At 42.2% G+C, this 72,089-nt stretch overlaps 1 protein-coding gene across 1 annotated transcript; it reads left to right on the top strand.

Annotated features, from left to right (window-relative positions):
* Positions 1–31,795: 31,795 nt before the first annotated feature.
* IYD (iodotyrosine deiodinase) lies at positions 31,796–59,545 on the top strand. Its single transcript, XM_038766925.1, has 5 exons — positions 31,796–32,008; positions 50,023–50,214; positions 52,919–53,078; positions 57,489–57,645; positions 59,185–59,545. The coding sequence occupies exons 1-5, from the start codon at positions 31,840–31,842 to the stop codon at positions 59,365–59,367; spliced, it is 861 nt and encodes a 286-aa protein (XP_038622853.1). The 5' UTR covers positions 31,796–31,839; the 3' UTR covers positions 59,368–59,545.
* Positions 59,546–72,089: the final 12,544 nt, after the last annotated feature.

Here is a 72,089-nt window from a genome sequence, read left to right as displayed (position 1 = left end):
CAGGCCTGTGCTCTCCCCAGTAGGCCATGCTACTTCTCACTGGGGATTGTTTAGTGACTACAGATGATGAGATGGAGCATGTGTCCAAGTTGGTGCGTAGGTGAGGTGGGGGGAAACAGGAGATCATCAGAATTGAGGCATGATAGGATGTCCGGATTTTGAAATCCTCAAGGATCAATGTAAGGATAGTGAAAAAGAGAAGGAAGCTGAGAAATTCATCAATATCTCACAGAAAATTGGAGGACGGGGAGGAAACACCTTTGTAAACTGGTACCTGAAATTAAGGACAAGAATTCATGATTATTGCCTTGCAAGATTTGCTGTGTCTGTTATTTTGACACCAGTTCCTAGTATTCCATATTAATGATGATGTGTTCTGCAATATATCTGTAAAGTCAGTCTGCATGAGCAATATATGTCCTTTCTAAAGTTTCCTAATATTAAACTTTTAGGCGGGTGCGAATTGTTCATTAATTTTGATGTCAGAGTTCAATGATGGACCAACTTAGATGTGAGCCCCAAGGCAACGTTTAAGAATAGCACCAACCCGTTGTTGTGATATCATGGACAGAGCACCAAAAATGTGACAAAGGAGCTTACAGTAAGCATGATCCCTGCCCACAAACTCTACTGTACTTTCCCAAGTGCTTGCCACAGTGTTCTGCGCACAGTAAGCACGCAATAAATGCCATTGTTTAAAAGGAGGCAAGGGAGAGGCTTAAATTTCCAGGTATTCCTGAGACAACTAGTCCTGGGCTTAAAGCGTAGCGCAATGCTTAATGGGCATACTTAAAGTCCTGAACAAAGAAATTAAGGAGTATTCCAAATGGTTCTGAAAATGTACAAATTTCTATTATCTGGTCTATTGATGCTTAGGTCTAGGAGGTCTCTGAGGGCTTCAAATGGATTCTTAAGATTCTGGCAACTCCCAAATGGCTGTTCTCCCCTTGTTATTAGATTTTATTTGTTGAGATGGAGGATATGGCTTATTAGCATTTCAACTACTTGACGTGACAGTAACATTTCAAAAAATATAACGGATGCAATGTGTAAAATTATAGAAGGCAAAGAATAAAAGAGTGAAATGTCTAGTATTGAGCAGGATACTGACTAGATCGTTGTTCATGGCCTGATGCCTCTCCATTTCTTGCAGAGTACCCATAAAACAAATGTCCATCCAAAAGTCTGAGGAGATCAGCATGCCAGGTGCAAAACAAATCAATGTCCATAACAAGCTCAGTGATCTGGCCAGTAAAGGTCATCTCACCCTGGGAAATCTTGGAAGGAGGCTCAGTCATGAATGAGCTTCCTTCCCACTTTGCTCTAGGGGCAATTTAGAATGAAGCCTCTTTGTCACTGGATATTCTTATTCTTAGCATTTCCCTCAAGTGCTAATAATGGTGTTATTTGTTAGGCACTTACCATGTGCCAATCACTGTATTAGGCACTGGGTAGGTATAAAATAATCCGTAGGTCCTTCAGTAGGCTCACAATCTAAGTAAGAGGGAGAACAAGGGTAATTTTCATCGATACTCTTCTCTCTCCAGATGAGCACTGGAAGCCAACAGATTAGCTTAGCATAATAATTGTGGAATTTGTTGAATGATTAATATGCACCCATATTAATAGTGCTAAGCATATACATATAATACCAAGCATTATACTAAGCACTGATGAAGATGCAACATAAGCATATCAGACAAAGTCTCTGTTCTACATTGGGCTCACAACTTAAGGGAGAGGGAAAACAAATTTTTCTCCCCATTTTCACAGATCAGGAAATTGATGCACCAAGAAGTTAAATGATTTGCCCAAGATCACTCACTAGGATGTGGCTGAGCTGGGATTAGAAACCACAGTTTATCATTATCATCATCATCATTATATTTAAGTGCTTACTTGGTATGTACCAAGCACAGTTCTAAGTACTCGAGTAGTAATAATAATAGTAATAATTATGGTATTTGTTAAGTGCTTACTATGTGCCAAGCCCTGTTCCAAGTTCTGGAGCACTGTTCTAAGTGGATAAAAGACAATGAGGTTCCACATGGGGCTCACAGTCTAAGTAGGAGGGAAAACAGGTATTGAATCCCCATTTTACAAATGAGGGAAGTGAAGCACAGAGAAGTGAAGTGACTTGTCCAAGGCCACACAGCAGGCAAGTGGCAGATCTGTAATCAGAAGCCAGGTTCTCTGAATTCCAGGCTCATGTTCTTTCCACTAGGCCATGCTGCTTCCTAACACTCTTGTCAAAATTGTGTCTCATTGGTGAGAAAAAAATCAATAGGAATAATTATGTACAATACACATAGGAAAACGTGAAACTGAGGCAAAATGAGCACTAAAAATAGCATTGAATCTAGAAGGTATCATTCAGAAGCCTTTTTAAATAAGAGCTCTACAAGAGTTAAAAGAAATTTTAACATGCATGACTGGTTCTTGCATGCAATTGGATTTTCATCCATCAAAAAAGACTAAATAATAATACATCTCTGTGAAAAACACAGCTCCACTGAGAAGCTAAATAGCTGCAATTATCTTGACAACATTCCCGACATCCAATATCATTATTGCTTTTTTACTGGTAGAAGAAAATGGAAGGACTGGTTGTTTCTGCATTGAGCAAGCATATCATTTGAAGACATTTTGAGGTGGTTGGAAGAATTGGCTGCTGTCCCCAGTGTGCTCAGAGCCAGCGTGACACACCTGACAAGCCAAACAGAAGAGATATTAACAACACTTGCTCTGGTCAGATGGGACTGATGATTTTTGAACCGGCACCAGAAAGCCTGCAGTCAACAATATCCTTTATTGACAAGGGTTGGCATTCAGGTTTTTTCCACCCACTCAATCCTATCATTCCTCCTCCCCACTTCTTCCCTGCCATTCTCAGTAGGCTCAGGAGTGTCCAAGGCAACAGTAATGCTGATGGAGGGATGAAATGTGGAAATATAATACTGTAGCATCTTTAAACGACAGGTGTCCATCAGAACATATTCCCAGCCCAGGTAGGCGGTATGTGTAAGAATGTCATTTCAGGTTCTGTTCTGGGCCCCCTTCTATTCTCCATCTACATCCATTCTCTTGGAGAACTCATTTACTCCCTTGGCTTCAACTACCATCTCTATGAGGATGATTCCCAAATTTTGATATTTGGTCATTTGACCCTCAGTTCATGTATGTATATATCCATAAATTATATACTATAAGTTAGTTATTTATAATATTGTCTGTCTCCCCCTCTAGACTGCAAGCTTGTTGTGGGCAGGAAACTTGTCTACCAACTCTTCTAGACTGTGAGCCCATTGTGGGGTAGGGACTCCCTCTATATGTTGCCGATTTGTACTTCCCAAGAGCTTAGTACAGTGCTCTGCACATGGTAAGTGTTCAGTGGTATGGTATTTATTGATTGATTTGATCTACCTCTCCAACCCTGACCTCTCTCCCACTCTGCAGTCTTCCATTTCCTCCTTTCAGGGCATCTCTACCTAGTTGCTCCACTGACACCTCAAGCTTAACATGTCCATTACAGAACTCCTCATCTTCCCACCCAAATTCTTTCCTTCCCTTGACTTTTCTACCATAGACAACATCATCATCCTTCCTGTCTGATGAGCCCCCAAATTTGGCATGATCCTTGACTTATCTCTCCCTTTCCACCAGCACATTCAATCTGTCATCAAATCCTATCAGTTGTAGTGTCACAGCATTTGTAGAATCTTTTCTTTTCTCTCCAACCGAACTCCCACCACACTGATCATATCCTGCTTTGACTACTGCATAAGACTCCTTGATGACTTCTTGTGTCTCCCTTTTCTAGCCCTTTCTTCACTCTGATACCTGGATCATTTTTCTGGAAAATCATTCATTCCGTAGCTCCACTCCTCAAAAACCTCCGGTGATTGCCCATCTACCTCGATATCAAGCGAACACTTTGCTTTGACTTTAAAGCCCTCGTTCAGCTCCCTTCCTCCTACCTTCACTTGCTGATCTCCTGCTACAACCCAATCCGCACACTCTGTTCCCCTAAAGCTAACCTATTTTCTGTACCTCTATCTCATCTATCTCACCACTGACCCCTTGCCCTAATCATCTGTGGCCTGGAACTCCTTGCTTCTTTCTATTCAATAGCTCACCACTCTCCCCACCTTCAAAACCCTCTTAAAATTGTTAGTCCTCTAAGCAGACTTCCCTGAATAAGCCCTCATTTCCCAAAACTGCCCTTGCCTCTGCATCGCCTATGCACTTGGCTGTGTACCCCATGAGCACTTCGATACCCACCCCAGCCCTACAACAGTTTTGTACATATCTTATGCACCACTATGTCCCCTCTCTGCAGTTTGTTTTATGTCTATCTCCCCTCCTAGACTGAAGCTTCTTGTGGCCAAAGATCAAAATGCTCAACTCTGTTGTATTGTATTTTCCCAAGTGCTTAGTACATTGCTCAGCAATCAATCAATCATATTTACTGAGAGCTTAATGTGTGCAGAGCGCTTCACTTAGCACTTGGGAGAGTACAGTATAACAACATAACAGACACATTCCCAACACACAGTAAGCACTCAAGAGATACTACTGATTGATTGCCTTGGGCTGGCAAATATAGAAAACTCTCCTAGTGTCCGTCTGGCTAACGATTCAGATAGTTCAGGGGCTGTTAGGAAACAGGCAGCATCTGAGACATTCGTCCAACCCGCCATCGACTTTGCACCATACAGATATGACCCCACAATGCGTTTTGTCCAGAAACACCCAATGAAGCAAGTAACAGTCTCCATAACGGAACCCAAGTCTTTGGAATCCCAGCTGACTGCTTTCCCCTTTGTGACTAAATAGTGTGGAAATTTCCAGAACCATCAGAATTTGCTGGCTCCAGCTGGACTAGTTAGGGATTTAAAGAATCTGGCGGCAGATGGCCACTGACCTGAGAAAGGTCAATGCATTTGGATGAATGGACTTGTTTAAATGCTGAGACAGTGCAGAAGCATTTTTATTTTTAAACAAGTTAGTAGGTGACTACAAAAAGTGTTGCTCATTGAGTTTAGTTTGAGCTGGTCGAGTGAATATTTTTTAAGAGGAAATTGCAGGCAATTTAGATTTCTTGTTCCCCAAATGTTTAATTTTTTTCCAACATCAATACCCTACAGTGAGGGTTAAACAGCTTTTAGAGCTACAGGTAAGAATGGACACTCGTGATTAAAAAGCAATTTGAATTTAATAGATTCTAGAAAGCAGTAGGGGAATGGTGTAAGGGAGAGAGAATAATTGCCACGGGACATGATTAATTTTATGTTTCCTTTTACTGGGTAATTGTATTCATGTTCCTGATGATGATTGGCAGATGCTGATTTTTGAGATTTGCAGTAAGAGAAATCTATTTGCCTCTTTAAGGTGTTTCTCTGCCTGAACTACCTTCTTCCATTATAACCAGAAGCTTTGATTGGGTTATTTTCTTTGACAAAGCAAGTGTTTCAAAACCTGGGGCTCCAGAGAAAAATGAAGAGAGAATGACATACAGAAGACTTTGGCAGCACCAATTAGGTGATACTTCTGACACACCAAGCCAGATTGTGTTTTTGGTTCTGCTCCAGTTTCAATCCCCATTTTACAGATGAGGGAACTGAGGCTGCCCGGTGAAGTGACTTGCCCAAGGTCACACAGCAGACAAGTGGCGGAGCTGGGATTAGAACCCCGGTCCTTCTGACTCACAAGCCCAGTCTCTATCCACTATATCGTGTTGCTTACTACATGCCAGGCTCTGTACGAAGGGGTGGAGGTAGATGCAGTAATCCTGTTGGACACAGACTAAGTAATAAAGAGTTAGAAAATAATAATAATAATAATAATAATAATAATAATGTTGGTATTTGTTAAGCACTTACTATGTGCCAAGCACTGTCCTAAGCACTGGGGTAGATACAAGGTAATTACGTTGTCCTGTGTGGGGCTCACAGTCTTAATCCACATTTTACAGATGAGGGAACTGAGGCCCAGAGAAGTTAAGTGACTTGCCTAAAGTCACACAGCCTGACAAGTGGTGGAGCCGGGATTTGCACCCATGACCTCTGACTCCAAAGCCCGTGCTCTTTCCACTGAGCCAAGCTGCTTCCCTAGATTTAACCACCATTTTATAGATGAGAAAACTGAGACACAGAGAAATTAGGTGACTTGTCCAAGATCACACAGCAGGCAAGTGGCAGGGCTGGGATTAATAATAATAATAATAATAATGGCATTTATTAAGCGCTTACTATGTGCAAAACACTGTTCTAAGCACTGGGGAGGTTACAAGGTGATCAGGTTGTCCCTCGGGGGGCTCACAGCCTTAATCCCCATTGTACAGATGAGGTAACGGAGGCACAGAGAAGTTAAGTAGCTTGCCCAAAGTCACACAGCTGACAATTGGCAGAGCCAGGGTTTGAACCCATGACCTTTAACTCCAAAGCCTGATCTCTTTCCACTGAGCCATGCTGATTAGAACCCAGGTCTTCGAACTCCCAGGCCCAAGCTGTTTCTGCTAGGCCACACTGCTTCCCTGGTATCCTCCCTTAAAGTAGCTTGGACTCCGCAGTCACCCACCCAACTCAGTCAGATCTCTCTGCTTAATGCTGATCTCCTGCTATAGGTGGCCAAAGCTGCCAGAAATCTCAGCTGCCCCCTCGGCCAGGGCTTCTGACCCCCCAAAACAGCAGACTAGCCTGATTCTTCTGTCCTGTTGTTGTTTCAGTTTAAGAAGTGGCTCCTCTGTTATTAACAACAATAATAATAATGATGATGATGGGTATTCGTTAAGCACTTATTGTGTGTCAAGCTCTGGTCTAAGCGCTGGGGTAGCTACAAGGTAATCAGGTTGGACACAGTTCCTGTCCTTACATGGGACTTAATATCATGTAAATCTTAATCTTAATCTTAAATATTAGTCTTAATCCGCATTTTACAGATGAGATAACTGAGGTACAGAGACGTAAAGTGATTTGCCCAAGGCCACACAGCAGACAAGTGGCAGAACTGGGATTAGAACCCAGGTCCTAGGCCTTGCATTGCTGGATGGTCATAATCAATCAATCAATTAATCATATTTATTGAGCGCTTACTGTGTGCACAGCACTGTACTAAGCACTTGGGAAGTACAAGTTGGCAACATATAGAGACAGTCCCTACCCAACAGTGGGCTCACAGTCTAGATAACTGAGCCAGGGACAAGGTGCGTGACAAGGAAAGAATGCTGGTTATTTGCTAGTAAAAGGTCTTAGATTTCTGAAATTTCCCAATTTTTGATGGGGAAATGCACTTTTTCAGCTTTCTAGGTAAAGATTTGTAAATGATGCTGTCTAGCAAAGCACAGCTTAAGCCACAGGGGCATGGCTAGAAGCTATTAAAGTGGCTTCAGAAGGAGTGCAGTTGCCGCTAATTGGCGTCAGTATTGTGCAGGGGAATCTTTAGGGGAAAAAGGAAAATTATGGTTTCTCTTTTTGGCTTTGCTGACAATCACTTACTATAGCGAGCTCAACTAAATTGAACCCTTCAAAGAATGTTAAGCCGAGCATGCAATTTGTGTGCAATTGCATGGTAATTATTATTAAGGAACTTAGATGATAATTACACGGAAGTGTGTGTGGTATAAACAAAATAATACTTATTCAACATACTGTATTTATTGATTTTTCTTCTTTTAAAAGTGGCAGTTATTAATAAAGTGAGAGGAAGAGCTACACTAATAATAAAAAATCATGCTCAGCATCCTTTGCTTAGAACAGGGTCTCATACAATGCCCTGCACATGATGAGTGTGCAATAAATGCTGTTATGTTTTTCTTAATCACAGTTAGCCATGGTCTGTGGTCCTGGGATAAAAAGTGCTAACTACAAATGAGTCATTTACTTCACATTACCTCCTGGGGGTCTGAAAATGCTATGAAAACAAGGTATGAGGGTAAGTAAAATCTCTCAGTGCCTCTATTTCAGGCATCCAATTTTTAATGGTGTTTGTTAAGCTCTTACGTGCCAGGCCCTGTACTAAGTACCGGGGGTAGATACAAGTTAATTAGGTTAGACATGGTCCATATCTTACATGGGGCTCACAATCTTAATCCCCATTGTAATGATGTAGCTGAGGTACAGAGAAGTGAAGCACCTTGCCCAAGGTCACACAGCAGATAAGTGGCAGAGTCAGGATTAGAACCCAGGTCCCTCAGACTTCCATGTCCATGCCCTATCCACTAGGCAATGTTGGTCAGAGACACAGTGGAAGATGTTGAGGAAATGATGGAGATGAAGACCTTGAAACTCAAGGAGCCGCACAGCCTGGTGGAAAGAGCACAACCCTGGAGTCCTGGAACTTGGGTTCTAATTCTGGTTCTGCGACGTCCATTGGGGGACCTTGGACAAGTCCCATCTCTTTCCTCAGTTTCCTCATCTGTAAAATGAGGATTCAATTCTTGTTGTCCCTCCTCCTTAGACTTTAAGCTCCATGTGGGAAAGGGACTGTGTCCAATCTGATTTTCTTGCATCTATGCCAGTGCTTAATGCAGTGTGTGGCACATAGTAAGCACTTAACAAATACCACAGTTAGTATTATTTTTATTAGAGGGTAGGTTCAAAATAAACAAAAGGGAACTATTCTAACAGCAGATAGTAAGCATGCAGAGTGTATTAGCAAAAAAGATCAGCAAGTTCAATAGGGGTTTGGCTAAATCCATGGATGATCTGTTCACAGCGAGTTATTGCGGGAAGCCAAGTATGATAGATGACACATCCCTAACCATTAGAATGGATGTCAAAGAGAGCAACCTTCACTTTGTTCCTCCAAGCATCTGGTTACCGTTCTTGGAAACCAAATATTGGGATGGCTGGACTGTTGGGTTTAGACAAGTATAATGACATTTCTTAGATTCTTATGCCCATAATTATCTGCTTGGGATTTCTGCCCTGCCAATAGAGTGCTTGGCTTGCTGTTATACCAAATGATCCTGCTTTGGGAGCACAAAAGGAGAGCTGAGGTAAGAAAAGGGATACTGGACCATCTGACCAGAGAGGTCCAATTTGTAGCCACACAGTAGCCACAAAACTGGGAGGTTGTTGGACTTCAGTGTAGAAGCAGCGTGGCCTAGTGGAAAGAGCAAGGGCTTGGGGGTCAAAGGACCTGAGTTCTAATCCTGGCTCCATAGCTTGTCTGCTGTGTAAGCTTTGGCAAGTCACTTCATTTCTCTGTGCCTCAATAAAATGGGAATTTAAGGCTGTGAGCCCCAGGCCACCCTCGTGGACACATGGACTGAGGCCAATCTGATTAGCTTGTATCTACTCCAGTGCTTAGTAGAGTGCCTGGTACATAGTAAGTGCTTAACAAATACTATTAAAAAAGTGTAATGCCTGTTTGCAAAGCTCACTCCCCAGTGCAGGAGTCATATCGAAGGATGTTATTCAGGATGGGCTACACCTAAAGGCTTCCACTCAAGGTCAGAATGGGAACAATCTGGTGGCTTGGGTGTGGAGAACGGGAAGTTGTTCAGGATTTTCAGTGGGGCATAGCTATGGCCAGAGGAATAATAGAGATATTTTTCCAGGTTGGATGCAAATGTGATGAGCAAATTCAGAAAAAGGAACAAAGGCCAAGGGGCTGCACTGAGCCCACATAATGACACTGGCTTTGGTTCACCTCATGACTTCCTTCTCTCACTCCTTTTTGATTAGCCTTCTAGACTGTGAGCCCGTTGTTGGGTAGTGACCGTCTCTATATGTTGCCAACTTGTACTTCCCAAGCGCTTAGTACAGTACTCTGCACACAGTAAGTGCTCAATAAATATGATTGAGCAAATTAGCAGAGAAGCAGCATGGCCAAGTGGGAAGAACATGGGCGTGGAGTCAGAGGACTTGAGTTCTAATCCCAGCTCTGCCACTTGTTGTGTCACCTTGGGCAAGCCATTTAACTTCTCTGTGCCTCAGTTTCCTCAACTATTAAATGGGGATTAAATCCTACTTCCTCCTATTTAGACTGTGAGCCCCATTTGGGACAGGGACCATGTCCAAACTGATAAACCTGTACCTACCCCAGTGCTTAGAACTGTTCTTGACACATAGTAAGCACTTAACAAATATGTTGCTGCCTTGTACTTCCCAAGCGCTTAGTACAGTGCTCTTCACACAGTAAGTGCTCAATAAATACGATTGAATGAATGAATGAACAAATACTATGAAAGAAATAAAAATACTGTGGACACAATTGGATACTGCTTTTCAGATGGACAAAATTCCCAAATTTCTGACCATCCTGATTGATGTGTAATATTTGGTTGAATTACCCTAACTCCTTGCACAGATTCTGTGCACTGCCAGGGGTGATGACTAAATTATTGTCTTGACTGCATCATGAAAGCAATAGAAAAATCTCATAATGATGGTTTAAGCCAATTCGCAGTTGACCTCTGAAATCCAGGTAACTGGATTTTCTATGGGCAAGTTTGGGTTTTTTAAATAATATTTATTAAGCACTTACTATGTGCCAGGCACTGTTCTAAATTCTGGGGTAGATACAAGGTAATCAGGTTGGACACAATCCGTGTCCCACATGAGGCTCACAGTCATAATCCCCATTTTACAGATGAGGTTATTGAGGCACAGAGAAGTTAAGTGACTTGCCCAAGGTCACACAGCAGACAAGTGGCGGAGCCAAGACTAGAACCCAGATTCTTCTAACTCCCGGACCCATGCTCTGTCACTAGGCTACGCTGCTTCTGCAGACCACAATTGAGTGACAGCATTGCGAAAGACTTATTAAGCAAGTTTATACAAGTTTAAAGGATTTAAAAAAAAAAAATTATCTTTTTTAAAATAACCTTTAATTAACCAGAACAGCAGGATCTGGAATTCAAGGACAAGGACAATACTCAACTAAGCAGGATTAGAGATCTTTTATGCTCACAATATTGACTGTCCCTGTTAGTTTCCTCTACCTCCTCCTAATAACTATCAATATCACAAATATCTTCTTAGCATCTTAACTTCCATCACAGTCTCACTTGAGATTTTCACCAACAAAAGGACAAAAATCACCAAGCGAGACCCCTTTATATAAAATTTCTCCATGAGATTTTCTTCATAAACTACTTAATTTATCAATTAATCAGTGGTACTTATTGAGTGCTTACTGGGTACAGAGCAAGATATTAAGCAGCGTGGCTCAGTGGAAAGAGCCCGGGCTTTGGAGTCAGAGGTCATGGGTTCAAATCCCAGCTCCGCCAGTTGTCAGCTGTGTGACTTTGGGCAAGTCACTTCACTTCTCTGTGTCTCAGTTACCTCATCTGTAAAATGGGGATTAAGACTGTGAGCCCCGTGGGACAACCTGATCACCTTGTAACCTCCCCGGCGCTTAGAAGAGTGCTTTGCGCATAGTAAGCGCTTAATAAATGCCATTATTATTATTATATTAAGTGCTTGGGAAAGTACAATTCAACAGAGATGGGAGGCACATTTCCCGCCCACAGTGAGCTTATAGTCTAGAAGATTTATTCACTTATTCACCATATTTCTTGAGCACTTTTTGTGTGCAGGGCACTGTAGTAAGCACATGAACAATAAGTCTAATGGGCACAGCCCTTGCCCTTTAATGGACAGAGCACAGGTCTGGCAGCCAGAAGGACTTGGATTCTAATCCCACTCCGCTGCTTATCTGCTGTGTGACCTTGGGGAAGTCTCTTCACTTCTCTGTACCTCAGTTACCTCATCTGTAAAATGGAGACTAAGACTGTGAGCCCCATGTGACACATGGGCAGTTTCCACCTGATTATCCTGTATCTACCCCAGCACTTAGTACAGTGCCTGACACAAAGAAAGGACTTAGTAAATACCATTTATACAAAAAGCAAACAAACAAAACATACTTATGGTGTTGTACTGCCAGGAATCATACTTTAGGAAGTACATGCTTGTAACATTTTTAGTTCAGCTTTGTAAACAATATTTGCCACACCTTCTGGGTCTGATATATTTTTTTTCTGTTCAAAGGATTGACTGTGGAAATGTAACATGGCAAAGAGTTATACTGACTGTTTGGGCATCTACTCCGTTTCTTCCAGGACGTTCCAATGGGCAGCTTCTTGAACTTTGTACTGGCATCAGGGACATGGCAGAAAAAGAAAAGGCAGAGCAAGAAGAAGTCAGTAGTATTTACTGAGCGTTTACTATGTACAGAGCAAACAGGAAACAAACTTCCTACAATAAGGAAGATGCAGTGTTGATAAAGAGACTGAGTTTTTAAACATTGAAATAGGTAAGTGAGATTCATTCATTCAGTCATATTTATTGAGCACTTACTGTGTGCAAAGCACTGTACTAAGAGCTTGGGAGAGTATAATACAACATTAATCAGACGCATTCCTTGTCTACAATGAGTTTACAGCCTAGAGGTTGTAGAATCTTCTCTAGAATTTAGAAAGCAGGATGTCTAATCCCAGCAGTTTGGCACATTGTAGGTATAATAATAATAATAATAATAATAATAATAATAATAATAATGGCATTTATTAAGCACTTACTATGTGCAAAGCACTGTTCTAAGCGCTGGGGGGGATACAAGGTCATGAGGTTGTCCCACGTGGGGCTCACAGTCTTCATCCCCATTTTACAGATGGGGGAACTGAGGCCCAGAGAAGTGAAGTGACTTGCCCAAAGTCACCCAGCTGACAATTGGCGGAGCCGGGATTTGAACCCATGACCTCTGACTCCAAAGCCCGTGCTCTTTTCCACTAAGCCACGCTGCTTCTCTTATGGTCCTACTGCTATGGGTATGGTCCTACTGCTGCTGCCTGGACTGTTCTCCCTCCTCGTGGGGCCCCTGCTCACAGAAAGTGCTCTCCCAAGTGCTTAGTACAGTGGTCTGCACATAGAACCAGGGTGTTCTCAAGGAAAACCCAGCTTGAATCCCTTAGACTGCATAATCTATTCTATTTCTCAGAATCATGCTTTGGTCAGGACTATTTGAACTCTTGGAAATGGATGAACGACATGGGTGACTCCAAGATGAAGGTCAGAATGAACATTTGAGAAAAACAAGAGTGGGGTTGAAAGAGGCAAAAATCATGCAGCAGAAATTTACTAGTCAGGACAGTTTAAATTGAAGGAATTTTTCAAGCCTAATCAGATTTTCTCTTTTCCCTCCTCCCTTAGATCCTACCCACCTCCTTACTGTTTTTTTCGTAGTATGGTATTTCCTTTATTCCAACCCATCACCCTGCTCCTCAAACAGTTAGAATTTTAATGGTCTGTGGAGGAGAGATTGCGAATGCCAATTCGACCTTTAAATAGGACTTTAATTTGACTTAATGTTCCCAAACCTTTCTGTTTTTTAGTTTTCATTCATTCGTTCACTCAATCATATTTGAGTGCTTACTGTATGCAGAGCACTGTACTAAGTGCTTGGAAAGTACAATTCGGCAACATATAGAGACAGTCCCTACCCAACAATGGGCTCAAAGTCTAGAAGGGGGAGACAGACAACAAAACAGAACAAGTCGACAGGTGTCAAAACCATCAAAATAAATAGAATTATAGATATATACACATCGTTAATAAAGTAAATAGAGTAATAAATATGTACAAATATACACAAGTGCTGTGGGGAGGGAAGAGGGTAAGGCAGAGGGAGGGAGTGGGGGCGATCTTGGGGGGAGGAGGAGAAGATAAGAGGGGGGCTCAGTCTGGGAAGGCCTCCTGGAGGAGGTGAGCTCTCAGTAGGGCTTTGAAGGGAGGAAGAGAGCTAGTTTGGCGGATGTGCGGAGGGAGGGCATTCCAGGCCAGGGGAAAGATGTGGGCCGGCAGTTGATGGCAGGACAGGAGAGACAGAGGCACAGTGAGGAGATTAGTGGCAGAGGAGCGGAGGGTGTGGGCTGGGCTGGAGGAGAGAAGGGAGGTGAGGTTGGAGGGGGCAAGGTGATGGAGAGCTTTGAAGCCAATAGTGAGGAGCTTAATGCTTCATGTGAAGGTTGATAGGCAACCACTGGAGATTTTTAAGGAGGAGAGTGACATGCCCAGAGCATTTAGTTTTGGTATTAGCGCTTACTAAGTGCCAGAAACTCTATTAAAAGCTGGGGTAGATTCAAGTTAATTAGGTTGCATGCAGTCCCTGTCCCATATGGTGCTCACAGTCTTAATCCCCATTTTATAGGTGAGGTTACTGAGGCACAGAGAAGTTAAATGACTTGCCCAAGGTCACACATCAGACAAGAGTTGGAGGTGGGATTAGAACCAAAGCCCTCTGATTCCCAGGCCCATGCTCTTACCACTGGACCACACTGCTCCTGTTCTCTGGATTCCCTTCCTTCTCTTTCCTATCCCTTTCCTAAAATAAATTTCTTGATGCAATGGTCCACCCCTCTCCCTTGGAAATGGTATACTGGGCTATATTTACAAGCATTCATTCAATCGTATTTATTGAGCGCTTACTGTGTGCAGAGCACGGTACTAAGCACTTAAAGCACTTACAAGCACCTAATCAAAATTCCACAGAGCTGTATTATTTGGTGGGAAAAGGAAAGGAAGATTTTCATTAGAAAATTTTTCTAAGAGTTTCTCCGAAGGAGATTCTAGGGTCTGTGAATAGCTCATCAAAGAGAAGGAGAGGAACGAAGTATCAGAAATGGACCTGATATAGACATTTAAAGGATTAGGGAGTGGTGCTGGTTGTGGGTTCTAATCTCAGCTCTGCCACTTGTCTCCCCCTTTTAGACTGTGAGCCCACTGTTGGGTAGGGACTGTCTCTATATGTTGCCAAATTGTACTTCCCAAGCGCTTAGTACAGTGCTCTGCACACAGTAAGCGCTCAATAAATACGATTGATGATGATGATGATGCTGTGTGACCTTGGGCAAGTCACTTTACTTCACCGTGCCTCAGTTGCCTCCTCTGTAAATGGGGATTAAGACTGTGAGCCCCACCTGGGACAACCTGATGACTTTGTATCTACCCCAGCGCTTGGAACTGTGCTTGGCACATAGTAAGCGCTTAACAAATATCATTATCATTATTATTATTATTGTTACTCTATGCGCTTTAAATTCAATTTCGTGCTTTGACAGATTTCTGCCAGCAGATGTCGCTCTGCACCCTAGGGTGATGGAGTGTATCAAGAAAGCAGATTGAGACAGTGAAATCCATTGTGATTAACGTTTGTTGAAATAATAATAATAATAATAATAATAATAATAATAAATAATAATAATGGCATTTGTTAAGCGCTTACTATGTGCAGAGCACTGTTCTAAGCGCTTGGGGGGGATACAAGGTGATTAAGTGATTTTTAGACTGTGAGCCCACTGTTGGGTAGGGACTGTCTCTATATGTTGCCAATTTGTACTTCCCAAGCACTTAGTACAGTGCTCTGCACATAGTAAGCGCTCAATAAATACGATTGATGATGATGATTAAGTCGTCCCACGTGGGGCTCACAGTCTTAATCCCCATTTTCCAGATGAGGTAACTGAGGCTCAAAGAAGTGAAGTGACTTGCCTAAGGTCACACAGCAGACATGTGGCGGAGCCGGGATTCGAACCCATTACCTCTGACTCCAAAGCCCGGGCTCTTTTCCACTTAGCCACAATGCTTACCCGTTGACTGTGGGATTAAAAAGTAACCACAATCAACCAATGATATTATTGAGGGTTTATTACGTGCACAGCCCCGTACTAAGTACTTGGGAGACTACGAGCCGAGTTAGGAGAAACGTCCCCTGCCCACAGCAAGCTTACAATCTAGAGGAAAGAAATATAATTCTCAAAATCACAATCAGGTAGAGGGGCTGGGAGTCAAGGGACAGGGAGCCCAGTGTTGGGACAGGGATTGTGCCCAATCTGATTACCTCATATCTACTACATGCTTAATACGGTGTTTGACAGATAGTAAGCACTTTACAAATACCATTATCATTATTATCTTCCCAAATCTGCCATAATAATAATCATAATAATGGCATTTATTAACTGCTTACTATATGCAAAGCACTGTTCTAAGTGCTGGGGAGGTTACAAGGTGAGCATGTTGTCCCACGGGGGGCTCACAGTCTTAATCCCCGTTTTACAGATGAGGGAACTGAGGCACAGAGAAGTTGTGACCCACCCAAAGTCACACAGCTGACAAGTGGCGGAGCCAGGATTTGAACCCCTGACCTCTGACTCCAAAGCCTGTGTCAATCAATCAATGGTATTTACTGAGTACTTACTGTGTGCACAGCACTATACTAGGCACTTGGGAAAGTACAATATAATAGAGCTGGTAGAAGTGATCTCTGCCCACAGGTAGCTTGCAGTCTATGGGCGTAACAGACATTAAACTACAGGTTAAAGGTTAAAATGAGAGTGACTTTGGGCAAGTGACTAAATTTTTCTGTGCTGCAGTTTCCTCCTCTGTAAAATGGGAATTAAATACCCACCCCCTTTATACTGTGAGTCCCATATGGGACAAGGACTGTGTTTGTCATGATTTTCTTATTTCTACCACAGTACTTAGAACAGGACAGTGTTTGACCCTTAGTAAGAGCTTAACAAATACCATTGAAAAAAATAAAATAGCTCTGTTTAACCCAATGATCTAATATCTACTCCAGTGCTTGCAACAGTGCTTGGCACAGGGTAAGTGTTTAACAAATACCCCAATTATCATTATTATTATTATTAGATGGAAATCTGAACTAAATAACTGATCCCATTCAGGAAGGTATGGAGGAAGTCATTATATTCCAATCTCTGGTCTTCAGAACACAATTTCTTGAAATCTGCAAATTAGAAAGAATGGTAACTCAGGGACTTCCTCCCTCCCTCCTCCATTTCCTGCCAGGCTGATTTTGGTGGAGGAAGTGGATTCCCACTGACCTTGTCTGCCTGAGGAGGAGAAACCGTGGAATCCAGAGTTGTTGTGGCCCTAGTGCTCAAGAGAGAGGCCCCTGGTTCCAGGCTCTGAAGGCTGGGATCAATCAATCGTATTTATTGAGAGCTTACTGTGTGCAGAGCACTTTACTAAGCATTTGGGAGAGTACAGTATGACTGAGTTGGTAGATATATTCTCTGCCTATAATGAGTTTACAGTTTAGAGGGGAGCTTACAGACTGGGTAAGTGCTGAAGCAGGCCAGGTAAAAGTTCATGTTGCCTAAGGTCACATTCCCACTAGGCTGTTTGAAGAGAGCAAAGGACGGCTTTGACATTGTTCATTCAATCAATCAATCAATCAATCATTCATTCGTATTTATTGAGCGCTTACTGTGTGCAGAGCACTGTACTAAGCGCTTGACAACATATAGAGACGGTCCCTACCCAATAACAGACTCACAGTCTAGAAGGGGGAGACAGACAACAAAATAAAACAAGTAGACAGGTGTCAATACCATCAAAATAGATAAATAGAATTATAGATATGTACACATCATTAATAAAATAGAGTAATAAGTATGTACAAATATATACAAGTGCTGTGGGGAGGGGAAGGGGGAAGGGCAAAAGGAGGGAGTTGGGGGGGAGGAGCAGAAGAAAAAGGGGGGATCAGTCTGGGAAGGCCTCCTGGAGGAGGTGAGCTCTCAGTAGGGCTTTGAAGGGAGGAAGAGAGCTCGTTTGGTGGATGTGTGGAGGGAGGGCATTCCAGGCCAGGGGGAGGACGTGGGCAAGGGGTCGATGGCGGGACAGGCGAGAACGAGGCACAGTGAGGAGGTTAGTGGCAGAGGAGCGGAGGGTGTGGGCTGGGCTGTAGAAGGAAAGAAGGGAGGGGAGATAGGAAGGAGCCAGGTGATAGAGAGCTTTGAAGCCAATAGTGAGGAGTTTTTGCTTCATGCAAAGGTTGATGGGCAACCACTGGAGATTTTTGAGGAGGGGAGTGACATGCCCAGAGTGTTTCTGTAGAAAGATAATCTGGGCAGCAGAGTGAAGTATAGACTGAAGCGGGAAGAGACAGGAGGACGGGAGATCAGAAAGGAGGCTGATGCAGTAATCCAGTTGGGAAAGAATGAGAGATTGAACCAACAAGGTGGCAGTTTGGATGGAGAGGAAAGGGCGGATCTTGGCGATGTTGTGAAGGTGAGAACGGCAGGTTTTGGTGACGGATTGGATGTGTTGGGTGAATGAGAGAGCTGAGTCAAGGATGACACCAAGGTTGCGGGCTTGTGAGATGGGAAGGATGGTAGTGTCGTCCACAGTGACGTGAAAGTCAGGGAGAGGACAAGGTTATTGTTTATAACTTTATCAGAGTCAAGCTGGGGGTATAGTTCTCCTGAACTTGAACTTTGATTAGATGACTCTAAAATCAAGACGCAAACCCATATGCCAAAGTTTGGATCATATTTGTTTCCGAGGACTTGACTGTGAGCTTCTAATGCTCATCAAAAGTTCCCTCAGAGAATCAGTGACATGTCCCACTATTATGGATCAGGGATTGCTTAACCATCCATCTTGAATAGGATCAATCTGAATAGAAAACGTGCCAGAATCGTCTCCCCCAAGTGCTCAGTACAGTATTCGGCACAGAGTAAGCGTTCAAATATCATTATGGGCAGGGAATGTGTCTGTTGTTGTACTGTACTGAACTTTGATTAGATGACTCTAAAATCAAGACGCAAACCCATATGCCAAAGTTTGGATCACATTTGTTTCCGAGGACTTGATTGTGAACTTCTAATGCTCATCAAAAGTTCCCTCAGAGAATCAGTGACATGTCCCACTATTATGGATCAGGGATTGCTTAACCATCCATCTTGAATAGGATCAATCTGAATAGAAAACGTGCCAGAATCGTCTCCCCCAAGTGCTCAGTACAGTATTCGGCATAGAGTAAGCGTTCAAATATCATTATGGGCAGGGAATGTGTCTGTTGTTGTACTGTACTGAACTTTGATTAGATGACTCTAAAATCAAGACGCAAACCCATATGCCAAAGTTTGGATCATATTTGTTTCTGAGGACTTGACTGTGAGCTTCTAATGCTCATCAAAAGTTCCCTCAGAGAATCAGTGACATGTCCCACTATTATGGATCAGGGATTGCTTAACCATCCATCTTGAATAGGATCAATCTGAATAGAAAACGTGCCAGAATCGTCTCCCCCAAGTGCTCAGTACAGTATTCGGCACGGAGTAAGCGTTCAAATATCATTATGGGCAGGGAATGTGTCTGTTGTTGTACTGTTCTCTCCCAAGTGCTTAGGACAGTGCTTTGTACACAGTAAGTACTCAGTAAATACATACATCTATCTATAAATATATCTATCTGTTTCTCTACTGATATCTGGGATTGCATAGTTCTCTTTAAAGTGAAAAGCATTTGAGCATTTCTAGTAGCTTTTGAGAGAAGCAGTCAGATGATTGCACTTAGAACAGGTATAGGCGTCTCTGGATTTTTGGAAACTGGGCAGGCAATTTCATTTGAGTTGAATTTCATTTGAAATCATTTGAATAGAATTACACTCGAGGGGAAAGCAGCAGCAAGAGAGAGGGCACATACTTCTGGTAAGCGGCAACCGGGCCTTTTGGGGAAAGAAGTGGGGGTGCTTTCTTCTGCCTTAATTGCAGGCACACACGTACTCCCCAATGGAGACAAAGGAGGGAGAAAACTGCACTCCCCTCCTGGGAGTGGAGGTCTGTTTGTCCTTCCCTCCACTTTTCCTGTGAAGTTCCTAAATCAGCTCCTCCCCTCCAGGCACACTCCATGTCCCACATCTCCTAGCCTGACCCTATGGCTTGGAGGCCTGGTGGCTGCCAACCGCTCCCTTCTGCCCTCCCTCCAACAGTCCAGGGACTGACCACCCTCCGGAGCTGCTGGGAAAACAGCGGAATGCTCACTGAGGTGCCTGGCATGGCTTCTAACCCTTGTTGACTTAAGGATTAACTCATTCATTTGTTCATTCAATCGTATTTATTGAGCACTTACTGTGTGCAGAGCACTGTACTAACTGCTTGGGAAGTACAAGTCAGCAACACATAGAGATGGTCCCTACCCAACAACAGCCTCACAGTCTCTGAAGGAGAGGGTGAGGATCCCAAAATCTGACCTGAAAATGAAGCTGGAAGTAGGGAGAATAAATGTGGGAAGTGAAGGGGGAGGAAAAAAATAATCAATCAATCAGTGGTATTTATTGAGCACTCACTGTGTACAGAGCACTGTACAAAGTGCTTGGGAGAGTACAACAGAGTTGGTAGACATGTTCCCTGCCAGGCTTAGTAGATAGGCAGGGAATGTCACTTTTTATTGTTGTATCGTACTTTCCCAAACGCTTAGTACAGTGCTCTGCACACAGTAAGCACTCAATAAATATAACTGAATGAATGACAGAGCATGGTCCTGGGAGTCAGAAGGACCTGGGTTCAAATCCCAGCTCTGTTATTTGTCTGCTGTGTGACTTCGGGAAGTCACTTAACGTCTCTGTGCCTCAGTTCCCTCATCTGGAAAATGGGGATTAAGACTTCAGCTCTTTGTAGGACAGGGAATGTGTCCAACCCAATTACCTTGTATCTACCCCAGTGCTTAGTATAATGCCTGGCACATAGTAAGTTAACAAATACTACTACTACTATTATTATTATTATTATTATTATTATTACAAGGAACTTACAATCTAGAGGGGGGAGATAGACATTAAGATAAATTATAGATATGTGCATAAGGGCTATAGGGCCGAGGATGAGGTGAATAACAAATGCTTAAAGGGTACAGATCCAGATGCATAAGTAATAAAGAAGGGAGAGGGAGCACAGGAAATATGACAGTCAGGGAATCAATTGTATTTATTGAGTGCTTGCTGTGTGCAGAGTACTCTACTAATTGCTTGTGTTACTAAGTGCAGTGTAATAGAGTTGATAGACACAGTCCCTGCCCACAATGAGCTTCCAGTCTAGAGGGTAAAACAGAGCTCAATATAAATACATTAAATTACAGATATGTATATAAGTTCTATGAGGCTAAGAGAGGGGTGAATAAAGGGTAAAAATCCAAATGCAAGGCCAGTGCAGAAGAGAGTGGGAGAAGAGGAAATGAGGGCTTAGTTGAGGAAGGCCTCCGAGGAGAAGCACTTTTAATAAGACTTTGAAGGTGGGGAGAGTGAACATCTGTCAGATATGAAGAGAGGGAGGATTTTCCAGGCCAGACATAGAATGTGGGCAAGAGGTCAGTGGCAAGATAGATGAGATCGAAGTACAGACAGTAGGTTGGCATTAGAGGAGCAAAGTGTGTGGGCTGGGTTGTAGTAAGAAATCAGGAAGATAAGGGGGTAGGGGGATCAAGGTGAGTGAGTGTTTTAAAGCCGATGGTAAGGAGTTTCTGTTTGACATGGAGTTGCATGGGCAACCACTGGAGGTTCTTGAGGAATGGGAAAACATGGACTGAACGGTTTTGTAGTAGAAAAATGATCCAGACAGCAGAGTGAAGTATGGACTGAAGTGGGGAGAGACAGGAGATAGGGACTGAATGGTTTGTTTAAAATATTTCTCTGTCTCCCCCTTTTAGACTGTGAGCCCACTGTTGGGTAGGGACTGTCTCTATATGTTGCCAATTTGTACTTCCCAAGCGCTTAGTACAGTGCTCTGCACATAGTAAGCGCTCAATAAATACAATTGATGATGATATTTCTTTAAGTAAATTCTGAATGGATTCAGTGTCTCAGTGTCAGCCACCATGTTCATCCAGAAAATAACCTTCGGGCATACTAGTGGAAAGAACACAGGCTTGGGAGTCAGAGGACATGGTTTCTAATGCCGGCCCCACCAGTTATCACCTGTGTGACTTTGGGCAATTCACTTCTCTATGCCTCAGTTACTTCATCTGTAAAATGGGGATTAAGACTGTGAGCCCCAAGTGGGACAACCTGATTACCTTGTATCTACCCCAGTGCTTAGAACAGTGCTTGGCACATAGTAAGCACTTAACAAATACCATCATTATTATAGGCCTTTCCAGACTAAGCCCCCCTTTTCCTCTGATCCTCCTCCCCTCCCTATCGCCCCGACTCCCTCCCTCTGCTCTGCCCACCTCCCTGCCCCACAGTGCTTGTGTATATGTGTACATATTTATTATTCTATTTATTTTATTAATTATGTGTATATGTCTATAATTCTATTTATTGATATTGATGCTATTGATACCTGTTTACTTATTTTGTTCTGTTTTGTTGTCTGTCTCCCCCCTTCTAGACTGTGAGCCCATTGTTGGGTAGGGATTGTCTCTATTTGTTGCTGAATTGTACTTTCCAAGCACTTAGTGCAGTGCTCTGCACACAGTAAGCACTCAATTAGTATGATTGAATGAACGAATGAAATATTTTCTCATTGGCATCTGAAGATTTCATCACCTGAGGAACTAATTTTAGTCCTGGGTCTACCTTCTATTTATGCCCTTTTTGTCCATCAGCTTTTCCCAATGAATACTATATAGTCAGCTTTATATTTATTTTGCAAAAATAGATCAATTATTCCTAAGAACAATATCAAAACTCATTTTGCACATTAACCATGTGGAGCACCACTCCCACGTACAAACAGGATCATCCTTAGCATGTATTATTCACAAAATGTTTGAAGTGGTCATATTAGCAGAGCAGTAAGCATTTTCATGCCATTAGAAATTTAGTATATTTTTGCCAAGGAAAGTTAGAATAAAATACAAATCAGTGCTTAGCAGCAGGTATGGTATAATAGTGTATAATTAGAGTAGCACATTATGATTAAAAGTATTTTTAGTAACTGGAAAATTAAGCCTTTTGATGGTTGCCTATTATTCTGTACTGCCTGCTAGTCTCACTAGCAACAGTTGTTGCTCTTATTGCCAGCCTTGGTCTGATGAGCATTATGTAGGGTGACATCCTATTATTGAATATAGGGCAATTCTCTGATTTGATGGCAGTTTATAAATAGTACGACAGGTATCTTTCAATAGTAATTATTCAATCAACTGTATTTATTGAGCTGTTCCTGTGTGCAGGACACCTAATTAAGTGCTTGGGAGAGAACAGCACAACAATGTAACAGACACATTCCCTGCCCAAAGTGAGCCCTCGAACTCCTGGAGGATTCCAGCAACATCTGGTATGTATTTTACAGTTCGAGATGAAATAGCCCCTTGGTATTTGATGGAAATTAATAGTTGATAATAGTATTTATCTAACACATTTCTTGAAAAGTTCTCAAAGTTCCCACATAATCTCACGGAATTCAAGGAGTTTGTATTTTCGACTGTGTGCAGAGCACTGTACTGACAGCTTGGGAGAGTTCAATACAACCATAAGCAGATACATAAGCATTACCCACAAAATAACCCATATTTAACCAGGAGAATAACAGTTCATCTCAGGAGGTCATATTTCTATCACTGCGGTAGGTATTAGCAACAGTGGAGCTTTATTCAGATTGCAAATATCTAGACCTGCTGCTTCATAAAGCTGTTTTATAGCTAAACTGGCATGCTAATGCAGGCCTTTTCCTAGCTGAGGTCATACTCTTACGTAAAATGGATTTGACTTTCAATTAATGCCAGTAAATTTCTTAAAGGCTAAAAACAATGCAGTTTAGGAGAGATTAAAATAGGCCAGGACATTTGTCTTTTATTATTGGCTGAGATTAGAATGAATGGACCCATATTTCCTGAGAGTTCATAAGAGGAAGGGCAGAGGGACAGTTAGGCTTCTGGCTATGGAGGTATAACTCAGGCTTTTCATGTGTATTATCTAATTGCGTTATAAAAGCTAAAATTGCATAATAAAAACCTCTATCCTTTTTACTTAATCATGATGAAGCAGTGCTTCTGCTTTGAGACTGTAGTATGGAAGGACCTTAAGTGTTTGTTTGTTTTTTTATGGCATTTGTTAAGCACTTACTATGTGGCATGCACTGTACTAGGCTCTGGGGTAGATATAAGATAATCAGGTTGGACACAATCCCTGACCCACATGGGGCTCACAGTCTTAATCCCCATTTTACAGCTGAGGGAACTGAGGCACAGAAAAATTAAGTGACTTGCCCATGGTCACACAGCAGAAGCGTGGCGGAGCACAATTAGAACCCAGGTCCGCTGACTCCTAGGCCTTTGCTTTACCCACTTGTCCACGCTGCTGCTAATCTGTTTGAAGAAGTTTCATCAGTGCCTCAAATCAACTGAAAGTGTGACCTAGAGCCCAGATGGTAAACAGCTTTAGAAAAGACAATAGGCCTACATAAAGGAACCTTTAAAAAGAGCTCATTAAAAACTAATTGATTTATGTTCTCTGTCTAAATATGGTGCTCAAGAACTTAAAGACTTAAGAGAATAGCTAAGTGGTTGTAAATTGTCGGATTGTGATTGAAAAAATGACTATTTGTTTTCCCTGCACTACTTTAAGTGCCCAGTGTGTGATTCATTCATTCATTCATTCAATCGTATTTATTGAGCACTTACTGTGTGCAGAGCACTGTACTAAGCGCTTGGGAAGTACAAGTTGGCAACATATAGAGACGGTCTCTATCCAACAACGGGCTCACAGTCTAGAAGGGGGAGACAGACAACAAAACGAAACGTGTAGACAGGTGTCAAAGTCGTCAGAGCAAATAGAATTAAAGCTATATGCACTTTATTAACAAAATAAATAGAGTAGTAAATATGTACAAGTAAAATAGAGTAATAAATCTGTACAAATATATATACAAGTGCTGTGGGGAGGGGAAGGAGGTAGGGTTGGGGGGGATGGGGGGGGAGGAGAGGAAAAAGGGGGCTCAGTCTGGGAAGGCCCGATGTTTGTGGCCCTTTTCTTGCGGTTTAAACCATGTTAGCCTTTTTAGAGTGTCCTTTTTGCTCCTGATACAAAATAATTGCTTGGAGGAAAAAAAAAACCCAACCAACCAAACAAAAAAACCCCCAAAGCCCAAATAGCACTCTTTGCAGAATGTATTTAAGCACTTAGACCTCAAAAAGAAATTTTTTCAAATAAAGAAACAGTTACTGAAATAACTACAGGGAGGGCCTGGAATGCCCTCCCTCTGCCCATCCGCCAAGCTAGCTCTCTTCCTCCCTTCAAGGCCCTGCTGAGAGCTCACCTCCTCCAGGAGGCCTTCCCAGACTGAGCCCCTTCTTTCCTCTCCCCCTCGTCCCCCTCTCCATCACCCCCATCTTACCTCCTTCCCTTCCCCACAGCACCTGTATATATGTATATATGTTTGTACATATTTATTACTCTATTTATTTATTTATTTATTTATTTTACTTGTACATTTCTATCCTACTTATTTTATTTTGTTGGTATGTTTGGTTCTGTTCTCTGTCTCCCCCTTTTAGACTGTGAGCCCACTGTTGGGTAGGGACTGTCTCTATGTGATGCCAATTTGTACTTCCCAAGCGCTTAGTACAGTGCTCTGCACATAGTAAGCGCTCAATAAATACGATTGATTGATTGATTGATTGATTGATTACTTTAGGCACTGAAACAGAAGCTTAGGGAAGTCTGTTTCATAGACAGTTCTGAAGAGTGTTGGATCTGTCTTTTCTAAAGCTGTTTGATCCATTTGGGTCTAGTTCTACGCTATACCTTCATTTGATGTGAGGGAGTGATGAAACTTTTCTTCCAATAGGTATGGTTGGAAGGAATACAGTTCCAAAATACTATCTTGAACCAGGATCACTGGCTTCAAGTGATGGAAAGCACTGCATCCTTGGGGTTCTACACTGTGTGTGTACAAGTTCATTAGACATGGTTTCTGCTTCCTCAGAGTGTACATTCTGAGGAATTTATCATCTAAGCGATGTTCTACACATCTCGAAAATATTGACCTTCCAAAAACCTTTGCCTTCCAGGCAGGAAGATGTAATCCTGAATTTCCCTCATTTTACAAAACAAGAAACTGAGAGTGCCCTCTCAAGGAGCAATGCAGATGAACAGATGCTGTCTGTTTCTTAAGGAGTGTAAAACTAATAAAGGGTGGCTAGGTCACTATAATTTTATTTTAGTCACACAGCACGGTACATTGATTAATTGATGATATATCAGGAAAGTATTAACTTGAGCTTGTGAAGGCAGGCGTTCAGACCCATGGGGTTTATTTGCATTCACTCAAGCAATCAATACTATTTATTGAGCATTCCTTGTTTGCTGAATACCATAGGAGGGGCTTGGGAGAGTGCAGTATAGTTACTAGATAGGATCCCTGTCTTCAAAGAGTTTCCAGTCTAGTGGAGGAGACAGACACTAAAGCAAATTACGTATGAATGGAAACAATAGAATGTGGAGTCCTTGGGATAGTGATTGCCTCTAGACTGTAAGCTAGTTGTGGGCAGGGAATGTGTTTATTTTTATATTGTAATCACCCAAGTGCTTAATACATTACTCTGCACACAGTAAGCACTCAATAAATACCATTAACTGACTGTCTGACTGCAGAGGAGGCTGACAATCCTACAAGTTACCAATCTAACTTGCCCTCTGGGGACTGTCCTGAAACCCTCGCTAGGGGGGTGGTTCATTAATCAGTAAATAGTAATTATTGATTGCTTAATATGTGGAAGAAAAGGTATATGGCAGGTTAACTCTCAGGCCGATGGGATGGTATTTAATGAGGCTAATGTGTGTGCCCTTTAATACATTACATTCAGTGGGCACTCAATAAATACCCTTACTATGACAAATATTTGCTTAGTCTACTTAGCTCTGGCATGGCTGACATTATTTGGTTTGGCTGGTCTCAGGGAAAAACTTGTGCAACATAATATTTTTAATGGGAAAATTTTCTCTCCAAAACATTCTCACTTCATATGGACAGCACTCCAGACTCTCTGACTCTCTGGGGAGGATTAGTTGGTTTTTTTTTTTAATGGTATTTATTAAGTGCTTACTATGTGCCAGGCACTGTACTAAGCACTGCAGTAGATACAAATTAATTAGGTTGGGCACAGTCCATAACCCACATGGAGCTTTCAGTCTTAATCCCTATTTTATGGATGAGGGAACTGAGGCCCAGAGAAATGAAGTGACTCCCCAAAGTCACACAGCAGACAAATGGTTGAGCTGGGACTAGAACCCACATCCTTCTGACTCCCGGATCTGTGCTGTATCCACTAGACCATGCTGCTTTTCTAAGTGGCTCATTCAGGATCCTACTGTTGGATCACTAGTGGCTCTGAAGGTAGAGTCATATTTCTAAAATGGGGATTAAGACTGTGAGCCCCATGTAGGACAGGTACTGGGTCCAACCTGATTAGCTCATATCTACCCCAGCAGTTAGTAAAGTGCCTGGCACAGAGTAAGTGCTTATCAAATGCCATTTGAAAAAAGAGAATAATTCTAGCAATAATAATTTTGAAATTTGCAGAAAAGTTCTGAATTTCCAGAGAACAAGCATGATATGATTTAAGCCCCATATTGTCCTTTTACCATAGTTGAGCTACTTTTCTCTAAATCCTCAAGTGTGACTTTGGCCTTTTCAGGTTTAAGGAGAATGACCTTTATGTTTTAGAACTTGAAACTTGAAAACTCTGCCCATTATTTCACTTTTGATAGATTTGGTCTGTGTCTTATCTTTTGTGGGCAGAGACCTGTTACCTTCAAAAGCTACTTTCATTAGAAAATTGCCAATTTCTGTTTTCACCTACCTCTAAAGAGTCAAATTTGCAACACTGTTTAGCAGTTCTGGGTTAGGGGGCAAGAAGTACCTGAAAAAGTCAACAGTTGAGTTCAAGCATTTCCATAGGCACAAATTGAACCTTTCTTAATTAACCACTCCCATGGAAAGCTTCTTTGGACACATAATCAGGAGGACTAATTCTCTGGAGAAGACACTAATGCTAGAAAAAGTCCAGGGAAAATGTGAAATAGGCAGACCAGCAGCTAGGTGGATAGAGACCATAACAACGACAACGGAAGAACCCAATAGAAAGGTTGCAGATTATGGCAGAGGACAGGACGTTCTGGAGAAAGTATATCTGTGGAGTTGCTATGAATCAGAAATGATTTGACGGCACATAGTAGTAATAATGGTAAACCTCACTAAACATATTCCCAAGAGTCTTGCTTGAGAGCCACTTGAGTGAAGAGTGCCACACCAGTGAATGAATCACAAGGACTCAAAAATCGCAAGCAAGCAAAGAATTCTTATTGAGAAGAAACTGGAAAGTTAAGGACTGTGAATATTTTATGGTTGGGATAAAATCAGCATAACTCACACTCTTTAAAAAAATGTTGGTATTTGTTAAACGCTTACTATAGGTTGTCTCACATAGGGCTCACAGTCTTCATCCCCATTTTACAGATGAGGTAACTGAGGCACAGAGAAGCTAAGTGACTTGCCCAGGGTCACACAGCTGACAAGCAGCAGAGCCGGGATTAGAATTCATGATTTCTGACTCGAAGCCCATGCTCTTGCCACTTAGCCACGCTGCTTCTCAAGACTTTATACCTTCTTTATACCTCAAGACTTATACCTCAAGACTTTATATTTCGTACTTTCATATGACTAGAACTTTTACTACATATTAAGTGATTGATTGATTGATTAAAGGAAAAAGTATTTGGTTTTCTGTGACATCCTAGAGCATCTTCATCATCAGTGGTATTTACTGAGCACCTAATGGGTACAAAACACTGTACTAAGCACATGGAAGAGTACAGGAGAATTAAATGACACAAGCAGGCAGTCACAAATTTTTATACGTGGTAAGCACAAGGGGAAGAAATGGATAATAGTCAAAATATGGAAATACAAATAACTGAGTTGCAAAGTAAATTAACAAAGAGCATGAATCACTTATATATTAGTGCAAGGATGAACGTTGGGTTTGATATCGCCTGGGATGATTAGGAATGAGTCAGTTCAGGTATTTAACTGATTTGGGGAGGGTGGTGAAAAAAATCTAGAAAGTTTAGAAATTCATGTGGCTGGATGTCCAGCTGGTGAAAATAGCCACTGAACTGCTGAAAATTCAGCAAACTAATCTGTGAAAAGGGGAATACAAGTCCCAAAGTCAAGAAATCCTTGTAATAGATTGGAGGAAAAGAGGGAGTGAAACTGGAATTTACATAGGGAAAAACATTAGAATTGGAAGCTATGCCCCATTTATTGCTCAATGTTCTGGGAATTTTGTGGAAACACTTAAAGGAATGAAAAATTCTGAGCTCCTGGCACTAATAGAAGTAGAAGCAAACACAGACTTGGCTGAGACATTTATGTTATCATAGGCTGCATTCACTGATCAGAGTTCTTCCAATCATTTGCTGCTGAGTTTAGGATAATAGGAAGTCAGACTGCTGACAGCCCTTCTAGTAACCAAGACTGCTGAGCCAGTCAATAAACTGGGAGGTACCATTGCGCTGAGCTCTATTTGTTGTGTTTTTAGATTTCTTGTAATTCCATCTTCCCCACAGAGATCAGGACTGCTTTTTAATGGTATTTGTTAAGCTCTTCCCTCTGAGAGACCCATGTAGGACAGGGACTGTGTCCAACCAGATTATTTTGTATCTACCCCAGCACTTAGAACAGTGCTAGACACATGGTAGGTACTTAACAAATGCCATGAAAGAATGTTTACTGAATGTCAAACACTGTTCTAAGCACTAGGATAGGTGCAAGTAGATCGGTTCGGACACAGTCCCTATACCTCATGGGACTCACAGTCTAAGTGGGAAGGAGAACAGGTTTTTAATCTGCATTTTACAGTTGAGGAAACTGAGGCATAGAGCAGTTAAATGACTTGCCCAAGGTCACACAGCAGGTAACTGGCAGAATTGTGATTAGAACCCAGGTCCCATGACTCCCAGGCTTGTACTTTTTCCATTAGGTCACACTGCTTCCCACCGGACCATGCTCCTTCCTCTGATATTCCTTATAACCCCCAAAATAGGGCTCTGCCCCCCAGGGATTGGATTCTTACAGTTTAGTGAAGTGTAGACTTGAGCAAATAATCTGGTCAATGGAGAGGATTTTTTATAGGCCCGGTTTATCTGGGACTGTCCATTTGAGCAACTGAATCAGATCAGTGTTTGTGCTGAACAGACCCTGTTGAGGTTGAATGTTACTGACTGATAATGCTGATGCTGGTGAAACTGCTTAAAAATCTGATAGTAAGTCTGCAGCAACCCGAATTCTCAGAGGCAAAGGACTAAGGAAGCACACCACATACTGAGACCAGTGGAAAGATGCCCAAGGATGTATATGTGGATGCAAACAAATGAGTTAAGCACTTACTGAAATTACTTTCTCACATTGGCCAACAAACCATCAAAAGTGAGGTACACAAGGTAAAAGCGAAAGACCTCAAAGTAACCCTAATCTGTGATTTGTTCCCTCCAGGCCATCACTGTTCTATTACAGCCCTAATTTTGCAGTCTTACAGAGAAAAATGTTACATTTTGAGCAGCATTCATCTCCCATCCTCTACCCATTTTCCCTACTTCTTCCACTTCAGCACTTACATTTCACCTATGCACTTCGAGTCCTCCCCCTCTGAGCACTTGATAGTCTCTTTTCCCTTATCCCCCAACTCCTGGGGTAGCATTTAATTACTTATCTTTGGACTCTGTCACTTTTCCTTACCTATGCTTCACTTTAGTGTCCGTATTCCCCAGTAGATCATGAACTCCTTGAGGTCAGCGATTATGTCTACTTTGGTCAACTGTACTCTCCAAATGCTTTGCACAGTACTCCAGAGTAAATTCTCAAAACCTATTAATTATGGGTTTGGTTGTGTGGGAAAAAAGGGTTGTCAAGTGGAAATAGTGGCAACATATGTATTCTGTAAGGATTTGCCCCAACATGGAGGAATTTAAAGTTGCCTTTTACACACCTAGGGAATAACACCAATTGGCTTGTTGCTAAGGAAGGTCAAACTAGCACCAGCAAGTCTAAAATATTTTTACAGTGAATGGGGTGAACTGTCCCCTCATCAGGGCTGGGTTTAGATGGTAAGCAATGGAGGAAACCACTTCAGGGCACACCATCAGAGAGAGGGATGGTGAAAGCTTCTTGAAATGGATTCCACCCAGTGTTGCATACATATCATTTGGAGTAAGAGGGGCTAGTCCATTTTAACTTGTCTTGAGGCGGACAAATGTTTGAAGTCAGACCTACCTTCATTACAACGATGCTTGAAAAAAAAACTAGCTAATTATTCTTTCAGTAGTATTTATTGAGCACTTACTGTGTGCAGAGCACTGTACTAAGTGCTTGGGAAGTACAGACTGGCAACATATGGAGACAGTCCCTACCCAACAATAGACTCCTTTGTCCCACTTGTTTCTTTGAAAATCCATATTATTCTCAGATAGAGAAGCAGCGTGGCTTAGTGGAAAGACCACGGGCTTGGGAATCAGAGGTCATGGGTTCTAATCCATGCTCTGCTGCTTGTCAGCTGTGTGACCTTGGGCAAGTCACTTAACTTCTCTGTAACTCAGGTACCTCATCTGTAAAATGGGGATTAAGACTGTGAGCCCCACATGGGACAACCTGATTACCTTGTATCTACCCCAGCGCTTAGAACAGTGCTTGGCACATAGTAAGTGCTTAACAAATACCAACATTATTATTATTATGCAAAATATATGAGTATTTGTGTATTGTCTGTATGTGTGTGTGGTGAAAGTGGGCCTTAATCCACAGAGGGAAAAAAACCCTAGAGGAAAAAAGTATAAAGTCAGTAAGATCAAATGTTTCTCTCATTGCTGTCAGATTTTAGTGCATTAAAGTCTGGATTTTGGCAATGATTCACTGCTAACTGCTTGTTAAATTCCAGCACAAGCCTTTAAATATTCCCTCCCCCCGCCCCTTTCTCTCTGTAAACTGGGATGTGATCTTTGTCCTCAGTAGACAAAGAACACCAGGCTAGGTCAGTGCTCACAGAAGGAGAGTTCGTTACTTTAAAATCAGACTCCTTCATTATGGGTTTTTCCCTGACTTCAGTCCTGTTAACAGTTATATGTGTTTTGATTGGGTGGATGTTGAAAAGCAGCAAGAAAAGCAACCAAGAGCCTAAAGTCAAATCAGAATCTCATCCATGGGTGGATGAAGACTTAAAAGATAGCACTGATCTTCACCAAGAGGAAGAAGGTAAAGTCTGCTAATATATCCTATTTAGCTTTAGCATAATTTTTTTATGATTGTTGGCTCCTTTGGGATGTTTCAGTAAGAAATGTATTTTAGTCAAGTTTCATAAAATAGCTGAAGCCAGGAGTGCTCACTCCCTAAGTGAGTGAATGTAGATTGACAAGGAAGGAGACCCAGAACTGAGCCTTCAGGACCACTCACAATTAAGGGATGGAAAAAAGAAAAAAAGAACAGTGAAAAAGACTTGAGCAGGATCACCCAGAAAGGTAGGAGAAATGTGAGAGGGCTGTATCAGAAAAAACAAGGCTAGGTAGTGTTTCTAAGAGAAGGGGGTGGTCCACTGTGTTAAAGGCACCCAAAAAGTTGGGGATAATTAGGATGGAAAAGAGTCACTTATTTTTGGCAAAAAGGAACTCATTGGTGACCTAGAGAGGAGTGGTCTCAGTGGAGTGAAGGGGGTGAAAACATGATTGTATCAATCAATTGTATTTATTCTGTGCTTACTGTGTACAGTACAATATAACAGAGTTGGTAGTGATGTTCCCTGCCCAAAATGAGCTTACAGTCTAGAGGGAGAGACAGACATTAATATAAAAAAATAAATTATGGATATATACATAAGTGCTGTGGGGCTGGGGGGATGAATAGAGGGAGCAAATCAGGGTGATGCAGAAGGGAGTAGGAAAAAAGGAAATGAGAGCTCAGGGAAGGGCTTTTGGGGAGAAGTGCCTTCAATAAGACTTTGAAGGTGGGGAGAGTAATTTCCTGTTTTATATGAAGAGGGAGGGCACCCTGGGCCAGAAGCAGTATGTGGGCGAGAGGTCAGTGACAAGATAAATGAGATTAAGATACAGAATGTAGGTTGGCACCAGAGGAGCAAAGTGTGTGGGCTGGGTTGTAGTAGAAGAGCAGTGAGGTGAGGTAGGAGTGGGCAAAGTGATTGACTTCTTTCAAGCCAGGGGTAAAGAGTTTCTGTTTTTTGTGGAGGTGGATGGGCAACCACTGGAGGTTCTTGAAGGGTGGGGAGAGATGGACTGAACATTTTTGTAAAAAAATGATCTGGGCAGCAGAGAGAAGTACTGACTGGAATGGGGAGAGGCAGAGAGGTGCTTGGATTAACATGGTTGCAGTTGGGATAGAGAGGAAAGGGAGGATTTTAGTGATGATGTGAAGGTTGAACCAACAAGATTTAGTGACACATTGAATACATGTGTTGAATGAGAGAGATGAGTCAAGGATAAAGCCAAGGTTATGGGCTTCGAGACAGGAAGGATGGTGGTGCCGTCTATAGTGATGGGAAAAACAGTCAGGGACAAGGTTTGGGTGGTAAGTGAAGGAGTTCTGTTTCGGACATGTTAAATTTGAGGTTCGTCAGTCAGTCGTATTTATTGAGTGCTCACTGTGCAGAGCACATAGTAAGCTTTTGGGGTAGTTCAACAAGAGACACATTCCCTGCCCACAATGAGCTTGCAGTCTAGTGGGGGAGACAGACATCAATATACATAAATAAATTACAAATATGTACATAAGTGCTATGGGGCTGGGAGTGGGGATGAATAAGGGGAGCAAGTCAGGGTGACACAGAAAGGAATGAGAATAGAGGAAAGGAGGGTTTCATCAGGGAAGTTCTCTCAGAGGAGATGGCTTTGAAGGTGGGAGAGGTGTTGATGGGACATCTATGTTGCCAACTTGTACCTCCCAAGCGCTTAGTACAGTGCTCTGCACACAGTAAGTGCTCAATAAATACGATTGATTGATTGATGGATTGATCTATGTAGAGACATCTGGAAGGCAAGAGGAAATGTGAGACTGCAGAGAGGGAGAGAGATCAGGGCTGGAGATATAGAATTGGAAATTATCTGTGTAGAGATGGTAGTTGAAACTGTAGGAGAGAATGAGTTCTCCACAGCAGAGGCTGCATATGGGGAATAGAAGGGAACCCAGAACTGAACCTTGAGGAACTCCCACAGTTAGAGGGTGGGAGGCAGAAGAGGAATCTGCAAAAGAGATTGAGAAGGAGTGGCCAGAGAGATAGGAGAAGAACAAGGAGAGGACAGTGTCAGCAAAGCCGAGGTGGCATAAACTTTCCAGGAGAAGGGGGTGAGTGATGGATGTAATTTGCATGTAAACAGTGTGAGAACATTATTGCAGAATCTCTTCAAATGTGAAGAACAACTATATTCAGATTTCCCTGAAGTGTTGTCCTTTTATTTATTAAGCACTTACTGTGTGCCAGGCACTGTACTAAGAGCTGGGGTGGATAGAAGGTAATCAGCTTGGACACAGTCCCTGTTCTATATGGGGTTTACAGTTTGACTCTCCATTTTACAGATAAGGTAAATGAGGCACAGAGAAATTAAGTGACTTGCCCAAGGTCACATAGCAGACAAGTGGCAAAACAGGATTTAAAACCCAGAACCTCTGACTTCTGGGCTGATGCTCCTTCCACTAGAGCACCCTGCTTCCTTCTGTTCAAGTCTCAGATATTTTGGTTCCATTATTTACCAGAACTGTATGACATTTTATATGAAACTCCTGTTGTGCCCACCCCCAATCCCAATCTTGCTTTTGGAGGTTTACAGAATACTGCTTCTAAGTGGGGACAGTCAACTCTTGATTGTAGTAGTATTTCTGAAGCACTTACTGTGTGCAGAGCACTGTACTAAGTGCTGGAAGTGAATACACAGGTGAGAATTAGAGGTAGCCCCTGTCCCTGTGGGGGCTCTGTAAGCTAGTTGTGAGCAGGGAATGTGTCTGTTTATTGTTGTATTCATTCAGTCGTATTTATTGAGCACTTACTTTGTGCAGAGTGCTGTACTAAGCGCTTGGGAAGTACAAGTAGGCAACATATAGAGATGGTCCCTACCCAACAACGGGCTCACCGTCTGTACTAAGTGCCCTGTACTGTGTTCCGCACACAGTGAGCTCTAAATATGATTGAATGAATGAATCCGCAATCAGTCAGTGGTATTTATTCAGTGCTTACTGGGTGCAGAGCACAGCTCAGAGGAAAGAGGGAGTCAGAGGTCGTGGGTTCTAATCCCGGCTCTGCCACTTGTCAGCTGTGTGACTTCCCAATATGCTTTAGAATTCCCATCCTTAACTTTTCTTTCCTAATGGAGCTTGAGAAAGGTTCATCTAACCTTATAAAGAGCAGGAATGACCAGGGCATCATGGGGGAGAGCCTGGCCAATGGCTGAGGAAATGGTATTTGGTTTGATTCAGAATATGACTGGGAAAAGTGGAATTGGAAATTTGCAGGTCATCAGAGCACGGGCTTGGGAGCCAGAGAGCATGGGTTCAAATCCCGACTCCGCCACTTGTCAGCTGTGTGACTTTGGGCAAGCCACTTAACTTCTCTGTGCCTCAGTTACCTCATCTGTAAAATGGGGCTTAAGACTGTGAGCCCCATGTGGGACAATCTGATCACCTTGTATCCTCCCCAGAGCCTAGAACAGTGCTTTGCATATAGTAAGTGCTTAACAAATGCCATCATTATTATTATTACAATATAGTAAGTACACAAAATCCATTGCCATAAGGCATTTACAATATTGGAGGGGGAGACAAACAATAAAATCTACCCTACTCCCAAATCCTTAGTCTAGCACATTGCACTGAGGAGACACTCAAATACCATGCCTAATCATACTACTATTTCTAGTAATGATGAACAGAAATTAACAGACCATCCTCAATTTATATGGGATTGTCTCTCTGTTGCTGAATTGTACTTTCTAAGTGCTCAGTACAGTGCTCTGTACACAGTAAGCACTCAATAAATGATTGAATGAATGAATGAATGAATATATCCACCAAACTTTTTCCCAGAACTCTTAATTTTTCCAACTTTAGCTCAAGGTCTCTTTTCCCTGACTCCCTCTTCCTTCTACACCATTTAATGCACTTGGATCTGTTCCCTCTGGACACCTGATAGTCACCTCACCCTCAGCTCCACAATATTTACGTGCATATCTGCAATTTACTTATATTATTGTCCTTCTCCCTCCCTAAACTGTAAGCTTGTGGTGGGCAGGGAATGTGTCTACTAACTCTGTTGTATTGTACTCAGAGAAGCAGCGTGGCTTACTGGAAAGAACATGGGCTTTGGAGTCAGAAGGCATGGGTTCAAATCCTGGCTCTGCCAATTGTCAGCTGTGTGACCTTGGGCAAGTCACTTAACTTCTCTGTGCCACAGTTACCTCATCTGTAAAATGGGGATTAAGACTGTGAGCCCCCCGTGGGACAACCTGATCACCTTGTAATCTCCCCAGCACTTAAGCACTAAATAAATGCCATTATTATTATTATTACTCTCCCAAGTGTTTAGTGCTTTGCACACTTCAAGTACTCAGATGCCACTGATTGACTGATCATTTCAATCCTAATGAGCTGTGAAATGGCAGCCTACATAGGTGTACTACAATAATAATAATAATAATGGTATTTATTAAGCACTTATTATATGCAAAGCACTGTTCTAAGCGCTGGGGAGGATACAAGATGATCAGGTTGTCCCACTTGGGGTTCACAGTCTTAATCCCCATTTTACAGAAGAGGTAACTGAGGCACAGAGAAGTGAAGTGGCTTGCCCAAGGTCACACAGCTGACAAGTGGCTGAGCTGGATTCGAACCCATGACCTCTGACTCCCAAGCCCGCTCTCTAAGCTGTAGTTGAGAAAGCTGGGGTATTTTTCATAGTATTTTTAAGCACTTACTATGTTCCAGGCAGTGTATTAAGCACTAAGATAGATACAAACTAATTAGGTTGGTCTCAATTCATGTCCCACGTAGGGCTCACAGTTTTAATCCCCATTTTACAGATGAGGTAACTGAAGCACAGAGACGTGAAGTGGCTCGCCCAAGGTCACAGCGAGGACAAGTGGCGGAGCCGGGATTAGAACCCAGGCCCATGCACTACCCACTTGGCTATGCTGCTCTCCTAAATCAGGTAATGCCTGATCTAGATTAGTATAGGGAATGTTCTCACTCTACAGACAGTAAAGACTGTCATGGACACAACTCAACAACTCTTTTAGACTGTGAGCCCACTCTTTTAGACTGTGAGCCCACTGTTGGGTAGGGACTGTCTCTATATGTTACCAATTTGTACTTCCCAAGCGCTTAGTACAGTGCTCTGCACATAGTAAGTGCTCAATAAATACGATTGATTGATTGATTGTATAAAAATCAAAGTGACTACTACAGCGTTGGCAATTCCCGGCACAGTCTTGGAATGAGCTCTCTAGTGCTGTTTCTTTTGCAGCCTGTCCTTAGGCCCAGAGCAGTGGAGGCGGGTCAGCGGCACAAAGCGGAAAGTTTCATCTCATGGTCAGTAAAGGGCCCTATTCTTGAATTATCCAAGTATGAAAAGAATGTACAAATAAAGATATGCTTTGTAATTTCAAATGCATCAGTCAACCCGTGGAATTTTTTGAGCACCTACTGCGTCTAGACGGACATGGAGCACAATCATCCAGAATGAGCAGCCCTTTTTGAGCAGAAGCTTTGTAGAGAAGCAGCGTGGCTCAGTGGAAAGAGCACGGGGTTGGGAGTCAGAGGCCATGGGTTCTAATCCCGGCTCTGCCGCTTGTCAGCTGTGTGACTTTGGGCAAATCACTTCGCTTCTCTGTGCCTCAGTTACCTCACCTGTAAAATGGGGATTAAGACTGTGAGCCCCACGTGGGACAACCTGATTACCTTGTATCTACCCCAGTGTTTAGAACAGTGCTTGGCACATGGTAAACGCTTAGCAAATGCCATTATTTATTTATTATTATTTATTATTCATGCCATTATTATTATTATTAAGAGATTGTTTGTTAGACAAGGAGGGAAAAGTGAGAAGAGCTGCAAGCAGTGAATTTATCAGCACAACCAAGGGACGGCCTTTGGGTGCTCACAATGTGACTGGAACTGTTTGATCGTATTTATTGCTTACTGTGTTCAGAGCACTGTCTACTCGCTTAGGAGAGTATGATATAGCATCATCATCATCATCATCAATCGTATTTATTGAGCGCTTACTATGTGCAGAGCACTGTACTAAGTGCTTGGGAAGTACAAATTGGCAACATATAGAGACAGTCCCTACCCAACAGTGGGCTCACAGTCTAATAGGGGGAGACAGACATGACAGACTCATTCATTCAATCATATTTTTGAACTTTTACTGTGTGCAGAGCACCGTACTAACTTCTTGAAAAGTACAATTCAGCAATAAAAAGAGATGATCCCTGACCACTACGGGGTTACAGCCTAGAAAATAATGGTGTTTGTTAAGTGCTTACTATGTGCCAAGCACTGTTCTTTTAAACTGTGAGCCCACTGTTGGGTAGGGACTGTCTCTATATGTTGCCAATTTGTACTTCCCAAGCGCTTAGTACAGTGCTCTGCACATAGTAAGCGCTCAATAAATACGATTGATGGTGATGATGATGATGTTCTAAGCGCTGGGTAGATACAAGGTAATCAGATTGTCCCACGTGGGGCTCACAGTCTTAATCCCCATTTTACAGATGAGGTAACTGAGGCACAGAGAAATTAAAGAACACCCAAAGTCACACAGCTGACATGTGGCAGAGCCGGGATTAGAGCCCACGACCTCTGACTCCCAAGCCTGTGCTCTTTCCACTAAGCCACGCTGCTTCTCAAATATTCCCTTCCCACAGTGAGTTTATAGTCTAGAGAACTGTCGGTCTTTTGAGGCACAAATGCATTTATAGGTGAATTTCAATAGTGTCAGCTAGGAGTATGAAGGACAGATATCCACTTGCAGGTATATTCACTCCCCCATCTCCCCAAACATTCATTCATTCATTCAATCGTATTTATTGAGCGCTTACTGTGTGCAGAGCACTATACTAGGCTTACGAGGAGCAGCGTGGCTTAGTGGAAAGAACTCGGTCTAGGGAGTCAGTGGTCATGGGTTCTAATCCCTGGCTCCACCACTTGTCAGCTGTGTGACTTAGGGCAAGTCACTTAACTTCTCTGGGCTTCAATTACCTCATCTGTGAAATGGGGATTAAGACTGTGAGCCAAGGGGGGAACAACCTGATTGCCTCATATCTACCCCAGCTCTTAGAACAGTGCTTGGCACATAGTAAGCACTTAACAAATGCCATCATCATCATTATTATTATTACATAAGTGGGGAAACTGGTAGTGAATCCCTGTTTACAGATGAGGAAACAGGCACAGAGAAGTTAAGTGACTTGTCCAAGGTCACACAGAAAGAACTATAAAGATAATTACATGAAATAGACCCTGCTGTGTTGCTGAGGGAAGGCGGAGAAAAACAAGTTACAAAGAAATGAGGTGACATCCTGGAGATCACAGTAAATCAGTGAAGAAAGCCTGAATTGTACAGGCAGCCTTTTACTTGGTTTATTCTCATATTGTTCATAAAAATTGAATGCTAAGAGCAAGAAAAAAGCAGTGGATAGTAAGTGCACTTTGGGAACCCGCAAATCATGCAAGCAGAAACTGTGATTCTTGACTCCATTCTTATGTTTACATTGTCCTTCTGTTTTGAATTGCTAATTCCCTGTTCAAGTAACTTATTGATTGCTGGGAGCACTTATTTATTTAACAATTAATTTCTATTCTTTTTAGTTGCTGGGTTTATGTATAGAATTTGGATGCTGCAAAGGGATATGTGCTCTCTGCTTACTTTGGAGGCCATTTTCTACTTCTTTCCCACATGCTCCAGTAGAACTCCTCAGTGATCTGTTTTCAGTCAGAAGGAAACAAACAATAGTTCTTTCCAGGCACATAAACCTAAAATAGTCCTGCTAATAGCAAATTACCAGAGTTCCTAGGTCCAGGAACCAATGCTGTTGCCAGAAATAGTTTGTCAATCAACAAGTACAGCCCAATAAATACAGTTATAGAAGGAAGTTAAGAGATACAGGTTCCTTGAACAGTTTCAGTTTATGTGAAATATTTCTAATGTTAATCTCAAATTTACTAATGACCTACAACAACTGAAGGGCATATCGGATCAGTAATGTGATTATGTCAGGATACAGTAATATGTATAAGTCCAATTTCTGGCCAATTTGTCATTGCAAACTGTTCTTTGCAATGGACCTCTAGGCTCCTACCATCTGGTTCGATAAAGAATATTCAGTAGAGACCAAGGATTGACATGTAGTTGGTTGAGGAATCATTTCTTGACCTTTTCCATTGATTATCAGAGTCCTTGAAGCAAAGTGTTGTTTATGCTTCTTTATAATAGCATTGCTAACTATTTTAAACAAGGTCATAGTACTGATCTTTCAAAAATAGTTGTGGGGGCAAGTCTGTCCATTGTCCACTTTCTCCTGTCCTGACTAGAATATGGACAAAAGCGACGGAGACCCCTCTACATCACTCTGCCCCTAGTTGTCCCTCCCTAAGTCTGCAGGAAAGATTTTAGCCCAAATGGAGCCATCATAGAATGAGAAGAGGGGGAGGGAAGCAGGGAAAGAGAGAAAGAGGGAGAAAGGATGGGCATTTCCTAGCAAGGAACATGTTATGAATTCTGATTTAACATATTTTAAAAAAATTGTTTGGCCACTCCTAGTTGGGGAGAAGGAGACTGAAACATTTCTCATCTGGTAAATTATTTTCCAATCTTTTCTATGGTGTCCAAATTGTTATTAGATTAATCAAACTGAATCATTTGCCGTTAGGTGTGATGATTCCGATTTGTCCTAACTGAGAGGTTGTTTTTGTTTGTTTTAAACTAACCACAGTCTGGGTGGCTCTAGCAAAAAGAAGCATGGCTTAGTGGGAAAAGTAAAGGCAGAGAATCAAGAGACCTGGATCTAAATCCTAGCTTTGCCACTGGCCTGCTCTGTGAACTCGGGCAAGTCACTTAACCACTCTGTGCTTTAATTTCCTCATTAATAAGGTGAGGATAGTACCTGGTCACTTGACCTCACCCCCAGCCTATTGGCATGAGTCCAATATGGAACAAGGACTATGATCTGATTCTTAATTACCCCAGCTCTTAGCACTCTGCTCCACATGAGCTACTTGCTTAATATCATAGTTGTTAATATATATCACCCTGTATTAATTATGAGCATAACTCCCAAATCTATTGTGCTCACTCTGACTTTTCTCCTCTGCAATCTTAAAATCTCCTTCTTCTCCCACAATATCTTTACATGGATGTTTCATCATCACTTCAAGCTCAATATATCCAAAACCGAATTCCTCATCTTCTCTCCCAAATCCACTCCTCCACTTAACTTTCCTGTGGCAGTAAATAATTTCACCATCTTTAACTCCTCTCTCTCTCTCAACACCTATATTCAATCTGCACCAAATTCTGTTGGTTCTTCATCCACAACACCTCAGAAATCCACTCCTCTCCATCCCAGTGACCACCATGCTGATCCAGGAATTTGATCCTCACTTGGCTACTGCATCAGCCTCCTCAGTGGCTTCCCTGCAAATAGTCTCCCCCATCTCTGGTCCATACTCCACCCTGCTGCCCAGATCCTTTTGATAAAACTTTGTTGTACACTCATCTCCCCACTCTTCAAAGGCCTCTAATGGTTGTCCATTCCTCCTCTACATCAAGCAGAAGCTTCTGAGTGTTGGATTTAAATCTTCCACCTTTTTCCCACCTACTTATCCATTTTCTTCTTCCCATCCATCCCAGCTCTCCAGTCAATCTATTCGCTATGCTTTGTTCTCTTCTCTACCCATCACAGCTTCCTGATTCTTCTATCTTTTCTGTCTGTTAGACCCCACTCTCCCTATCTTCAAAGCCCCTCTGGATTGCATCTCCTTCAGAAGGTTTTTCTTCTCATCTCCCCCATTTATATCCCCTAACTACCCTTCAGCGCCTCCATCCATCTAAACACTTATGTCCCCACAACCCCCATAGGGCTTATTTATATTCTATTATTCTCTCCTGTGTGTAATTTTATCTAAGTGATTGCCCCTCTCCTCATATATTGAAAACCACCCTTAAGGGCCAGGATCACACATACTAATTCTTTTGTCACACCCAAGCATTTAGTGCAGTGCTCTTCACACAGATGGTCAATAAATGCTATTGATTGGTTGATGGATTAAAGACTCAAATTTTGCTTCTTCTGAACTTAAGGACCTTCTTTCAATGTAAGTTTTTCCTGCTACTTCCTCCTCAACTCTTCTTTTCTACCACTGGTCTTCCTCTACATCTCAGTCACTGACTAAAAGCCCATTGTTGGGTAGGGACCATCTCTATATATTGCCGATTTGTACTTCCCAAGCGCTTAGTGCAGTGCTCTGCATGCAGTAAGCGCTCAATAAATATGATTGGATGAATGAATGCATGAAATTGCTTCATTTCAAAAAATCATTCATTTTCATTTCATTTGAACTAATGGGAAGCATACTCCACTTCTTTGCTCACCCGGTAGTCATCAAAGCCTAGGATCGATATGCTCGTTCAGGATTCTTTTACAAATAGCAGAAAAATCTTTAATGCTTTACTTAGGAGCAGAATGTTGATTCTTGACTCCATTCTTATGTTTACATTGTCCTTCTGTTTTGAATTGCTAATTCCCTGTTCAAGTAACTTATTGATTGCTGGGAGCACTTATTTATTTAACAATTAATTTCTATTTTTTTAGTTGCTGGGTTTATTTATAGAATTTAGATGCTGTAAAGGGATATGTGCTCTGTGCTTACTTTGGAGGCCATTTTCTACTTCTTTCCCACATGCTTTCAAAATATTGGAATATTTGACTTGATCTTAATAGAGCCTTCAATTAAAGCCTATCTTCTACGTGGCAGGGTCAGCCTTTGGTGGTTCCTTGGCCAAATATTTAAGATGGGTTCTGGGAACCATGCTATTGATATGGCTCTCTGCAGGTGATTCCTGGAGACTGAGAAACAGAATTCACACCTCAAGATTTACACAATGAGCCAGATTTCAATTGCAAGAGACAACAGGACACAGGGCTAAAGGAAAAGAGGGGTGGGTCCTCTGACTCTCTAGTCATAGAGTTACTCAAATATCCACATTTCAAACACACATTTATATGCACAACATAAAGGAACTGAACGTCTCTTTTCTGAGCTACATTAATCCATTTGCAAATGCTCCAGAATAGCTCTGAACAGTAATGAAGCAGAAAGCCAAACAAATTCCTCTGGGCTATAGTTGCTTACAGATTGCTAAAGACCTCACTTAGTTAGCCCCACATTTTACAAAAAAAAAAATTAGAATCCCTGGGAGGAATGAAAAATAACAAAATTGATGAAAATAATAAACGTGGTTTGTGAAACTTACTACGTGCCAAACACTGTACAAAGCACTGGGATAGGTGTAAAATAATCAGGCCCCATGTGGAGCTCACAGTCTAAACAGGAGGGAGAACAGGTACTGAATCCCCATTTTGCAGATGAGGGAACTGAGGCAGGGAGAGAAGTTAAGTGACTTGCCCAAGGTAACACAATAAGTACCTGGCAGAGCTGGGATTAGAACACAGATCCTCTGAATGCCAGGCCCATATTCTTTCCAGAAGGCCATGCTGCACAAAATAGCAACTATTACTTATATTACTAGCAAAATAATTGCCTGTCGTGTGACCTTGGGCCAATCATTTAACTTCTCTGTACCTCAGTTTCTCCTCCTTCCTACTTAGACTGTAAGTCCCATGTGGGACAGGGATTGTGTCCAGCGTGATTAACTTGTATCTACCCCAGTGCTTAGAACCGTGCTTGACACATACTAAATGCTTAACAAGTACTGCCATCATCATCATCATAAACTCAGTTGTCATGATCCTTGATTTATGCTTCTGAAATTGCATTTGGCTGGGCTATTTTTCCCACTTGAATGAACATTCTAGGGAAGTTTATTGGATCAGTTGGAGGCCACTGAGTCTTTCTGGTGTCCTTCCTTGAAGTAAAGAGCACATCATTCTTTTTATCTCCAAAAGTCCTTGGTGTGAGGAGAAGTGCTCCCTTTGGTTACACAACAGGTTGGCAAATTTGCTCTACAAAACGTTAAGGATGCTTAATCCTTTGAGATGATCCTATTATGGGTCACTTTATAGAATTGCCTGACCGGGTCACTCCAAACTTTAAATTACTAAATTGCCAGACTTTCCAAGCAGGGGCAGTGCCAGGGAAGAGGGAGACAGGACTTTGAGCTGAAAGTCTCCAGCCCCCGGGACGGTATTCAGCACAAACTGGTGTAAGACAGAGTCAGAAGCATGCAGCTACCTACCAATTAATTCCCAGATAATTGAAAATGGGACACGTCTGGATTGTGTTTGACAGTGGGGGGTGAGGAGCAGACTGAGGGGGTTGACACTAGGGATGGATCTGTATTGTGTCATACGACTGGGAGAAGGGGAGGCCATGTGAGACCAAAATTCAACCCCTTCCCCTCTGGATTCCTGCAAGTGATAGGAAGCCTAGACAACTTCAACTTCCTAAGCCAACAGCATAATTGTCATGCAAATCACATTGCTGTCACAGCATTCTCCCTTTTAATTATTCTGCCTGCCCTATTTTTTCTCCTCTGCACTTCTTGTTTTGCTGGTTTCTAGGTCAGGTATTCAGAGCACTGTCAAAGCCTCATCCCAATCATTACCCTTTGAATTTTTGCACCCTCAACATTTATACACAGATGTACATTTTTTTTGGATTTTCAATTACTTATTCAGCTATGCCCATTCTGACAATTGTACTAGTTCCTGTTAGGTCCTTGGGCCTCCTCCTGCTCTGAATATTTGTAAATATCTTTTCCATCTCCCTCTTTTGATTGTAAGCTCCTCAAAGGCAGGGAACTTATTACCTGCTTTTGTTGTATGCTTTATGGTATTTGTTAAGCCCTTACTATGTGCCAGGAACTGGACAAAGCACTGGGGTAGATGCCAGGTTGGACACAGTTCCTGTCCCAAACTGGGCTTACAGTTTTAATCCCTACTTTACAGATAAGGTAACTGAGGCACAGAGAAGTTAAGGGATTTGCCCAAGGTCACACAGCAGACAAGTGACAGAGCCACTTGTATTTAGCCAAGCACTTAGTAGTAATAATAGGGATTGTCTCTATCTGTTGCCGAATTGTACTTTCCAAGTGCTTAGTACAGTGCTCTGCATACAGTAAGTGCTCAATAAATATGATTGAATGAATGAATAATAACTGTGGTATTTGTTAAGCACTTACTCTGTGCCAGGCACAGAACTAAGCGCTGGGGCTAGGAGTCATCTCTGTGTCTATTCATAAATTTGAAATGAGTGGTTGTATTGGATCAGCCGTGTCAATCAATGGTATTTACTGAGCACTTACTGCATGCAGAGCACTGAGCTAAGTGCTTGGGAGAGTTGGAGACACAATCCCTGCCCACAAGGAGTTTATGCTCTAGAGGAGGAGACAAACATTAAAATAAATTATGGATGCATACAGAAGTGCTTTGGTGCTGAGGGTGGGATGAATATCAAGTGCTTAAAGGGTACAGATCCAAGTAAATAAGCGATGCAGAAGGGAGTAGGATAAATGTGGGATTACTTAGGGAAGGCCTCTCGGAAGAGATGTTAATTAAGTAGGGCTTTGAAGGTTGGGAGAGTGGTGGTCTGAAGTATATTAAGGGGGAGGGAAGGCCCGAGGGACACAGGCAAGCGGTTGGTAACAAGAAAAGTGAAATATGTGAGGTCGAAGAACAGTGAGTTGGTTAGTGTTAGAGTAGCGAAGTATGCAGACTGGGTTATAATAGGAAATCAACCAGGTTAGGTAAGAGCAGGAGAGCTGATTGAGCCCACCAATAATAATTATAGTATTTGTTAAATGCTATGTGCCAAACACTGTTCTAAGCACTGGGGTAGATACAAAGTAAACCAGTTGTCCCACATGGGACTCGAATTCTTAATCCCCATTTTACAGATGAGGTAACTGAGGCACAGAGAAGTTAAGTGACTTGTTCAAAGTCACACAGCCGACAAGTCACACAGCCGGCAAGTGGCGGAGCCGGGATTAGAACCCACGACCTCTGACTCCCAAGCCCACGCTCTTTCCACTAAGCCACGCTGCTTTTTAATTCCTCTAATTCAGAGATCACCTCCAAACACAAATCAGTCCACTTTTCTCGGGAAACCACGGGTCACCCTGTGGCGGGCTATGGCCTGACACGCTCGGTTGCTGAACTGGAAGCAACAGCCATAACTCTGGTGCCAGGGGCAGGGCTCTTGTGAGGCTCGCTCTTGGGATGCAGTTGAGATCACAGAAGCCTCTGGAATCAGGGCTGCTACTCTCCAGTTGTTCCTGACCCACTAAAACCCCCACTCAAGAAACCTTTCATGGCCCTTGTAGGCTCCTTCAGTCCCACAGTTCCTTCCCCCTCCCTATCAAGCAGTGTGGCCTAGTGGATAGAGCAGAGGCCTGGGATTTAATTCTATTTTTTCTGACGACTTGACACCTATCCACATGTTTTGTTTTGTTGTCTGTCCCTCCCTTCTAGACTGTGAGCCCGCTGTTGGGTAGAGACCGTCTCTATATGTTGCCAACTTATACTTCCCAAGCGCTTAGTACAGTGCTCTGCACACAGTAAGCGCTCAATAAATACGACTGAATGAATGCACATAGTACAGTGCTCTGCACACAGTAAGCGCTCAATAAATACGACTGAATGAATGAATGAATGGGAGTCAGAAGGACCTGGGTATTAATCCCGACTCTGACGCTTGTCTGCTGTGTGACTGTGGGCAAGTCACTTCCTTCTCTGTGCTTCAGTTCCCTCATCTGTAAAATGGGGATGAAGACTGTGAGCCCCATGTGCAACAGGGACTGTGTCCAACCTGATTAGCTTGTATCTACCCCAGCACTTAAAAAAGTACTTGGAATACAGTAAGTGCTTAACAAATACTGACATATTATTATTATTATTATCACAGTTTCCCTTAGCTATGGTAGGTGAGTGAGTCGAATTAATAGTAGTAGTAGTAGTAGTGGTGAGTAGAAGGAGTTGAAGAAAGTGAATTACTGGAGGGTGGGAAAATGGAGGGTAGTGCTGGGGTGAGTAGATATCTTGGAAATGGCTTGGTCTTAGGCTGGACTAAGTTATTACTTACAGTGTCTACTGTTGGGTAGGGACTGTCTCTATATGTTGCCAACTTGTACTTCCCAAGCGCTTAGTACAGTGCTCTGCACACAGTAAGCACTCAATAAAACGATTGATTGATTGATTGATTGATTGACTGTCAATTTAGGGCCTTGCATGCCTCCCACCATGCTTACTGCAAATAGAAAATGCTTTAGGTTTTCCAGGAGACAGATTCCACCCTGCCAACCTCCCTTTCACAGGGCTCTGTTCTGGGGTGAGACGCTTCCCCTCTCACCCCTCCTTCCTGTCAGGCCCTGCCAGAGCCAAGCCTGCCTTCCCAACATCTGCAAGTTGATCCTGACTTAAGGAAATCAGGACCACAGGTATATTCACTCAGTTCTGCCATAACACGTATGCTCGTTTTGGGCAGGGATTGTGTCCGCTGATTCTGTTGTACTGTACTCTCCAGGTCCTCAGTACAGTGCTCTCTGCGCGTAGTCAGTGCTCAATAAATGTCACTGATTGATCACATTGATTTTCAATATGTATTTTAGACAGAATAATAATGATGGTATTTGTTAAGCACTTACTATGTGCCCAGCACTGTTCTAAGAGCTGGAGTAGATACAAGGTAATCAAGTTGTTCCATGTGGGGCTCACAGTCTTAATCCGCATTTTATAGATGAGGTAACTGATTCACAGAGAAGTGAAGTGGCTTGCCCAAGGTTACACAGCAGACAAGTGGTGGAGCCAGGATTAGAACCCACAACCTCCGACTCCTAGGCCTGCACTCTTGCCACTAGGCCATGCTGCTTCTCTATGATTTGGCAATCAGGGGATGTTTTCTGGAAACAGGAACCTATTTGAGCTTGGCGTGCTCTGGTAAAGAAATCAGTCATATTTATCAAACATTGTGTGCAGAGCATGATACTAACAATTTGGGAGAGTAATAATAATAATAATAATGTTGGTATTTGTTAAGCACTTACTATGTGCAAAGCACTGTTCTAAGCGCTGAGTACAATATAAGACTTGGTAGATACAGTCTCTGCCCACAACCAGCTTACAGTCTACAGAGAGAGAGACAGATATTAACATAAATAAATTACAGATATGTGCAGAAGTGCTTTGGGGCTGAGTGATCAGTAAATAAAGGGTGCAAGGGAGATGCAGAAGGAAGTGGGAGTAAGGAAATTAGGTCCTGGTAGTGGAAGGCCTTTTGGAGGAGTTGTGGTTTTAATAAAGCTATGTGCTGTGTGCATGTTTAATACACAAATTTTCCCTAACGTGAAGCTTTTGCAAAGTACAAGCCCTGACAGCATAGGATTGTTGGATGAAATGATTTGCAGCTGGGAATGCTGTGTCTATTTACCCAATAGATAAGTCGCAAAAGTTTCCAAATTGCTACATAGATGTTAGAAATTAGCAACTTGGAGGTGATAGGCTCTCATATCCACTCCCCCAACATGTTTGTTTCATCTTACAATTTGATTTCCCAACTTAAAGATTCTGTGCCAGAACAGCTAGTTTCTGAGCTGAAAGGAGTGTAGTAAAATTCCATTTTAGTAGAACAAGTCGGAATGAAAGCATTTTGTTTAGTGATGACTTTTTTAGAGCTACAGAGGCACCCTCACTCTCTCTCTAGCCGTCCCTGATCCCACTCTTACTTCATTGTAAAACAGCAGATAAAACACAAGCTGGAAATCAAACCATTCAAACTTCAGCATACTGATGGTAGTGGTTCCTTCGACTCCAGTTTCTGGGCCTCGTCCCCCTCTCCATCCCCCCCATCTTACCTCCTTCCCTTCCCCACAGCACCTGTATATATGTATATATGTTTGTACATATTTATTACTCTATTTATTTATTTATTTATTTTACTTGTACATATCTATTCTATTTATTTTATTTTGTTAGTATGTTTGGTTTTGTTCTCTGTCTCCCCCTTTTAGACTGTGAGCCCACTGTTGGGTAGGGACTGTCTCTATATGTTGCCAATTTGTACTTCCCAAGCACTTAGTACAGTGCTCTGCACATAGTAAGCGCTCAATAAATACAATTGATGATGATGATGGCCAGGGAGATCGAAGCAGTGTAGAGGGATGGCAGAAGCCCATGGCAAAAATGGATTTTTTCTCTACTTTTAATAACTCAGAATTCTGTAATTGACTGTATTTCTCCTCAGTGATCAAAGTGGACTTTTCATGCCAAACTACTAGAGAGTAAACACTTAATACTACCATTTTTATGTGATTAGCTCTGAATAATTCAATCAGACATGGGTCCCAGCTAAGCATGTGCCACAGAGAACAATAATATTGCTGATGGACCTAATGATTCATAAGTCCCACTCCGGATGTTTCGTTCAATAGCTGCAGGAAAGTCAATACTAACTAGTGTTTCAGTGTTCTATGAAAAGCAGCATAGGATAGTGATTAGAGCATGGGCCTAGGAATCAGAAAGTCATGGGTTCTAATCCCAGCCCACCAGTTGTCTGCTGTGTGACCTTGGGTGTAAGTCACTTTACATCCCTGTTCCTGTTACCTGATCTGTAAAATGGGGCTTGAATCTGTGAGCCCCACGTGGGACAGGGACTGTGTCCAACCCGATTTGCTTGTATCCATCCCAGGGAGGGAAGGAAGGAAGGAAGGGAGGAAGGGAGGAAGGAAGGAAGGAAGGAAGGAAGGAAGGAAGGAAGGAAGGAAGGAAGGAAGGAAGGAAGGAAGGGAGGGAGGGAGGGAGGGAGGAAGGAAGGAAGGAAGGAAGGAAGGAAAGAAGGAAGGAAGGAAGGAAGGAAGGAAGGAAGGAAGGAAGGAAGGAAGGAAGGGAGGGAAGGGAGGGAGGAAGGAAGGAAGGAGAGGAAGGAAGGAAGGAGAGGAAGGAAGGAAGGGAGAAAGGAAGGAAGGAGAGAAAGGAGAGAAGAAAAAGGAGAGAGCGAGTTACAGGCCAGATATGGTGTTCATTGCTGTGGTTTCTTTGCAGATTCTGATGAATGGCAAGAATCAGATGACAACCTTGAACATGTCCCATTATCCTGGAAACGCTATCCTGAGAGTGAAATGATTCAGAGGTCAAAAGAATTTTACGAACTTCTTCAGAAGAGGCGGTCGGTCAGGTTTATAAGTAATGAGCCAGTTCCCAGAGAGGTTATTGACAATGTCATCAAAACTGCAGGTATTGTATTATGCACCTGGATTTCTTGAGCATGTCAGCCGAATGATTGATGTGATATTGCAGAGGGGGTGGTGGGTAGACCCAGTTAGTGATGTACATAATACTATACCATATGTAGTGTGGCTCAGTGGAAAAGAGCCCGGGCTTTGGAGTCAGAGGTCATGGGTTCAAATCCCGGCTCTGCCAATTGTTAGCTGTCTGACTTTGGACAAGTCACTTCACTTCTCTGGGCCTCAGTTACCTCATCTGTAAAATGGGGATTAAGACTGTAAACCCCCCATGGGACAACCTGATCACCTTGTAACCTCCCCAGCACTGAGAACAGTGCTCTGCACATAGTAAGTGCTTAATAAATGTCATTATTATTATTATTATTATTATATGCTGGGTTGTTCATGGTAAACTCTACCTGCAAGTTTATTCATCCAGGATTAGCTGACTATTCAAAGGAAAGAAGTGGAGGGGCCTGGTGGATACAGCACGACCTGGGACTCAGAGGATCTGAGTTCTAATCCCAGATCTGTCTCTTGTCTTTGTGACCTTGTGACAGTTGTGACGTCTCTGTGCCTCAGCTACCCCATCTGTAAAGTGGGGATTAATGACAATAATAATAATAATAATAATGGCATTTGTTAAGCACTTACTATGTGCAAAGCACTGTTCTAAGCACTGGGGGGGATAAAAGGTGATCATGTTGACCCACATGGGCTCACAGTCTTAATCCCCATTTTACAGATGAGGTAACTGAGGCTCAGAGAAGTGAAGTGACTTGCTCAAGATCACACAGCAGACATGTGGGGGAGCCAGGATTAGAACCCATGACCTGTGACTCCCAAGCCCGGGCTCTTTCCACTGAGCCACGCTGCTTCTCATAAGACTGAGAGTCCCCATGTGGGAGAGGAATTGTGTCCAACCTGATTAGCTTGTATCTACCCCAGCGCTTAATACAGTGCCTGGCACAAAGTAAGTGCTTAAACAAGTACCACACACAAAAAAAATCCAACACTTTCCATTTGTAACATGTCAATGGTGGCTAGAAAATGTAAGGTTTTCAATCATTATAGAAACAAATGCAGTTGAACTAACCTGTCTTTGGTAAATTGAAAATACGTTAGGACGTGAGCTTTCATTAAATGAATACAAGATGATTTAGCCTTTGTTAAATGTGCTGGAGAATCCCAGTCTATTCAGCCTTTGCCCTAATTGCAGAAAGATGGGAAGTTGGGTTGGCTTGCTACCCTCTCTATCCCATCAGCCATAGTTCTACATTGCTCAGAAACCAAGTTCACCCAGGATTTATGGTAATCAATCAATCAGTCAATGGTATTTACTGAGCACGTGCTACATGCAGAACACTTTAAGTGCTTTTGTAACAATGCAACAAAATTAGACAACACATTCCCTGCCCATAATGAGCTTATAGTCTCCTCTGAAGCTAGTGCTTACTTCTTAAGTGCTTACTATTTGCCAAACACTGTACTAAGTGCTGGAGTAGATATAAGGTAATCAGGTCAAAAACAGTCTCTGTCCCACATGGAGCTCACAGTCTACATAGGAGGGAGAACTGGTATTGAATCCTCATTTTACAAATGATGAAACTGAGGCACAGAAAAGTGACTTGCCCTGGATCATATAGCAGGCAAGTGACCATGCCAGGATTAGAACCCAGGTCCTCTGATTCCCAGGTCTGTGCTCTTCTCACTAGGCTATGCTGGTACAGTCTCTCACTTTTCAGAGCACTGAAGTTTCCCTAGTGTCTTTTACGATTAGTGCTTACATAATTGTAATGAAGGTGCTGCAACTCAAACGGTGATGTCATTTTATATTAGTAGGAACTTTTAAATATGTATCATGATATATCACTACAAGTTTATGTCAAAAGCAGCCTACTGATGTAGTAGTGAAGAGACAGAAATGTTTACAAATCTAAATTGGGGATTTTATTTTTGCTTTCATAACTAAATCTTATGAAATGCCATTTCAGAGGTGCCGGGGATAAGCCCTGTCACAAGTTAAATACGGGTTACAATTTGATCATATTAAAGACCATAGATCCGGCCTTGAAGGTGTTAACTCAGTGCTTTGGAATGGAAAAATAAAGACTAAATTGTGGAGTGGGATTAGGGGAGAAGGGGAGAAGGAAAGAGGGAATGGTTGCGGAGAAAAACAGAAAAATTCATTGCATAAAAAATGAGAGAGAAAAAATTCCTGCTATGAAAACCTAGTTAACAACATCCAAAAAGTAAGAGGGACCACTCTTTGCTAAAAGGGGTTTTTGCCGTATTTAGGGGATTAGAGTTTGCAGACTTTCCCTAGAGTAGCCGTATGGCCTAATAGAAAGAGCATAGGCCTGGGAATCAGAGTCCCAAAGTCACAACTTCACCATGCCTCAGTTTCTTCATCTTTAAAAGGGGGATTTGATACCTGTTCCTCCTCCTTAGACTGTGAGCCCCATGTGGGACAGACGCCTGATTATCGTATATCTACCCCAGTGCTTAGTACAGTGCCTGACAGTAAGATCTTAACAAATACCGCTATTAATTATTTTATGTTAGAAAGATGTGTATGAGTACCTCAAGTTTTCCCTCACACTAAGAGTTCTGGTGGGCTAGGAGCTCACAGGACAAAAGGTTCAGATATGTCACTGTAAGCAAAGCTAGGGAAGCGTGAGCCTTCTCTAACATTTCAAGTGATTGGTTTAAAGGAACTGCCCCAAGTGGAGCACACACGGAGCCTTGGACATTTGTGGCTGTGCAGGATCCAGATATAAAGCACCAGATTCGAGAGATTATTGAAGAGGAAGAGGAAGTGAACTACAGGAAGAGAATGGGAGATCGTTGGGTTGCTGATCTGAAGAAATTTAAGTACGAAAATCAGTCAAAGGACACCTTGAAATCAGTAACATTAGATTCCTATAATAAGCTGACTAATCAATGGTATTTACTGAGCACTTATCATGTACAGAGCATTTTACTAAGTACTTGGGAGAGTAAAATAGAGGAGGTAGGTATGATCCCTGCCTTCAAGGAGCTTATAATCTAGTGGGAGAGCCAGACATTACATTAAATTACAGTCATTGGGGAAGCAAAGCGTCTACTGAATGATGTGCATATAAGTGCTGTGGGGGTGGGATGAGTATCAAAATGCTTAAGGAATGCAGACTTCAGTACAAAAATGATGCAGAAAGGAGGGAGAATAAGATGGAGAGATGAGTCAGGGAAGGTTTCCTGGAGGAGATATAAATTTAGTAGGGCTTTGAAAATGGGTAGAGTTCTGATCTGGCAAATATCAAGAGGGAAGAGTTCTAGGCAGTAGGGAAGATACGAGCAAGATGTCAACTGTGAGACAAGATGAAAACACAGTAAAATTGACTGGTGTTAGAGGAATGAAATGTTTGAGCTGGGGTGTAAAGAAAGGGGAGTGTGGATAGGAATAGGAAAAATGCTATTGGGCCTTCAAGAGCCCTGGGATTTGGGGATGTTGGGCTGGAATTTGTAATGCTGAAAATGGTGACCATCCAGTTCTTGTCAGGATGCCTGGTCACATTGACCGCTAAAAGCAAAATTTCCTTGGTTTCATTTTATAAACAATAATTTAAAGTCAATTTCCCCCAAGAATTTCAGGTGATTTAGCCAAAGGCAGAATGTTGGCGTAGTTGGTCAAGGAAACTCCTGAGTCCTGCCTCTAGTCCATTGTGTAACTGAGAAATTTATTTCCCTTTCTTTTCATCTAGAAAACACACTTTGTTTTGAGGGTGTAATTACTGTTTCTTATGTGATGAGATTTTCAGACAGCGGCACCGTTCCAAGACAATGTGTAATGATTAGTGATGTTTTGTTAATGTTTACAGATGGGCTAATACTGTACCCAGCATGGAGATCAGAAGGTCTCTGCCCGTTAACAGCTGGAAGCTACAAGGGAAGATTAGGATGGATCAGAGAGGGAAACAGCCTGCATTCCTTAGGGAATTCTCACGGATTGCTTGGGTGATGGGAGTTATCGTGCTGGGGATCAGATAGCTTGTTCCCTTAGTGAAGCTGGGGAAAGGAAGACAAGGAAAGGAAAGCCTTATTGAAGCCTCCAAGAGGCCTTCCCCGACTAAGCCCTCATTTCCTCTTGTCCCATTCCTTTCTGGGAGAAGAGGAAATGAGGACCTAGTCAAGGAAGTCCTCTTGCACTTTTTATGACATTTATTAGCAGTGTGCCTCAGTGGAAAGAGCATGGGCTTGGGAGTCAGAGGTCATGGGTTCAAATCCCGGCTCCACCGCTTGTCAGCTGTGTGACTTTGGGCAAGTCACTTCACTGGGCCTCAGTTACCTCGTCTGTAAAATGGGGATTAAGATTGTGAGCCCCACATGGGACAACCTGATCACTTTGTATCCTCCCCAGAGCTTAGAACAGTGCTTTGCACATAGTAAGCGCTTAACAAATACCATAATAATAATTATTATTATTATTAAGTCCTTACTCTGTGCTAGTAAACTGCAGTAAGTGCTGGGATAGACACAAGCTAATCAGGTTAGACACAGTTCCCAGCCCACATGGGGCTCACAAGTGTTATCCCCATTTTATAGGTGAGGTAATGGTAGCACAGGGAAGTGAAGTAATTTACCCAAGGTCACAAAGCAGACAAGTATCATCAGGATTAGAACCTAGGTCCTTCTGACTCCAAGGCCCGTTTTTTGTTCACTAAACCATACTGCTTCTTTAACCCTAACTTCTCGATCTTGGTTTTTCACCCTTTATTCATCCCTCCCTCAGCTCCATGGCTCTTATGTACATATCCATAATTTATTTACATTAATGTCTGTATCCCCTTCTAGAATATAAACTTGTTGTGGGCGGGGGACATGTCTATCAACTCTATTATACTGTACTCTCCCAAGCACTTAGTACAGTACTCTGTACATAGTAAGTACTCCAGTATGATTGATTAATTGACTGGGGGAGTTGTGTGGGTTGTGATTATTTCTTCTGGCCCCAGAAAAAAATTGCTGATTTCACAGATCTTTTACAATGCTATCAATAATTTTAATCAAGCATCTGTACTAGATGTTCTCTAATTAATTCATTCAATTGTACTTGAGCGCTTACTGTGTGCAGAACACTGTACTAAGCCCTTGGGAAGTACGAGTCAGCAACATGTAGAGACGGTCCCTACCCAACAATGGGCTCACAGTCTAGAAGTGGGGGGACAGACAACAAAACTATAAACTGTATTAGAGTGTACTGAATTGCAAGAATCAAATCAGGTTATTGTAAAGCATGTTGGAATCTAATGTGAAGTAAAAATGCACCATTTGAGCTTTTAATCCCCAAAGAAGGGTGGTTGTACACTGTCTGTAGACTGCATGGTGAGCCTTTGTACCTTGAACTCACCTATCTCACCACCAACCCCTCACTCTTGATCTGCCTCTAACCTTAAACTCCCTCCCCATTCACATCTGACAAAGCATTACTCTTCCCACCTCAAACACTTATTAAAATAACATCTCCTCCAAGTGGCTTTCCCTAAGCCCTCATTTTCCCTACTCCCTCTCCCTTCTTCATCACCCTTGCACTTGGGTTTGCACCCTTTATTCTATCCCTCTAGACTGTAAACTTATTATGAGCAGGGAATATGTCTACTAATTCTGTTGCATTTTACTCTCCCAAGTGCTTAGTACAGCGCTTTGCACATAGTAAGCACTCAATAAATTGGATTGATTTATTGACCCCACCCTCGACCCACAGCACTTATGTACGTATCCATAATTTATTTATATTAATGTCTGTCTTCCCCTCTAGTCATTCATCTTTATTGAGCACTTACTGTGTGCAGAGCACTGTACTAAGCACTTGGGTGAGTACAATATTAAAAGAAAATAGACACATTCCCTGCCCAGGGCAGGGAACAGATCTACAACTCTGTTATACTCTCCCAGACACTTCATACAATGTTCTGCATACAATAAGCACTCAAATATAATTGATTGTACCAAAATAATTATTTTCACTGTTTTTTGGCTAAAGCACTGTTGATGAATAGGGAATATTCCCCCTGATACTACAGGCTTGTTGGGCTGGATGTACTGTGTTATTGGAAGAAACTGCCTTGGCACATGCACACATATATGGTGTCAGAGTGAGTGAGTAGTACAGAGCAGGTTTTCCTTGATGAAAGGTTTTGTAAGAACATAAAGCCTTTTATCATAGAATGGGGCATTATAATTTTTCTATGATTTGTTAATCTCTTACTATTTTCCAGGCAATGTACTAAGCACTGGGATAGATACAAGATAATTAGGTGGGACACAGTTTTAATCCCCATTTTACAGATAAGAGAACTGAGGCACAGAAAGGTAAGTGACTTGCCTAAGGTCACACAGCAGACAAAAAGCAGAGCCAAAATTAGAATCTCAATCTTCTGACTCCCAAGCCCATTCTCTATTCATGAGGCCCCGTTAGGCTATTAATCCTATGTGTGACAGGAATGGTGTTTTGTAACTACCCCAACACTTAGCACAGTATGTGATACCTAGTAAGCACTTAACACATACCACAATAATTATTTTAGTGATCTGAATCCAAGACAAGCAGCAGGAAGCATCAGAATGAATTATCCAGCAATAAGAACTAACTTGATTTTATTTCCTTTTTGGAGTTTCTTTACATACTAATTTTATGTGTTTGAAAATAATAAGTAGTAATAATAGTTGAAGATTAGTTGAGGAAAGTATAACCCCACCCCCAGTATTATAACTACCATTCAGTTAGTGGGAAGTAGCATGGCCTAGTGGATAAAATGCGAGCTTAGGAGTCAGAGGACCTGGGTTCTAATTCTGCTCCAACACTTGTCTGCTGTTTGATTGGCAAGTCACTTAACTTCTCCACCTCAGTTACCGCATCTGTAAAATGGGGATTAAGAGTCCCATGTGGGACATGGAAATGTCATGTGGGACATGGAAGTGTACAACCTGATGAGCATTTATTTACCCCAGCACTTAGTACAGTGCCTGGTACATAGTAAGTGCTTAACAAATACCTCAAATAATTAGGTGAATCAAAAGAACTGTAATTATGAATGCACCACATTTGCTTTCAAAAATAGTAGGAACTTACAATTCAAGGAGAGAAGTGCTTATAAAATGAAAGCTAGGCAACTCTGAGGATTTTTTTTTCCTCCATGTTTTGCACATAAGGGGGATTTTTATAACTTAATGCTACTGTTCAAGCAGTTGCCCAAGTGAGAAAAGGTGTAGGAGAAATATCACTAAAAAATCTCTCTTTTGCAGAACCAACTGGATCAAAGAATACCTGGACACGGCCCCTTTTCTGATCCTCATTTTCAAGCAGGTGCATGGCTTTACTTCAAAAGGCAAAAAAAAGACTCATTACTACAATGAGATTAGTGTTTCCATTGCCTGTGGCATTCTCCTTGCTGCCCTTCAGGTATGTTACAAGCCACAACCCAACAAAGAAAGGGAGATTTGATATGTTACAGGCCCCTCAAGCTTTTGCTCAGAAATTTCATCTGCACTTTAGTCCCTCGGGGAGACTTGGGAGTTTATTCACCTATTTTAAAATTTTCATTCTTCATCTTACCAAAATGAAGCGTAGGCAAAATTATTTGCAGGAAAATGATTTCTCTGACTTTTTTGACCAAGCAAAACACAAGAATTCTTGCCACAAATTGTTCTTCCCCTTGAGATTTCCAGGCTGTTTTTTCGATTCTCAAATAGGCCTCAGAGTTTCATTGAGCTAACTGGAAACGCTGCTGCTTTCTGAATAGTGCACCTGATGAACTTGAGAATTTGAATGGCCAGAGGTTTCTTTTGCAGCTATCTAAGCAGGCTAAAAGATTAGCTAGCTACAGTTATGTCCCTGGAACCAATATGTTACTTTATGTAGGACTTTGTTTACACTGAGTGCATCAGTAGCTGTGAAAATGCCTGGGTTACAAAGGGTGGGAAGTCTGAAGTGGACTTTGCCCTACTTTTGTCTAATCAGAAAGCTAGTTTCAGGCATCATTTACTTTTTTTTTAAATGTATTTGTTCATTCATTCATTCAATCAATTGTATTTACTGAGCACTTGTTAGGCAGAAGTCTGAAATAGATCAATCAATTACTAGCATTTATTGAGCACTTATTCTATGCAGACCACTGAACTAAGCACTTGGGAGAGAACAATATTTGCCTATCCCTATTCTTTAGTGTTGGGAGCAGCTAAAAGGATAGAGGCCCAGGGTGTGTTCTGGCAACCTCTTGGCTCTAGACTTCCAAGAGAATCAGAGGGAGAAAGCAGAACATACTCGATTCTACATAATTATGAGCAGGGAGGATCTTGGATGTGAATAAGCAGCTCTAGGAGAATTCCAGAAAAGTTATTTAGCCATTCAATTAGCCAATCATGTTTATTGAGCACTTACTACGTGCAGAACACCAAACCAAGGACTTGGAAGAGTACAACTCAACAGTGCAACAGATATATTCCATGCCCACAAGGAAAGTTTCTTGGTCATTCAATCAATCATATTTAATAATCATTCAATCAGTCATATTCGATAAGAGCACAGCTTTTATTGTGTGCACAGCACTGTACTAAGCTCTTGGGAGAACACAACAATATAACAGACACATTCCCTGCCCACAGCGAGTTTAATAATTATAATAGTTGTGGTATTTGATAAGCGCTTACTATATGCCAGGCACTGTACTATGCACTGGGGTTGATACAAGCAAATTGGCTTGGACACAGCCCTGTCCCATGTGGGTCTTAGAGTCTCAATCCCCATTTCACAGTTGAGATAACTGAGGCCCAGAGAAGTGAAATGACTTGCCCCAAGTCACACAGCAGATATGTGGCAGAGCTGGGATTAGGGCCCATTACCTTCTGAATCCCAGGCCCCGGGTCTATCCACTAGGCCATGCTGCTGTCTTACATTTACAGTCTAGAGGGCCATTCTAAAGTACAGCTTCTCTTCTTCTAGAATGCAGGCCTGGTGACCGTCACTACCACCCCACTGAACTGCGGTCCTAGACTGAGGGCACTGCTGCGACGCCCCCTCAATGAGAAGCTCCTCATGCTCCTCCCCGTGGGCTATCCCAGCAAAGAGGCCACCGTGCCCGATTTAACCCGCAAACCCCTGACTGAGATAATGGTCACTGTGTAGGGTGGACCACTGCCCCAAAGATGCTACTCCAAGATGCTCCTCCCTACTCATCACATATCCTTCCCTCCCCACTGAATTTCTTTCCTCCTTTGCACTCCAGCTACTCCTTCAAGAGAGTCTGGTCTGCCTTCACCTGGATGACACCTCAATGGCAATTAAACTACTGCAAATAATCTCATACGCTTTGAATTTATTGATTCATGTTGTTGCTTGAATCATTTGACTTCCTGAGCAGTTAGACTTTAGTGCCGTTTAAGCAGCTTTGGCTCCAATTTCCTCTCCTGTCTTTAGAAACGCAGACCTTTATCTGGCTGGCAATGTGGCTTCTACTATTTCTGTGAAAGCCCCATAAACCAGTGGAAAATTTTAATGTCTGTATTTTGGATGAGGCAAAGGGTAGGTTACTTGCAGAAGACTTGGTTTGGTCCCAAGCACTCCTGCCAAAGAACAATGAACGTAAGCTCTTCACATAACCTCTCTCCACTTCTTTACTGACCATTGCTTTTAGACAAGAGGCCACACACATCAATCAGTGATCCCACTACTAAATGGCAACTTTGGGGAGGCTCCATATAGCTGATTGTCTGTCTGTTCCATTTGTGATAGATTTTTCCTCTCTGATTACCTCTCTGGGCCTCAGTTACCTCATCTATAAAATGAGGATTAAATCCTACTCCATCCTACAGACTAAGTCCCATATGGGACTGGGACTGTATCCAACCTGATTAACTTGTAGCTACCCAGATCTTAGAACAGTGTTTGGCTCATAGTCAGCACTTAACAATTATTATCATTATTGCTACTATTTCATATTTATAGTAATATTGAACCATGTCCCTTTGAATCTACTTGTTGTGGAGTTAATGCAGGTAAGAATGCCATGTGAGAGGAAGACTAGAAGCCAGTGTGAGCAGAAACTGTGAGCAGTAATGATAATAATGGTACTTGTTAAGTGCTTACTTTGTGTCAAGCACTGTTCTAAGCACTGGGGTAAATACAAGTTAATCAGGTCAGACAGAGTCCCTGTCCCACAAAGGGCTCACATTCTTCTCCCCATTTTACAGATGAGGTAAATCAGGCACAGAGAAGGGAAGTGATTTGCCCAAGGTCACACAGCAGACATGTGGCAGAGCTGGGATTAGAACCCAGTTCCTTCTGATTCCCAGGCCTGAGCTCTATTCACTAAAGACACTCTGCTTCTATGTGGCAGGAAATAGAAACTGCTAGGACTTCAGGCAATTAGACTTTTCTGGAGAAAGAGAGGAAAAGGCTGTTTCAGGCTCTGGACAGAAGCTGTGGGGGTTGTGGTATTTAGTGAACTTGCTTGCTAAAGTGCTAGGACAGTTTTTCAGTTAATCAATCAATTGTAGTTAAGAACCAAATGATGTTTTCACACGGGACAGTGTTGCCCACTGCTGTGAAAAAAAGAAACTTGAAAAGAAGTGGGCCCTTTCAGATATGATTTTTTTTTCCTCCAGCAATTAAATCACTAGTAAAAAGTTTCAGCGTGTGTATCTTGTTAAAACACATTGTTTTAGGAAACAGAATTAAGCTCTTTGCTGATCATACCCAGCCTTACAGTAGGCCTGCTCTTCACTCTGGAAAGAAGAAATGGTTTATTTAAAAAGAACAAAGCCTGCAACTCCGTCTGCTGGCAGGAATCACCCCTTGGACAGAGAAAGCTGCTCTAGGTGCAAGTGTGAACAGTCAAGTGTGCCAGATCCAGTACCAGGCTGCCAGGGCACTCGATAAATTCCCAATTCCTGTTTCCTGATGCATGTGTTACCTGAAGCACAGTCTGCCCAGATTATAGGTTTGCAGGCAGCAGCTCTGACAGCTAAATTCAGGTGAAGTTTGTGCTCTAATGGGAGGCTTTAGGCTTTTACGAACAGGCTTTCATTTATCCATCACAGAGAAACCCAGCTGTTTGAATTGCTATCTCTAAAAGCATTTATATTTTGCACTGATGAGCACTCAATTCTATCATCATGGGGTTCTGAACCTGCTAAGGGAAAATTGAGTTATACTAAGCCATTGATATAATGGGAATTCACGAGTTGGAAGTAGATTGTTCAAAATTACTACCCTAACCAAAAATGATAAAATAATTCCTATATTATCATTATCTCCAGCACTAGCAAAGTGCTTTATACCCTTGCCTCTCATTGTTATTTAACCGTACTTTATTCGGTAAGGCTGAAAAACACCAAAAAAACTAAGAAACTAAGTCCAGAACAGCAAACGCTGGGAAATGTCATATGCACACAATCACTTCTTCCTACACAAAATCTACTTGAACCTACTTGTAAATCCAGATCAGACTCAAATTGAAGCAAGAACATTCCCTGATATTTCCATTTAATTACAGCTATACTTTGCAGTGAAACCACATACTATAGTAAGAATCCGCTGTCTTTTAAAAACAAGGGAAACAAGTTACAAGAAGCAGTATGGCCTAGAGGATAAAGCACAGAATCTAGGAGCCAGAAGACGTGGGTTCTAATCCCAGCTCTACCACGTACCTGTGGTGTGATCTTGGAGACATCACTTAACTTCTCAGTGCCTCAGTTCCCTCATCATCCTAGTGGGGATTCCATTAACGGGGATTATGTAAATCATGTTCCCCAACCTACTTAAAGTGTGATCCCCATGTAGGACCTGGTTATTTTGAATCTGCGTCAGTGATTAGTACTGTACTTGGTGCATGGCAAGTGCTTAACGAATACCACAATTATTATTGGAACAATTACTTGAAGATAGTAGCTGCTGTATAAATGATGCTCATTCTACTAAACGGTATACAAAAAAGGAAGAACTCTAGTTAGCACAAGTATTTTCCTTGACTGTTTGGAAGGAAACTCCTCAAATCAGGGGCTCAGATAGGCTTCTTTCTAGTCATTGGAAACACTAGGCTCAGTCCATCACTAGGAGTGCAAATACGAGGAATATGGTCTACCTGCACACAAATATCATTGACAGGACGGTGGATGAAGATGGAAGCTATTGCGGTCATAAATTCATCTTTTCCGTGATCAGACAAGCACTGTGACTTATAATTTAAACTGCTACTGGCCTAACAAATATTGGGTGGTTGGGAGGAAACAGCAGCCTGCAACTACTTTTATGTCTAGTTAGAGTCCCTGCCTCCAGGCCCACTTATATAAGGTATTTATTGAATGCCTACTATGTTTAGGATTGAACTGAAATCTTGGGACCATTCAGTAAAAAGAGAAGTCAAGGTCTCTGTCCTTGTGTTTACAATCTCAACCCGTCCCCCCCACTGGCCCCCCAGGAATTTCCAAAACCTGAATTGCAAATACACTCTATCAACCTGCCCACAGAAGGGTTGGAATATCATCCTGTAATGGGCCAGAGAGATTTCTATAGTGTCAGGCCTGTGGATTAATTTTCTGTGAACAAAACCTCTAGAGATGGTATCCAGAATGATGTCATAGGAAAGGATTTAGGGGCAGGTCAGAGGTGGGTAGTGTACTTCTCCAATCCACTGGAACAATATCTAGAATTGCACAAACCTGACCCAGGATTAAGGAAAGTGCCCCTCAGCAGAGCCAGGGGTAACACACTCCAACAAAGCAGAACCTAATTGGGACAGCCACCTTGTTTTCCTTTGCCTGTGCCACATAGGAGCAAATATAATCACGCTGACTATTAGTCAAGCATCCACCTTTTGAAACTTTGGCAAACTATCAAACAGAGCCAATCTAGGTAGGACAAAATTAAAATAGGGGCAGGAAAAGGAAAGAAAAATGAACTCCCCTGTTGTCTGAACGTATGGTTTGAAAGGCTTCAAAGTTGCTCATGCTTCACTCAAACTGAGCTCCCATTTCCTGTGTTCAGCTGGGATACAACAAGCAGCACCTGTTCCACTGATGACATAGTGGGTAGTATGACCACTCAGAGTAAAGCAGACCAGCTGTAGGGATTAGCTAGGTGAGTTGAATTCAGGGAACATGGAGACTCCAGATGGCCAGTTGAGTGCCAATGAGATTTCACAGCCCCTCTGGCAAACAAAAACTGTCTAGCAGTTGTCATGTTGCTTGCTGTTCACCTGCTTTGTAGGCCGATGTTATGACCCAGCATATAGTTCAGAGTGGGAATTACAATACCTGTCAAAAAATGCTGGGATCTGGACATGGTTGTAGATTTTTAAGTAATGTCAAAGGGGCAGAACAAATGAGTATAGGTTCTGAACCATATTAACAGGAGAGATGACAGCTTCTAAATATAGGAAGCCACCAGGAAGTGGTTCAACTGCACTGCTTCATTTAAAACTTTAAATTGAACTAAGCTTTCATGAGTTGTCACCTTGGGAATCCTGCTTGAGACCTTGGAAGCAAAAACCAGACCAATGGATGCCTGCATTTCAGCTTGAATGTTTAAAGGTAATTAATGAACACTTCTGATTCATAAATTAAGATTTAATGGAAATGATTTAACTTCTGCCAGTTTGTATCTATGCATTCTTTTTTCTAGGTCAAGGTCAATCAATCATATTCATTGAGCACTTACTGTATGCAGGGCACTGTACTAAGCTCTTGGGAGAATATAACACAGGGATATAACTGACACGTTCCCTGTCCAAAGATTCGTTGCTTAAAGGAAGAAATTATATTTCTGCAAGAACTGAAGTGATTTGGAATTTTGGTAATAGGGAAAGGAATAAGAGACCAGAGAGTTTACAGGGCAGCATTCTGCATTTTTATTAAAATTTACCATAATAACAATATTAATAGAATCAGTCAATTGTATTTGAGTGTTTACTGTGTGCAGAGCAATATAAAATACAACAGCAGATACATTCCCTGCTCACAACAAGCCTACAGCCTAGAGGGTGAGACAGGCATGAGTATAAATAAATAAATAGAAAAATAATACTAATTGTGGTATTTGTTAGGCGCTCACTACTTGCCAAGCACTGTTCTAAACACTGAATTCTAATCACAAGGTAATCATGTTGGACAAAGCCCATGTCCCTCATGGGGCTCGCAATCTTGATCCCCATTTTACAGGTGAGGTAAGTGAGGCACAGAGAAGTTACATGACTTGCCCAAGGTCACACAGCAGATACGTGGCAGAGCCGGGATAGATTAATAGAAATACAAGCTATATACAGGTGAATTAAATCTTATTGCTGGAAAAGATTTAATATTTAAATATCATTCAGTAGGTTTGGAATAGTTTTGGATCTGCAATGATAAGTTTTATCCACTGGATCTGTTTATTTACTGAAGAATATTGATCAAGGCCCTGCTGAGAGCTCACCTCCTCCAGGAGGGCTTCCCAGACTGAGCCCCTTCCTTCCTCTCCCCCTCGTCCCCCTCTCCATCCCCCCATCTTACCTCCTTCCCTTCCCCACAGCACCTGTATATATGTATACATGGTTGTACATATTTATTACTCTATTTATTTATTTATTTTACTTGTACATCTCTATCCTATTTATTTTATTTTGTTGGTATGTTTGGTTTTGTTCTCTGTCTCCCCCTTTTAGACTGTGAGCCCACTGTTGGGTAGGGACTGTCTCTATGTGTTGCCAATTTGTACTTCCCAAGCGCTTAGTACAGTGCTCTGCACATAGTAAGCGCTCAATAAATACGATTGATTGATTCCCTATATTTGGTATAAGTGAACCAGATTTCACTTGCCATTCAATTACTCAGATTTATTGAGTTAGTATTATGTGCAGAGCACTATACTAAGTGCGTGGGAGAGTACTGTATTACAGAGTTGGAAGATACATTCCCTACCCACAATGAGCTCATAGTCTAGAGGGGAAGACAGACAAGATAAATTACAGACCATGTACATAAGGGTTGTGGGAATGGGGTAAATAAAGGATGTAACTCCAAGCAAGGGTGATGCAGAAGAGATGCAGCAGTAAGCAGTGCCTACCCTAGGGACGGGCAAAAAAGGTGATTAACTGAGGAAAGGAACTCCCAAAACAGTCTCTAAAAATACCTGAGACCTAATAGCATGCTCAAAGGGTTAGTGTTCAAGGTAGAGTTTCCCTACCTAGAAACATGTACTTTTCTTCATCCCCACTGTCCCTTATCTCCTTCACCTCAGCAGGACTTCCAAGAGCCTAGGTTTTGGAAGTCAGAGGTCATGGGTTTGAATCCTGGCTCTGCCACATGTCTGCTGTGTGACCTTGGGCAAGTCACTTAACTTCTCTGAGCCTCAGTTACCTCATCTGTAAAATGGGGATTAAGACTGTGAGCCCCACATGGGACAACCTGATCATCTTGTATCCCCTCCCAGTGCTTAGAACAGTGCTTTGCACATAGTACATGCTTAACAAATGCCATTATTATTATTATGGGTTGAAATTGATCTGGGGTGGAGATATGGTTGAGTGTCCAGAATTTTTTGCTATGTGATATATGGTAATCAAGGGCAGCCTTGATCATAAGAAGCAGTCACCAGTCATTACCTGGAGCTAGGGTTAATAGTTTGGAAATTAGAGGGAAATTCGAAAAAAAGAGAAAATTAATATTTTAATACGTACTAAATTTTTCTTAGGCTGCCAAAATGGACTTGAGTCAATTGAGAATCAATCATATTTCTGCTGTCAACTTAGGTTGTTCGGGCATTTGTGTGATGGGTTGGAGAAGCAGTGAGTGACCTAGGAGAAAGAGCATGGGTGAGGGTGTCAGAGGACCTGGGTTCTAATCCTGCTCTGCCATTTGCCTACTATGTGACCTTGGGCAAGTCCCAACTTCCTTCATCTGCAAAATGGAAATTCAATACTTCTTCTCCCTCCTACTTAGGTCCATTTTGGGATCTGATTACCTTATACCTACCCCAGAGCTTAGTATAGTGCTTGATACATAGTAAGCACTTAAATACCACAATGATTATTACTATTATGAATTTCTATATGTCCACTGCCATAATATAAATGGTGTATATAGAAATGGGGTATTTGGGAAGTTTGATTTTTTTTTTTTTAGTGTGCCATAATATTTTTGGTAGGGCGACGGGTGGGGATTTTCCTTCCTCTCACTGTAAAAAGGCTGACTTTCTATGGGTAACCACAGAAATTAGAACGCAGGTCCTCTGATACCCAGGCCCATGCTCCTTCTGCTAGGCCGTACTCTTCTCCTTGCTCCAGAGTTCTGCTTTTCAGAGTGGGGACCCAAGTTCAGGTATCTTTAAAAAATATCCTGTCAGACACTTGATGTCTTTTGCAGTCACAACCACTCTTTGCCCTTATGATTGTTCTTATGGATGACTCCTACCCATGGAAACTTAATAACGGTTAGAGAAGCAGCTTGGCCTAGTGGATAGAACATGGATGGACTTTCAATGGGTAAGCATCTGCTTAATTATCCTTCTTTTAAGTTCAATCATTGTTCACACTCCAGTATGCTGCCCTCACCTGAGAGCCCAGATTAAAAAATTTTGGATTGAAGCTTGGGTTTGACACCCCTAAGTATTATATTCTGGTAGGTATCTAAGATGTTTCGTACTGATTTTAACCATTCGCATCTAAAGAAACAAATTGCTGTGCAGAGACTATGTGGGAATTGTAAAAATGAATAAAACCCCAAGTTTGAAATTTAACATAGATTTTTGCTCAAATATGAAAAATAGCTGATAAATCTCCCCTCCCCACAGTATCATTTATTTACATCCAACAAATCCTTAATCCACCTGTTGAGTATTGGAACAGAGAGATGAGTTATTTGTTTTGGGGTTTTTTTTATGGTTTTGATTAAGTGCTTACTATGTGCCACACTAGGCACTGTACTAAGTCCTGGGATATATACAAGTTAATTATGTTGGACACAGTTGGTACCCCACATGGGGCTCACAGTCTTAATCATTCATTCATTCAATCATATTTATTGAGCACTTACTGTGTGCAGAGCACTGCACTGTACTAAGCACCTGGGAAGTACAAATCAGCAACATATAGAGACAGACAACAAAACAATACAAGTAGACAGGTGTCAATACCATCAGAATAAATAGAATTATAGCTATATGCACATCATTAATAAAATAGAGTAACAAATATGTACAAATTTACACAAGTGCTGTGGAGAGGAGAAGGGGGTAGGGTAGAGGTGGGGGCGATGGGGAGGGGAAAAAGAGGAGAGGAAAAGGGGGGCTCAGTCTGGGGAGGCCTCCTGAAGGAGGTGAGCTCTCAGTAGGGCTTTGAAGGGAGGAAGAGAACTAATTTGGTGGATGAGTGGAGGGAGGGCATTCCAGGCCAGAGGTAGGACGTGGGCCAGGGGTTGACACTGTGACAGGTGAGAACAAGGCACAGGGAGGTGGTTAGGGGCAGAAGAGCGGAATGTAATCCCCATTTTACAGATAACTGAAGTAGGGAAGTTTAGTGACTTGCCCGATGTCCCACAGCAGACAAGTGGTGGAGCTGGAATTAGAACCCAGGTCCTTCTTACTACCATGCCCATGATCTATCCACTAGACCAAGCTGCTTCTCTAACAGTTATTAAGGCTCCATGGGTAGGAGTTATCCACTAAGAACAATCACAAGGGCAAAGAGTGGATGTGACTGCAAAAGCTATCGAGTGTCTGACATGATATTTTTAAAAGCACAGAGCTCATGGATGCTACCTGAAATTGGGTCCCCATTCTGAAAAGCAGAGCTCTGGAGCAAGGAGAAGAAGTATGGCCTTGCAGAAGGAGCACTGGACTAGGAATCAGAAGACCTGTGTTCTAATCCCTGCTCCCCCTCTTGTTTGCTGTGTGACCTGGGGCAAGACACTTCACTTCTCTGTGCCTCAGTTCCCTCATATGCAAAATGAGGATTCAATACCTATTATCCCTCCTACTTAGAGTGTAAGCCCTATGTGGTATCTATCTTCTATCTGCCCCAGTGATTAGTATAGTGATTGGCACAAAGTAAGCACTTAATGAATACCACAGTGATTATTATTATTGTACAATAATAATAATAATGATAATATGGAATGTGTCTGGCTCTTCTGAGAGGAACTGGAACACTTTCTGTACCCAAATTGCTACCATGTTGATCCAAACACATATTTCCTGCCTTGTCTACTGCAACAGCCTTCTCGCTAACCTCCCTGTCACCTGTTTCTCCCCTCTCCATTCTTCACTCTGCTGCCCAGATCATTTTTCTGAAAAATCTGCTTAGTCCATGCCTCTCCACTCCTCAAAAACAATTGCCCATCCATCTCTTCATCAAACTCCTCACCATCAGCTTTAAGACACTCATTCAGCTCGCCCTCTTCTACCGTGCCACACTAACCTCCTACTACAACGCAGTCTTCTCACTCCATTCCTGTAACACCAACTGACTCCCTGTACCTTGTTGTCTCTCTTGCTGCCGACCCCTTGCCCAAATCTCTCTCTGGATTGGAACTCCTTCCCCTTTCGTAAACGACAGACCACCACACTTCCACCTTTAAAGCCCTACTAAAATCAGATCTCCAACAAAAGGCCTTCCCTAACTAACCCCTCATTTCCCCACCCAATTCACCTCCCTTCTGCATTACTTAAGCACTTGAGTGCATACTCTTTAAGCACTTTGATACTCACCCCATTATCAGCCCCACCAGTCTTAAGTACATATTCTTATACTTTGCCATTCCCCCTATCTGTAATCTATTTTAATGTCTGTCTCTCGCTCTAGCCCGTAAACCCCTTGAGTGCAGGCAGGTCCTCCCAAATAAATGGTAGTCTCCAAAGCTTTTAGCACAGTGTTCTGCACACAGTAAGCGTTTAGTAATTACCATTGCTTGATTATAACTGTAGTAGCAAGCTTTAATCGACCTTAAGATATGGCAGCAATATCAGTTTGGTGAGCCCAAGCTCAATTACATGGATAGATGGTTCATCGTCCACATGATAAATCATGCTGAAATCTGAAAAAAACCCCACCACTATTCCTCGCATAAAATAACGTAATTTAAAATGTCAGGTTTTTCCTGAACAAGCAGGATTTCTGTAATCGATCATGAAAAAAAAATAAACTGCACTACATGCCATCCAGCTGCATTTGTCAAAGTATGGAGAAGGAATATTTGGACAGTCAATTTACTCACATTCACATAGGTTGTCTCTTTTTTAGGTGGGTGTTTAATTTGAAAAGTTACTCCCCCAGCAAGCACTTTTTAGAAGCTGAGATAAATGACAATAGGCAACTAAAACCCAAGATAGGGTCCAATGGAAAGACTGCAATCAATCAATTCCTTTCAAAATCACCAAAAGCTACTCTCAGCCTCTCCCCAGACGCAAAGGAGCTGATTACAGGCTTCTAGGTGTCTGCAAAACCAGACAATGAAATCTTGCCCTTCACCACTGAAATCTTTTAAAATAAAGTATTGTCCTCAGAGTTTAAAGAAGAACATACATTTTGGATGTGGGTTTTTAAATCTCTAAGTGAATTTAGTGCAAATGATAATTGCTGGATTCAAATCTGTATAAGTTTACTTCCTTTATTTAATGAGAAGCTGTAGTTGCTGCAAATGTTCTCTAGTTCCTCAAGCACTTCACTCCTCGCTTGGGTGATACAGTCTTAGAAGTAAGAAGACATTTTAAGACTAAGACCATCGTGATTCAAACCTTCTTATCTCAGCAAGAGAGTTGAAGAGGAATGGTTCATTCTTCAAGTTCCTGGCATTTACTTCTACATCCTATGTAAATGACCAATGACAGATGTGGGGGTGATGGGAGTAAAGGAAGGAGACAACCTACAATACACATTGGCTTGAAATCAAGTTTCAAATAAATTTAAGAGTAAAATCCATCTTTTCCCAGCTTTGAAAGTTAAGGAATATATTGCAGCTTCAAACTGATAATTAGAAAATTGACCATGGTTTGGAACCAGAGAAGACAGGCAATCATTTTTAGGGACTAGTGTTTCATCCCACTAAGGAAACTTGACAACTCAAGCAACTGGGTTTTCAATCACCTTTTCAGAAAATGCTAGCAGACAGTGCCTTCACTAGAGGGGGACAGTTGAGCAACTCATTAGGCACAGAAGAGAAGTGGATCCAAAATGCCCTCTACCTCAATTGCACCTCACCTCCTACTCTGGGGAATCTCCTCTTAATGAGTGTCCTGGAAATGGAGATGGAGAGCAGTTAGTAAACTCCTTGTGGGCAGGGATCATGTCTACCAACTCTATTGTATGGTACTCTCCCAAGCAATTAGTCCACTTCTCTGCCCACAGTAAGCACTCACTAAATATCACTGACTGATTAAATGAGACTTCAGAGACTTGCCCTCTAACTGGTGGCAGTGAAGGGCACTATAGAGAAGCAGCATGGCTCAGTGGAAAGAGCACGGGCTTGGAAGTCAGAGGTCATGGGTTCTAATCCCAGCTTGGCCACTATCAGCTGTGTGACTTTGGGCAAGTCATTTCACTTCTCTGTGCCTCAGTTACCTCATCTGTAAAATGAGGATTGACTGTGAGCCCCACATGGGTATCCCGAGGTGACCCTGGGGTACCGGCCATCTCAAGGTCAAAAGCTATCTCGTGAACACCTGAGCCAGCAGGCGGAACTCAGAAGTGAGGATGGGATACCGCCCCCATGACCAAATCTGCTAGATTAACAGCCCAAAACAGGAATACAGAAGGTGTCCCTCGCCCCCATGCCAATCAAATTAGGTATGGAGGAGGGGGGAGGGCAGAGATTGGATAGACTGAGGCCGGAAGCTGGAATGGCCTAGGGGCACAAGCAATAAATACCTGTCACCTCTGACCTTCGGGGTCAGAACACCAAGACACGCAGCTGCAGCAGCAGCAACCTCCGTGTCTTTCTCTGACCAGAAGGCCAGATGCCCGCTCTGCAACCAGAACCAACATATGGAGGCAAGGGCTGTGGGATGGGTGAGTGTCTCGTGGATGGGAGCCAGGTACCCCGCTGATGATGGGAATCATGAGTGGATTCCTCCCATGTAGAGAGAGCACATGGTGAGAGCTAGCTGCCCACCATGGGCATGGGTAATGGAATGAATTTCTTCCCATTTGGGAAAGTAAGTGGATTCTTCCCAAGTGGAAGTGCACATGGGTGAGAGCTAGCTGCCTCACCCACATGCGATTAATGTATGACTGTGTTCCTCCCATGTAGGGAAGCTCTAATATTGCTAATTGTTTATATTCCTCCCAAAAGGGAAGTTCAATCCATTGCGCCTAAACAATTACATAAATTCAATTCGCCTCTCAGAATAAATTTTATATAAAACTCAGGCTTTCTGTCCCCAGCCTCTCTCTCTCTCTTGCCTCGTCGATCACTGAATGAACCAGTCCCCAGATGACAGGTGACAGTGGGATAACTTGATTACCTTGTATCTCCTCCAGTGCTTAGAACAGTGCTTAGCATATAGCAAGTGCTTAACAAATACCATTACTATTATTCTTATTATTATTATGGCTAATGAAGCCTGACTCCAACCTCCACAGCCACTGATGAAGAAAATTGGAGAGCTTGGTCCCTGCTAGCAGAAAATAGGTGTACTTCACCCAGGGCAAATGATGTGCTTCCCTTTTGGGTTTCTTCACTCTGTGAGCTGGGTTTGCAGTAGAAATTAATCAGTGGAATTTACTGAGCACTTACTGTGTGCCAAGTACTATATTCATTCATTCAATTGTATTTATTGAGCGCTTAATGTGTGCAGAGCACTGTACTAAGCACTTCAGAAGTCCAAGTTGGCAACATATAGAGACGGTCCCTACCTAACAGCAGGCTCACAGTCTAGAAGGG

Source organism: Tachyglossus aculeatus, chromosome 2 (assembly GCF_015852505.1).
Source record: "Tachyglossus aculeatus isolate mTacAcu1 chromosome 2, mTacAcu1.pri, whole genome shotgun sequence".
Lineage (NCBI taxonomy): Eukaryota > Metazoa > Chordata > Mammalia > Monotremata > Tachyglossidae > Tachyglossus > Tachyglossus aculeatus.
The sequence above is the reverse complement of the archived record's forward strand: the minus strand, read 5'-3'. Positions and strand labels throughout refer to the sequence as shown.

Excerpts from the sequence above, each read along its gene's own strand:
- IYD (XM_038766925.1), top strand. The coding sequence starts at position 31,840 with ATGGGTTTTTCCCTGACTTCAGTCCTGTTAACAGTTATATGTGTTTTG. Across the intron at positions 32,009-50,022 it reads TCTTCACCAAGAGGAAGAAG|ATTCTGATGAATGGCAAGAA; the intron begins GTAAAGTCTGCT and ends GTTTCTTTGCAG. Across the intron at positions 53,079-57,488 it reads GCTGATCTGAAGAAATTTAA|AACCAACTGGATCAAAGAAT; the intron begins GTACGAAAATCA and ends TCTCTTTTGCAG.